Source organism: Callorhinus ursinus, unplaced genomic scaffold, assembly GCF_003265705.2.
Source record: "Callorhinus ursinus isolate GAN/ISIS: 27379988/994484 unplaced genomic scaffold, GSC_fseal_2.0 scaffold32, whole genome shotgun sequence".
In the NCBI taxonomy this organism is placed as follows: domain Eukaryota; kingdom Metazoa; phylum Chordata; class Mammalia; order Carnivora; family Otariidae; genus Callorhinus; species Callorhinus ursinus.
In genome coordinates this window covers 8488439-8560527 of record NW_027397094.1, presented here as the reverse complement: position 1 = coordinate 8560527, position 72089 = coordinate 8488439, and the positions used below count along the sequence as shown (strand labels likewise).

General features: G+C 38.5%; 3 protein-coding genes across 13 annotated transcripts in view; 2 read left to right on the top strand and 1 right to left on the bottom strand.

Annotated features, from left to right (window-relative positions):
• ZNF25 (zinc finger protein 25) overlaps positions 1-5770 on the top strand; it is a 17956-nt gene extending 12186 nt beyond the window's left edge. For all 8 annotated transcript variants that reach the window (XM_073878992.1, XM_073878988.1, XM_073878993.1 and 5 more), the window contains 4 exons: positions 1428-1554; positions 1828-1923; positions 3840-3903; positions 4351-5770. In XM_073878992.1, the coding sequence (XP_073735093.1) occupies positions 1428-1554; positions 1828-1923; positions 3840-3903; positions 4351-5401 (1338 nt within the window). In that variant the 3' untranslated portion in view covers positions 5402-5770. The remainder of the gene's footprint in view (positions 1-1427; positions 1555-1827; positions 1924-3839; positions 3904-4350) is intronic.
• Positions 5771-21413: 15643 nt separating this feature from the next.
• On the bottom strand, positions 21414-51520 carry LOC112807784 (uncharacterized). The gene is made up of 6 exons (XM_073878981.1): positions 51362-51520; positions 48452-48514; positions 38200-38326; positions 37845-37940; positions 29434-29547; positions 21414-27065 (listed from the first exon to the last, which is right to left on the bottom strand). Exons 1-6 carry the CDS (start codon positions 51428-51430, stop codon positions 24814-24816), a joined length of 2721 nt encoding a protein of 906 aa, XP_073735082.1. The 5' UTR covers positions 51431-51520; the 3' UTR covers positions 21414-24813.
• Positions 51521-59158: 7638 nt separating this feature from the next.
• The window catches only part of ZNF248 (zinc finger protein 248), a 22751-nt gene continuing 9820 nt past the window's right edge, over positions 59159-72089 (top strand). The window contains exons 1-6 of one of the 4 annotated variants that reach the window (XM_025850862.2): positions 59162-59248; positions 60025-60096; positions 60804-60905; positions 61006-61047; positions 70549-70675; positions 70963-71058. In XM_025850862.2, the coding sequence (XP_025706647.1) occupies positions 61033-61047; positions 70549-70675; positions 70963-71058 (238 nt within the window). In that variant the 5' untranslated portion in view covers positions 59162-59248; positions 60025-60096; positions 60804-60905; positions 61006-61032. Of the gene's footprint in view, positions 59249-59353; positions 60097-60803; positions 60906-61005; positions 61048-70548; positions 70676-70962; positions 71059-72089 lie in introns of those variants that run through there. The other 3 variants (XM_025850864.2, XM_025850863.2, XM_025850865.2) reach the window with 3 other exon arrangements.

Here is a 72089-nt window from a genome sequence, read left to right as displayed (position 1 = left end):
ATTACATACTGAAAAGGCTGTGTGTGCCAGAAAGAACTGACCCAGAGTGGTAAACCCCAAGAGAGAGTCTAATAAAACTACTAGACTTACTTAAAGGTAGAGAAAAAAAGAGTCCTCTTCATCACAAGGAGAAAAGTCTACGTCCCTTGCCAAGGAAAGAAAATAAAATTGACATAATTCTCATTAGCAGCATATATATAACACAAGAATAGCGGAACAGTGTTTTCAAGAAAAGTAGAAGGAAGAACTTATATTCAGCAAAGAAGCTCTTCAGGTTTTCACATTACATGTCAGATTCTGTGGAATATAAGCAAAGCAATGATTGGAGGAAATTTCATAGCCTTACATAGTCCTACCAATAAAAATGAGAGAATGAAAATAATTAGCATTGCAGTTCTAGCTATTATCAAACGCTATAGATACTGTAGGAGTTATCCTTCCCTGCTCTCAATAATTATTCATTTCCAATGAAGGTATGTTTCTTCCCCCCACTGCTGCTATTTTAAATGTTTATCGTTCACATATGCCCTTAATTTTCTAACACTCCATAATTCTGGTGTGGTATTTGCCTCTTCTACTTCAGTGTTTTCTTCTAAACTACCAGGCTACTCCTGTAACTCTAGCACTTCACATCTGTCTCTTCAGTGGCTCCATTATCTATAAGTGAATGGGTGAACATCCCAAAGATGTGTAGGCCAGCCCACAAAGTGGAAAAATAGTGTGAAATAGCAGAATATCTATTCATATTTCTCTTTCTTATAAATAGAAAAACAAAACATCAATTTTTAATAAAGACTTGCAAATTTGTATTTATAAACAGGCACCAATTAAGTGGGTATGCAAAATATATTTTAATGGCCCAGAGACACACTCAGAATTTTTCCATGTTCTGTCACCTGACTGGACTGTATCACCTTCTAACTAATCTTTCCTATTCTCATATCATGCCGTCTTATTTGTAACTTTCCTAAACTTGCCATTTTTCATGCATCAAGGCCTTTGCCGACTCCATTTTCTTTCTTCCCAGTTTATGGTAGCTTGACTACCTAGTAAAATCTGATTTGAGAATATACAGTGCAAATATCTATCCCCATTTGTGACCATCGTATGTCTGGTACATGTTTCTGTCAGAGCAGCTGCTATGAATATTGCAATCAAGTATTTACATCTTTGCCTCCTTGTCAGAGTGTAAGCTCCTTGACAACAGGAATAGTTGCTTTCATTCATCATGTCTCCACAGAGTTCCAGGCATGGGTGGTATTTTCAGTAAATACATATGGAACATTTCATCTATGTACAGAGGAGCAAAATATCTTAACTTTCTAGAGTAAACTTTATAGTTGGCAGGTTAACAGCTAGTTTACGTGTGTCTTTTTGTGGTGCCCTACTCTGATTACTTCAGTTTGAACTGAAATCTGTTGTTACAGGGACCAGTAACATTCAAGGATGTTATTGTGGAATTCAGCCGGGAAGAGTGGCAGTTACTGAGCGCTGCTCAGAGGACCCTATACAGGGAAGTGATGCAAGAGAACTATGGTCTCCTAATCTCAGTGGGTGAGAAAGACTTCCCCATATGTAACTACCAAGAGTTTGCATTTCCTTTCCCAGTTGCTGGACTGCATAATATTAGCTTTGTTTCAGGGGTAAAAGGTGATGAATCCATTTTGGGTATGAGAAAAAATATTTGTGTCCCCTCCCTCCCCACTGAAAGAATCTAAATCTGCCAAGCCTAAGTAGGACCTTCATTGTTCTCCTAAAACCGCATTTCCTCATTCTTTAAGTCCCTAAATTCCAAGTAATCTGTATTACATACTTTTCCATTAATAGGTTACCGTGTGAAAAAGCCGAATGCAGTCTTCAAGCTGAAACAAGGAAAAGAACCGTGGATATTGGAAGTAGAATTTCCACATCGGAATTACCCAGGTGAGTGACGACCTGTGGCCCCTGTTGCTAGTGAGGTGGTTGGTGCCTTTGGCCTTCTGAAATATTTTTAGGAATCTCTTTTTTAAATGCCCTATACTTTTGGAAAAGACCAAGGACACTTGATCTGCATATGCAAGCAACATAAATCACACCTCCGGTTTTCATTTTTCCACATAATTCCTCCTTTGCCGGACTTTTAAAAATAGATTTACTTTTCTTTCCTATATACAAAATCTAATTGCTGCCTAACCTTGGCTTAAATTTTTGTCTTCTTTCTAGAATTCCCAGTTACTGAAATTCTAGAACACTGTAATCTTAAATCTGATGATAAATTTTTCTCCAAATGCCATTTCCCTCCTTTTACTAACAATGAGATGCCTCAGTTATTTTTCAGCACCGGTTTTATTAACTTCCTTTTCTCTCTTTAAACTCTGAAATCAGATTACAAATCTTTATGTCTTTCATCAATTACATTATTTCAGAGTTGATACTTCCTTTTAGATGTGGTTTGTCTTTCACACAAAGTACTCATTATCCCTTCTAAAATCTACTTCACCTTACTTGGAGTGTTGTAACACTAAGATTTAAAAAACTAAAAACAAGCCAAAAAAAACTACTAAGATGATCTCACTCTGCTTCCTTAAATGCTTTTCTCATATTCCTGACTTGTGTACTTAGATGTTGCCAGGACCAGGAACAATGCCTGGTGTTCAGTAGTTGTTCACTAGATATTCTTGAAAGGTTGAATGTGAATTAACAAGAGGCAGGCACTGTCTTCTCCTCTGTGCCCTTCACAGTAACTCCTGCAAGGGCTCCTCCTTTCCTAAGACCAAAGACACACACGATCTTGTTTCCTGTGTGTCCCAGTTAGCCCTGCCCAGGTCCCCATCAGGTAACATCTTACGTCTTCTCCACAAGTGCCGTGAAATTCCAACCCCAAGCCTCTGCTCATAATCCTTCACTTTCTGTCAAGCATTTAAAGATGAATAACTGTGAAGGTCGGTAAAGGTTCCAGAATGATGTTGAGTACTTACTCTTTATAGATCATGTAATAAATTGAAGCAGAGAGGTGGGAACTAAACTATGAAAGCAGAATAAGCCTGGGATTGAGTTGTGGCTAACACTGCTTTGGAGATGCAGTATTTGGCAATCAGGCTTGAAAATCTTTGCTACTGCAAATGGGAATTCATCCATTTTATGATGGCTTGCACTCTCTTTTTAATTATCTTTCCTTTAGGATATATGTTTTCCTGGGTCTTCTGCCCCCGTGAAAATTAAGCCAGCTAGATGGACAGTGAGAGCCCAAAGTCTAGAACTATTCCTCCACATACGGGGAAACAGATGTTCTCAGAAAGTCACTTTAGTGTTGGCATACAGATTGTCGTGTGCGGGTATAGAGGAAATCAAGCAGAAGTTTATAGTCTGCTAAAGTAACACAGGAAATTAGATTTGAGCTGACAAAGACCTGTGAGCTTTTCATCCAGTTTCATCTTTCCCCTGAAATTTTCAGTGAACACAGCTGTCTTCTAATTTTTCTTGTCACTCTACTTACTGTTCCTGTCTGTCATGGGCTTACAGCATTCTGAGTCCCTAAGTCTTGTTCAGCAGCACTCTGGATATCTTTTGTTCTCTGCTCCCTATTCTTTTATTTTTTCTTCCCCCTTAACTTTTTCCTGCCAGTTTTTAAGGCCATATTTGTAAAGTGTCAGAAGTACTTGGATTTATAACCACGTTTCTTCCCTGGTCTGCTACTGCAGTTTTTAATGTTTCTGTTTTTTCTAAACCAATGGGATAGATGAGATTTGCATTTGAGAGTTCCTTTATTTGGGGAGATTGCCTGAAGCCTAAGAATCAACCCTACAACCATAATAATACATTAAGATTTATACAGTATTAAATTTTGGATTCCTTTGTAGAAGACCTCTGGAAAATTCATGACCTAGGAGCGAAATACCAGGAAAGCCGAGCTGAAAATTCAAGGCAAGTCCAAGATTTCGATTTTAAGATTAGAAGCCTTGTAATAAGAAAGTACTGATGGGAGTACTGGAAGTAGGAAAACACGAGTTCATACTAAATGTGAGAAAACTAACAACTGGAGTGAATTCCAAAGCATATAACCCAAATGGGAACGCTTTCTTCCATAATGGAGATCTTATTCAGGACCAGGAGATTCAAACTTTGAAGTTTCATCTTTTAATTCTTCTGAGTTACACGGTAAGGGAGGCTTTGTAGATCTCAGGCACTTGAGAGACACTGTGCATACAATGCAAGGGAAGGTTCCTTCTACCAAATGTTAAACCACAGTGTGTGTCAGAGAACGTAAGTGGAGAAACTGAATCTAATCAGTATGGGAAAATCTCTAGAAGTTGGTTCTCAGCTAAGCTAGTGTACCTTAGACATTACTGAATTTGGAAATTTCCTTTCTAGGAATGGAGAACTCACAAAACACCAGCAAACTCAAGCCAGAGAGAAAATCCATAAATGCAATGAATGTGGAAAGTCCTTCTGCCAGAAGTCTATCCTCCTAATACATCAGCATATTCATTCAAAGGACAAACCCAGGGAATGTGGGGAATCTGGCTCTAGAAACGGAGACCGCACAGTACAACAGAAAACTCACACGAGAGAGAAAACCTATGAATGTAAAGAATGTAAGAAAACTTTCTATCACCTGTCATCTCTTAGTAGACATTTGAGGACTCATGCAGGGGAGAAACCGTACGAATGTAATCAGTGTGAGAAATCCTTCTACCAGAAGCCACACCTTGTAGAACATCAGAAAACACACACAGGAGAGAAACCCTTTGAGTGTAATGAATGTGGGAAGTTCTTCTATGTTAAGGCATACCTCATGGTACATCAGAAAACACACACAGGAGAGAAACCGTATGAATGTAAGGAATGTAGGAAATCCTTTTCCCAGAAATCACACCTCACAGTACATCAGAGAACACATACAGGGGAGAAACCTTATAAATGTAAGGAATGTGGGAAATTCTTTTCTAGAAATTCACACCTCAAAACTCATCAGAGAACTCACACAGGAGAGAAACCCTATGAATGTAAGGAATGTGGGAAATGCTTCTACCAGAAGTCAGCTCTCACAGTACATCAGCGAACTCACACAGGGGAGAAACCCTTTGAATGTAATAAATGTGGAAAAAACTTTTACTATAAATCAGACCTCACCAAACATCAGAGAAAACACACAGGGGAGAAGCCCTATGAATGTCATGAATGTGGTAAATCTTTCTCTGTGAATTCAGTCCTCAGATTACATCAAAGGACACACACAGGGGAGAAACCCTATGAATGTAAGGAATGTGGGAAATCCTTTTCTCAGAAGTCACATTTTATCATACATCAGAGAAAACACACAGGGGAGAAACCCTATGAATGTCAGGAGTGTAGGAAAACTTTTATTCAGAAATCAAAACTTACTGCACATCAGAAGACACACACAGAGGGAAAAAGCTGATAAATACTATGAACAGGGAACTTATTTTGGAATTCATCCTTCAGAATAACTGGATAATTCACACAAGACAAAAAGCTTAGGAATATCATCTATCTCAGAAAATTTCAGTCAAGAGTCTTTCTTGACAGAAAAGGAAATACACAGAAATTCTTTAAATCTATGTGGGAGAGCTTTTTACCATATGTCAGACTTAATGAAGTATCAGACAACCCACAAACTGTAAAACATGAGGGAGACGGTTCTTTTAGAAGTCATACTAGATCGCACAACACAGAAATCACATGAGAGAAATCCTGTAAAAACAAATGAATGTCAGGGAATTTTCTGTCAGGGCAGCCATCACTAGATATCCAAAAGCTTACCTGAGTGAGAAGCTCCCATCAGTATCCTTTCCAAGCATTCAGAAACCTTTGACACCAGGTGGACTTGGAGCACTCAAAGGTGTAACTGCACAGACTGCAACAGATACAGAAGCCTTTATGGGGAAGTGATGTTTCAGTGAACTTCAGATCCGTGATGCTGGGATAGAACCTTTGCAGACATTTCAAATATGTGAAAGTTCCTTGACAAAAATTCAAAGAGAATCTGTACTGAGTGAGGGTAACAGTTACACCGAAAGTCATGTTGCAGCAGTTGGATTCTGAGGGGTTTCCTTTGTTTTTTGGGTTTTGTTTTGTTTTTTAAGAAACCTACCAATGTCTAGATATTTGAAGCTTTTTAAAAAGCACAAACACATGGAAAAAACCAGGTGATATCCTTATACACATGCGAAGAATCCTTTAGTATGTAGAACTAATGTGTGTCAGCACGCTACAAGACAGGTTGTGGATGTTTATGTGCACATGGATCCCCTCCATAATTGTACATAGGGAAATATGTAGCCTTGGTTCAGTAGTTTTCACGTATGTGAAGATATTTCACATTATGTCTCAGCATCGACTCCTGTTGTTACTCTAATGTGTATTTTAAATGTAATATTCTTTTAAAATTTAATGCATCTTTTTCTATTTCCTTGCATTTTTAAATGAATACAGATGTTACTGAACCAATCCTTCAGAAAGGTCAGCCGTGTTTTACATTAGGGACACATTTATTCATAAAAAAAGACTGAAATTATTTTTAAAAACAGCTGAAAACACTTAAACCATAACACTACATAAAGAAGTCGTATCCATCTTACTGTTGATGTTTTAGCAGGGGGCAGAGCTCTCTGCCGTAGAATTTTGTATGAGTGTCTTAAGAATGTTCTTCGCTGCCTTTTTCTTCATAGCAGAAGCAACATGGTAGTGGTTAAGAGACGTGGAGCCCGGACTCTCACTGCCATGGCCCAAATTCCAGCACGGGGCATGCCACTTAACCTCCCTGTGCCTCTTTCCTTTTCTAGAAACAAGAAGTGGTAATGAAAGGATTGCTTTGATGGAGAAATGAGTTAATATTTTTAGAGCACTTAGAATAGTGTCTGAGACACAAGAAAAGCCTATGTTAGATACTATTATCATTATAATTTGTATTTCTTGAATTATGCTAGAAAGAAAGTTGGCTACCAACATTCACCACTCACTTTATTGCTGTAGTGCCTTGGTTTGGCTTGGTTGTGCATTTTCCCACAAAGGATTCAGATATTCAGATGTGACCCAAAGCCCGTGTTTGTAGCCTACAAGCCAAGAATGGTTTTGCATTTCTGAGTGGGTGGAAAAAAATAAAGAATATTTTGCAACATGTGAAAAGTATATTCAAATTTCAGTGTCCATAAATAAAGTTTTATTAGAACACTAATAAAAACCATTTGTCTCTGTTTTGCCTGAGGCTGCCTTTAGCACTACAAGAACAGAGTTGAGTAGTTCTGACAGAGACTGTATGGCTCACAGAGCCTGCGATAGTTACTATCGGGCACTTTTCAAAGTTAAGTTTTTCTGTTACTTAGAGCTGAAAACACCACAATCAACATATATGATGTACTTTTATATATAGTATGTGTTTCAGAAATGATGCATACAGCAATTTGTGGGTGGGTGGTTTTGTGCAGTGTATTTATTTTGTATATTGTATTTATATGTTAAAAGCCTAAGCATTAGAATCTTTTCAAATAAATGTTTTATTTGTTGAACTGTCATAAAATCAAAACATTTTCTGATGGAATATAGCAGTACATGTATAAAATAAACATTGTCTAAATTAAGTCAAATTGTTAATTAGTCCCTACCTAAAAATATTCCCTTATTTTCTTCCAAGTCAATGGCCAGTGTTCCCTACATCATTTTATAATTTTCTCACTATCCCATGACCATCTTTGTCATACTTAACTAGCATAATCTAATAACAAAAACCTTACAATGCCCAACTCCACCAGCTACATTACTAGTAATCTACATTACTAGTATTACTACAGTACCAGTAGAATTATTTTATTGCCTAAACTTCAGGATTGTCAAATGCTGCTCCGATCTAAATCCTGCCACTTGCCTGCCCCTTCCAAATGATGACTTTCGTGATGCTCAACTTCTTAAACATGCCTTGATTTGTCTGCTGTTTACCACCAATGAACACCTACTGTGATACTTAGTAATTGCTTTGCTACCTATATAACTTCTAAATCCTCAAACAGTAAGTATTGCTACCAGTACTCTCCCCAACACTGACGTAAGCATGCCATCTTGATTACAGCCATGCCTTCATAGCAGTTCTTTACTTCAACCTGCTGTGGAAGCAAATATGTTTCCTAGTGTCCCCTGGCTTCTCAATCAAAAATTAAATAAAAATTATTGCTTTTTGAGGAAAATCCAGTAACGCTGTTAAACCTGTCACTAAGAATAATGTCTGTACTAATGAAAAAACTTTAAAGATACTCTGAAAAGAATAAAAGATTCCTGGCCTTCAAAGTCAAGAAGGATGGAGGAAGACTGACTGCCTCTTGGCCAGAGTTTTAAGTCATGAATTAGTAACCACAAGAATCGAAAGATCAGAGACAACTGATCACCAGATCAACTGATGGGTGTTTCATCAGATGCACACATGCTTATGAGGGCCAGCCAGCCTGACAGCTCCACATTTCTGAAGGCCAATCAGCAACAGCATTCACTATGACCACGTTCTGGAAAGTCAGAAAGTCAGCTACAGCCTCATTCCAGTGACCAAACTTTTACAACGGAAAGCCAGCCAGGCATTCCCTCAACATTCCTGTTTTTGAAAGCCCACCAATCCCTGAATCTATTTCCCAAACTTGTATCACTTCTTAATTTCCTGGACTGATTTATAAGTATAGCCCTTCTTTGGTTAGTATGATGGTCAAAGACGGTATCAGTTCCTTCTCTTAATTCCATTCTAAAAAGCTGTTCTTGTTTTCTGCTCTTCAATCTGCAAGGGCCTTGTGACTTGCTTTGGCTTTAGTAGAATATGGCAGAAGTTCCAGGCCAACACTTCAGGAAGTGTGGCAGTTTCCACTTTCCTTCTTGAAGCTAATCATCATGCAGAAAGTTCAACTAGTCTGAAATTACCAAGCTGTGAAGAAACTCAAGCTATGAGGAGAAAGCCCCATACAATTCCAGACATGTGAGCCAAGTTTCTTTAGACCTTCTGGCCCAGCCCCATCACTGGCTGAATTTAGCTAGCCAAACAAGACTTCAGCTAATGCCAAGTGCATCAGAGAAACCACCCACTCTACAAGAAATAAACATTTTAAACCATTAAGTTTTGGGTGTTTTTGTTACACAGTAATAGATAATTGAAACAGAAAGTGAGCCATAAATCAAGCTTTAGATATTGATTAGTCTCTTCTCAAAAAGTTGTGCAGCATACGAAGCCCTCAGAAGTTTTGCCACATTAACAACACTACAATGACCATTGTTTAATCTGATGTCAAAAAAGGCTTTGCCCACATACAATCTACCCCCATGAAAGAGAAGCAATCCTAGCTCAACTACAGTGTCTCGTGCTGCCACCCCAATTACAGCTGTATGCTGGAAATTAAAAAGACTAAACCCCAATGATGGGGAAATTGTCCAGACATTTTTTTTACAGTAATGATTCTTTTTTTTTAAAGATTTTTTTTTATTCGAGACACAGAGATACAGAGAGAGAGACAGAGAGAGAGCATGAGCAGGGAGAGAGGCAGAGGGAGAAGCAGGCTCCCTGCTGAGCAAGGAGCCCGATGTGGGGCTCGATCCCAGGACCCTGGGATCATGACCTGAGCCGAAGGTAGACGCTCAACCATCTGAGCCACCCAGGTGCCCCCACAGTAATAATTCTATTTAAGAGATTCAACAGGTGACCAGATCTTGCTTTATCTATAAAGTTCTGATGTGGCTTTGGACCCTCCCTCGTGGAGCATTATAGCTCTGGGCCAAAGAGGTGTTTCGGGTTGTCTGGCTGATATAGGGCAGGGCAAGTACTAGGTTGCTGTGAGAGAGTTAGAGGAGGAGGTTGGGGCTGGGACTAGTTGGTTGACATTTGAAAGATGAGCTCCAGGATCAGCCCTTTGCCATCTCTTAAAAGAGGAAGACTCTCCCTGTCCAGCAAGCTTTTTAAAGTTGCCAAACATAAAATACAGAAAAAACATGATTAATACAGGATGCTTTCAGAAAAGCTCAATATTCCCTAGCCTAAGGTCCTATGACTATTCCTCATGATAATGGCAATGTGATCTATACTTTTAAAATCCCTATAAAGTCTCATGAAATTGTTACTAAATGACCTGAGAAATAGCTTGAATTTTCCCCTCATAAATTGAGATTATCAAATATCTAATGTCATGTAAACTGTATGCCTGAAAGGTGAGAACTGCATTTCCAAAAGTAAGGTCACCAGAAACACTCTACATATTCTGTAATGAGATTATATATGTTAAAACAGACACCAATTAATGTCAGTCTTAAAATCACATTGAAAAGGATCATTTCCTGTATTTATATGCTTAATAATAAATGCTACAAGAATAAAACCATGGATAAAAATTACCAGAATATCTGATCCATTTATTTCTGCCTTTGGAACAAATGGACAAAACAGCTTAAGTTGTAAAGGCCCCACAGACTAAAATAAATCCATTCATTGGCGTAATACCAAGAAATAACATTGATGTTGAATATTGAACAGAAAGACAGAATCTTTACATATGTCTGGTTCCCAGGTGCTTAACCATTGCTACACAGCCAGTATGCTCAGCCAACAATAAATGGTGATTCTGCACTAAAGACACTAAGGGCTTCGTGGTCAAAACCGTTTTGACCAAAATGAGGGAAACTGAGAAACTCTAATGAGGAAAATGTTACAGATCTAATTAATGTGGAGTTGCTAAGAGAAGAACATTGACATTGTGTAAGAGGCAACCTGTGAGTAATACTTAACAGTTAAACTCCCACTTTTTTTCAGAGAATCCATAAAAATTAATATTTTCTTGGATGTCCTGGGTAGGCTACTTAAAGGTAGACTTCCCAGAACGATTTCTGTTAGCTGCCAAAGTACTAAATTTACCTAAAGAAACAGAATAGTTAAGATTCATTGTTCTCACTGTATCTATGATTTCCCATTTATCCTCATAAATGAATCCTATATTTTAGCACAACTATGTGGTATGAGTAAATTTGTGTACAGAATATCTCTTAACTAGCTTTTTGACGTAATATGGACTCCGTAATTATAGACATCCGTTCAGAGGTTCCAACACCATAAGCAACATCTCACCATCTCATCTCATCCCATCATTCCCTTGGCTTGAAATTCTCTTTCCCCTCAAACTCTCATCACACCCTGGGGGGAGTCCTTGCAAGATTGTGACCAGCCCATCTCACATGTTTGTGACAAGACTGGCCTCAGCTTTCCACATAGTGCCTGCCAATCTATTTCATCCTAGAATCCTCTTTAGGAGAGCTTAAGATTGACCAAAATCTCCCCCTGAAGAGACAGAGAACAGCCAGAGGTGGTGGGTGATACCAGTACCTCAGACCATCCCTGCCTCCTCTAGGGGCAAAATGTTCACACCATGAAACTAGAGAACTGCCATTTCTGGAAACCTCCATGACATGTGCCCTCGGTGTCACCAGTCCAATTCCCTGAAAAGCACTAAGGGCCAGGAGAGGTGCAAGGTTCTGTGCTACAGATAACCTTTTCAGGGTATTGGAAGCCTGGTCATTTAAAAAAAATTTTTTTTCCCCATAAAACAGAAAAGAATGGAGAATAACATGAACACCTATCCCCCTGTTAACAAGTAAAAGATTACAAAAATCAAAGCCATGGGTATCTTTGCAAAATCATTGCCCAAACTACAACTTTCCACTCTGAACTCTTCTAAATTTGTTTATCTTCTTTATTGACTTACACTCTTACTTTATATCTAGAGTTTGTGTCTAGAAATAATAGATTAATATTTGCTTTGCAAGTTTTCTATCAGTGTGGTAACATGTAAGCTCTTCTGAAACTTGCTATTCAATTCTATGGTTTTGAGATTTATCCATATCGATCTATGTTTATAGCTCAAGTTGAATATTTAAACTATTATATACTTTATAAAACTACAAGAAACTTTTCAGTTGTTGAACATTTGGTTTCCAATTTTTTATTATTAGTGAAATGTAATTTCACTATACGAAAGAATAAGAGAATTCACTATTATAAATACAATTACTGCCCATACTTTTGCCATTGAGTTAAGAATTTCTTTATAGAGTGTTTTAAACATTTAAAAAAAAACTTCCACACTATAAGAAACAATTTATTATACTTCATGACCAACACACCCACAGAAACATATTAATTCATTCACAAAACTTTATTAAGTACCTACCATTTATCAGGAACTATTTTAGGCACTGTGGAAATAGTAGTGAATAAAAACAGTTCTACCTTAGTAACACTTGTATTGTGGTGGGCAGGGTACTGGGGGAGGAACAGGGTTTCGGAAATATAAAAAATTTACATATATAGTACACAAGATGGCCAGTGTTGTTTTAAAAAAGAAAAAAGGATAGCGAATTACAGAGAGGGAATTCAACTGAAAAGGGGGTCAGAAAAGGTCTGAGAAAAAGAAGTCCAGCAAATAGCTGAAGAATGAGGAAGTGAACTTTGTGGATGTATGTGGGAATACGTGATATGTGAATATATGATAAATGCAGTACATATAATTATATATTTATATATGTATTAATGAATGTATGCATTTCAACTTGAAACACATTTGCACGAAACAATATCATTTCTACCCATGATGTTATTTTCTAATCAATTCTATTTTACCCTTTTACTTATTGATATGAGCACTTACTAAGTCTTGGACACATTATGGGAGTTTCTCTAAACAAGTTTTTTTTGTATTTTTTTTTTTAACATCCGTTCCCTTTAAGCAATGCAGTATTCTCCAAAAGCAGTAAGAACTTAAATGTGGTCATACCTTCAACAATGTTTAAACACTTATTATGTACCAGGCACTATTCTTGGCATGGGGTTTATAGCAGTGAACAAAAGAAAACATACGCTCACAGAGCTCACAGAGGTTTAATTCTAGTTGGGGAAGACAGGATAGGTAGGGGGTCAAAAAGTAAGATACTTCTTATGGCAGACTGTGATAAGTTTGAGGATAAAAAAACTAATAAAGCAAGCTAGAGAACTGATGATGGACGGGGGTGGTCAAGGAAGTCCTCAAATGACACTATACTTGAGGAAACAGTGTAAGGATATAATCAGACGAGCCACGTCGCTATCTAGAGTAAAAACATTAAAGACAAGGAAAAAAATATTTATGGTATACACAAATACAACTGAAGTGTATCCTAAAAAAATTTCTGGAAAGATACCCTCACTATTTATAATGCACTGTTTTATATTCTATTTCAGCCTTGTATATGAACACATTTTGCCCAAATCCACTGAAAGAACAGCCTATTAATAGATGTCATCCTACAATTTTAAAACCAAAGCTCCAGGAGTTACAAAGACGAATGGGATTGCTGGGTCACAGGGCTGGTCCTCTCAAAAGAGACCATGCCAACTTTGTAGGTCACTCAAGTGGGAAGGAACATACCAGTGACAGGAGCACATGTACAACAAGCGAGCTTAATGATGACTGTGCTCTGCAGGCCGAGACTAACGGTAGGAGATGCCGCTATGGAACTGCTCTCACAAAGGCCAAAGGAGATGATGGAATTCTGACACCACAGAAGCCAGGTGGCAACACTAACAGTCAAAAGTAGAAGCAAGGAGAGGGCTCCACTCCGTGACCACATCTAATCCTAATTCATTCCCAAGGACCCCAACTCCTACTACCATCCTATTGGGAGGCTGGGTTTTAACAAATGAATTCTGGCGGGACACAAACATTCAGTCCATAACTACTAGAAACCAAAACTGACCTCGTCTTGGATTTATAATGCACATATAACAACCATAACAAAAAGAACAGTGCCAGGCAGGAGGGAAATGGACTTTTACAGTTGCAAGGTCTCGACATTTTATGTGAAATGGTACCTTATTAACTCCAACTAGAAGGTGAAAAGTTGAAGATGTATACTGAGGTAGTTGCTCTAGCAACTGCCATACATATAATGCAAAGAGATATTGCTAAAAAGCCAACAGATCGATTAAAGTCGAATTCTAAAAATATTCAAATTCAACAGAAAAAGGGCAAGAAATCAGAAACAAAAAAAGAGGGACCAAACAAATAGTGAAAGTATAGAACTAAATCCATCAATAGCTACATTAAATATTAAGGGAGGAAATGAGGAGAGGGATGGTAGTTTTCGAGAAGGCCAAGTATGACTGTGAAAGGCATCTGCAGTCTCCAGGAAGGGGTAGGGTATTCTCTCTATTAAAGAGAAATGGCTGCTTCTGCCAGCCTGAAGAGTTTAAAAGAATCTCTGCGCCCAAGTCTTGGGTGACCAGCTGCAAATTTCGCATTCTAGATCTCAATTTTCCACTCCTGTTTCGCACAAGAAGTCTATTAACACCTGCATCGTTGCAATCTCCTGCCATCCTGAAGTTAAACCTTGGGCATGACCTAACAGGACACAGCCTCACTCCTCAGGACACAAAAATCTTTTGAATGCTTTTATGGAGGTCTACTATCCTTCACTATGCCCTGTGTTGACAGCTAACTTGAACCTGTATGTTCGAGGCTTCTAAGGCAGAAATGTCACTAACTCCACAACTCATTTCTCACAACTTCATAAACTTATCATTGCCCCATCCGTTCCAAGTGCTACAGCGACTGCACAGGACAAATCTACCCGTCCTCACCCTCATCTACCACACAGGAGAATCCTTCTATTTCAGGATGACAAGGGTTATCCTCATACTATCAGCACCGCGGACTTCAGTGAAATGTGACCAATAAGTCATCGAGTTTTAGATTCAAAAACTCAGGTTCTCATTTCAAGGACCACTTCTGGCACCAACAGGACTATGGTGGGTTTGCACAAAAGCAAGACAGACATGGAATTAGGCACAGTTTATTTTGGAGGTCACCTCGAGAAAACAGAGAGGGAAAGGGGAGAGTTGGACAGTTAAGGAGGGAAAGTTAATAAAGTGCCACTGGAGAGAACAGTGTCTAACACCACCATGGACTCTGAATCACTCTAAAGGATGTGCCTCAGAATAGACCCTGTTGAGGGGTGACTGGGGCAAAATTAACATTCAGGGTGTTTTTTTTTTTTTTTGGACCATTTTCTTACTGTTTGCTCATAGTCCACTGGTAGTGATGTTTTATCACTGAATGACATATGGAATATTACTACCTATGTTCTTTACAGGTCCTATTTTGAAATATAATTGTCTTTAGTATTTTCATCTATATATATATATTGAGTACCACATCGGGTGGTGGTATTTTTTTTTTTGCTTCCGATATGAAATAATTTAAGAAGCTTACGAAAATAGTTTTATACTTCCCCATATTTTTACCCAATTCCTTCTTTCTTTTCTGAATTTCCAAGACTCCTTCTCTGTTACCATTTTCTTGAAAAACTTCTTTTAGCCACTGTCTGAAGGTAGGTCACCATGCAACACATTCTGTTTTCCTTTATCTGAGAAAATATTTCCCTTTTATTCCCAAAGGCTATTTTTAATACAGACTTCATAGTAGACAATTATTTAATGGCTTGAACAATTTTATGCCATATACTTCTGGCCGCCAAGGTTTCAGGTGAGAAATCTCTTACCATTTGTACTGGGTTCCCTAAAAGTTAATACACAGTTTTTCTTGAACTTCTTTCATGATTTTTTCTGTTACTAGTTTTTAGGTTGATTAAAACATGTCTCTGCATGGACTTGTATTAATTTATCCTCTTGTGGTTAACTTTCCTTCTTCAATCTGTATATTTGTTTTCTGCCAAATTTGAGAGACTTTCAAATACAGGCATACCTTGTTGTATTGTGCTTTGCTTTACTGCACTTCAGAGATACTGCATTTGTTACAAATTAAAGTTTTGTGGTGATCCTGGGTCCAGCAACTCTATTGGCACCATTTTTCCAAAAGCGTTTGTTCACTTCGCGTCTCTTCATCACGTTTTGGTAGTCTCACAATACTTCAAACGTTTTCATTGTTATTATTTTTGTTATGGTGATGTAATCAGTCATCTTTGATGTTAGCATTTTAATTATCTGGGGGCACGAGAACTGTGCCCATCCAAGACAACAACCTTAGTCATGAATGTGTGTGTGCTGACCGTTCCACTGACCAGTCATTCCCCCATCTCTCTTCCTCTCCACGGGCCTCCTTAGTCCTTGAGACACGACAATGTTGAAATTGGGCCAGTTTACACCTACAGTGTCAAGTGTTAAGTGAAAAGTCATGTCTCTTAAATTAAGTCGAAAGCTAGAAATGACTCAGCTGAGTGAAAAGGGCACGCCAGAAGCCAACACGGGCCAAAAGTTAGGCCTCTTGTGTCAGGCAAGTTATGAATGCAAAAGAGAAGTGTTGGAAAGAAAGTGCAAGTGCTACCCCAGTGGACGCACAGATGGTAAGAAGGCGAAACAGCCCTACTGCTGATATGGAGAACGTCTGTGTGGTCTGGACAGGTCAAACCAGCCACATTCCCTTAAGCCAAAGACTATTCCAGAGCAAGGCCCTAACTCTCTTCAATTCTGTGAAGGTGGAGAAAGGCGAGGAAACTGCGAAAGAAAAGCTGGAACCTCAGAGACGCTGGTTCACGACATTTAAGAAAAGAGGCTGTCTCCAGAACATCAAAGTGCCAGGTGAGGCCGCAGGTGCTGATGGAGCAGACGCAGCAAGTTCTCCAGGAGATGGAGCTGAGATAATGCAGGAAGGTGGCCACACTGAACAACAGATTTTCAACGTAGACAAAGCAGCCTGCTATCAGAAGATGCCACCTAGGACTTCCGTCACTAGAGAGAAGTCAATGCCTGGCTTCAAAGCTTCTAAAGACAGGCTGACTCTCAGTAAGGGCTAATGCAGCTGGTGACTTTAAATTGAAGCCAATGTTCATGTACCATTCCAAAAATCTTGGGGTCCTAATAACTATGCTGAATCTACTCTGCCTGTATTCTGTAAGTGGAACAATGAAGCCTGCGTAACAGCACATCTGTTTACATCATAGTATTTAAGTCAATTACTGACATGTACCGCCCAGATTAAGATTCCTGCTCATTCACCAGGAATACACCTGGTCACCCGAGAGCTCTGATGAAGATGGACAATGACATTGATCTTGTTTTCACGTCTGCCAACAAAATATCCATTCTGTAGCCCAAGGAGCAAGGAATAATTTTGATTTTCAAGTCTTACTATTTAAGAAATACATTTTAGAGGTGTCTGGTTGGCTCAGTCAGTTAAGCATCTGACTCTTGATTTCAACTTAGGTCATGATCTTGTGGGTCATGAGATCAAGCCTTGTGTCGGGCTCCAAGCTGGGCATGGAGCCTGCTTAAGATTCTCTCTCTCCCTCTCCCAATGCCCCTCCCCCCACTTGCACTCCCTCTCTCTCTCTCAAAAAAGAGGAAAAAAGAAATACATTTTCGAAGGCTATACCTGCCATAGATAGTAATTTCCCTGATAGACCTGGGCAAAGTAACTGAAAACCTTCTGAAAAGGATGCCCTGTTCCAGATTCCCATGTAGTTCATGGGAAGAGGTCAAAATATCAACATAACAGGGGTCTGGAGGAAGTTGACTGCAACCCTCATGGAGGACTTTGAGGGGTTCAAGACTTCAGGGGAGGAAGTCACTGCAGATGTGGTGGGAAGAGCATGAGAACTAGAACTGGAAGTGGAGCCTGAGGATTGGACTGAACTGCTATAATCTCATGATAAAACCTGAACAGATGAGAAGTTGCTTCTTATGGATGAACAAAGAAAGTGGTTTCTTGAAATGGAATCTGCTTCTCAAGATGCTGTGAAGATTGTTGAAAGGACAAGAAAGGACCCAGACTGTCACATAAACTTGCTGATTAAGCAACAGCAGGGTTTGATAGGACTGACTCCAATTTTGAAGGAAGTTCTGTGAGTAAAAGGCTGTCAAAGAGCAGCCCATGCTACAGAGAAATTGTTCGTGAAAGGAAGCATTGACCAATGTGGCAAACTTTGCATTGCTGCCACAAGAGATTGCTCCGGCCGCCCAACCTTCAGCAACCACCACCCTGATCAGTTCACGGCCAACAACACTGAGGCAGGACCTTCCACCAGCAAAAAGATTACAGCTCCCTGAAAGCTCAGACAATGATTAGCATATTTTAGCAATAAAGTATTTTTAAATTAAGGTATTTACTCTTTTTTTCTTTAGATACAGTGCTAGTGCACACGTAACAGACTACAGTAAGGTGTAAACATAACTTTCATAAACACTGAGAAACCAAAAAATTCATCTGACTCGCTTTATTGTAACATTTGCTTTATTGTCATGATCTGGAACTGAACCTGCAATATCTCTGAGGTTTGCCTGTATCTGACAAAGAACTATAATCCAGAATATAGAAAGTACTCTCAAAACTCATCAGCAAAACCACAACCCAGTTAGAAAATGGGCAAAAGACAAAAAGAACCACTTCAACAAAGGGCAAAAGACAGCAAATATATATCTGAAAACATTTTAAACACCATTAGGGAAATGCAAATTAAAATTACAGCAAGGGGGACACCTGAGCGGCTCAGTTGGTTAAACATCTGCCTTCAGCTGAGGTCATGTTCCCAGGGTCCTGATACCGAGTCCCGCATTGGGCTCCTTGCTCAACGGGGAGCCTGCTTCTCCCTCTGCCTGCCACTCCTCCTGCTTGTGCCCTCTCTATGACAAATAAATAAAATCTTAAAAAAAAATAAATTAAAAAAAAATAAAATGACAGCAAGCTATCACTACATACCTATCAGAATTTTTTTTTAAAGATTTTATTTATTTATTTGAGATGGGGGCTGGGGGAGAGAGAGAACACATAAGAAGCAGGTGGAGAGGCAAAGGGAGACAGAGAAGCAGACTCCCCACTGAGCAGGGAGCCCGATCTGGGGCTTGATCCCAGGACCCTGGAATCATGACCTGAACCGAAGGCAGACGCTTAACCAACTGAGCCACCCAGGTGCCCCATCAGAATTTTTTAAAGATTTTATTTATTTGAGAGAGAGAGAGAGAGCGAGAGAGCGATGAAGCACAAAGCAGGGGGGGCAGAGGAAGAGGGAGAAGCAGACTCTCCACTGAGCAGGGAGCCTGATGCAAGACTTGATCCCAGGACCCGGGGATCACAACCTGAGCCAAAGGCAGACACTTAACTGACTAAGCCACCCCTCTCAGAACTGTTAAAACAAAAAATAGTCCTAACACAAACGATGGTAAGGATGCAGAGAAACTAGATGACTTATACATTATTGGTGGGAATACAAAACGATGCATTCATAGCAGCTTATTTGCAATAGCCAAAAATTGCAAAAACCCCAGATCTATCAATGAATGGTTAAACAAACTATTTATTTTATATATATATATATATATATATATATATATATATATATAAAACACAGAATACTATTCAGCAACAAAAAGGAATGAACCATTGATACAATAACTTGGATGAATACTCAAGGTGTTATGTCTAGGGATAGAAACTAATCCCAAAGGTGACATACATACATATCTATGTAACATGTCTGAACTGACAGTGGTAGAGCACATAGGGGTAAAGAGGGTATGGTTATAAAAGGGCAACACGAGAGGTCCTTATGATGATGGAACTATACAGTATTTTGACTATAGTGACAGATACACACAAGCTACACAAGTGATGAAGTTGTACTGTACTAAATATATACATGCAAACAAATGAAAAGAAGAAAAACGAGAAATGTTCCTAACGCCTGTGATCAATGTCAATATCCTGGATGTGATATTTATACAACAGTTTTGCAAAATGTTACCATTAGCGAAAATTGAGTAAAGTGTTCCCTGGACTTTTATGTATTGTTTCTTAAAACTGCATGTGAATCTACATTTCTCTCATAAAAATTTCAATTTAAGAAAATAGCAAGATGGTAGATGTTCACCTCAGAACTTACTCCAAATAAAAACATTAAGATAGAAGGCAGCGATTATCAGGCAGGATAAGAAAGCAAGAGTCAACTCTACCTTACAGAAAAAAATCACTTGAAATTAAATAACAAATACAGACTAAAGAAAGATGGAATTAGATATATACCATGCAAACACTAATCATAAGAAGCTGAAATGATTATAATAATATCAAAAAAACCACATTTCAGGACAAAGAATTTTGCCAGGAATAAACAGGAAAATTACACAATGAGAAAGAAGACGTAACAATCTTAATGTAACTGTACCTAAAATAAGAGAGCTTCAAGTTGTATGACAAACCGACAATAGAAAAACACAGGGTCACAACTACACCTGGAAACTTCGTATCTGTCTCAGGAATTGATAAAACAACTGAAAGGGAAATTAAGCATAGATATGTATAATTTGCAAAACATTATCAACCAAATGACATTTGGGAATATCTCACCCAGTGACAGCGGAATACATAATCTTTTCAAGTTCACATGGAACATTCACCAAGAAAAACTTACAGAAAATCATAAAGATTATATTCTCTGAACACAAACAAGTTAGAAATGAATAGAAAAGTATCTGAAAAAAAATCCCAAACATTTAGAAATCACACAACAGTTTTCTAAATAACCCATGGCAGGGGTGGGTGGAGAAACCTTAACGTAAATTAGAAAATATTTTTAACTAAATGAAAATGAACACATAACTTTCCAGAATTTCTAGATGCTGTAGTGAAATTCAGAACTTTAAAAGTTTATAATTAAAATGGAAATAGTATCAAAACCAGTGAAAACCCAGCTTTCATTTTAAGAAGTTATAAAAAGAACTAACCCCATAGTGAATGGAAACATAAAAATAGTAGCAAAGTGAACATGAGTCAATGAAATAAAAAAAGGACAAATAGAGAAAATCAATGAAACCAAAAACTCATTCTTTTGAAAAGCATAATCAATGAAACTGACAAATTTCCCCCAAACCGATGAAGAAAGAGAAAACAAATTTTATCAATGTAAAAACAAAAGAGGGGTGGTCAGTACACATCATACAGACATCATTTTTTTGTGAATATTGACACAACCATCTTTAACACTTAATCTGCAAATCAAACTCAGCAACATATAAATGATGGACCACAACCAGGTGGATTTTATTCCAGAAAATACAAGGTTGTTTAAACATTTGAAAATATGTCAATGTAATTAATCATAGCAGAAAAATTTAAAAAGGAATCATATGATTAGATTTTGTGCTTAAAAGGCCAAATGACAAAAATCAACATTTATTCATAAAACTCTCAGCAAACTTGAATAAAAAACAACATTCTATACCTGAGAAACCCAGAGCTGACATGAAACATGGGAAATGACTCAATGCTGTCCCCTAAGACTGAGAGTAAGGCAAGGATGGTCTTTTGTCACCAGTTCTCTTCAGCATTGTAGTGAGAATGCAGTAAAGGCAAAAAAAAAAAAAAAAAAAAAAGACGTAAACAGCATAAAGATTGAAAAGAAAGAAGCAAGTGCAGGAGACATGATCATATACAATTAGAAAATTTTATGGAATCAAAAAGCTACCAAAACGATGTTTATCAAGGTTACAGGAAACAAGGTCAATACACAAGGATCAACTGTATTGCTATAGATTAACAAAGAACTACTGAAAGTGAAATTACATAAATAATACTACTTATAATAGCATCCAAATCAAGACAGACTTCGGGATGAATCTAACAAAACAATGTCTGTACTCAGGCAATACAAAACGCTGCTGAGAGAAATTAAAGACCTAATTAAATGGTGAGATAGAGCACATTCATGGATCAGAAAGTCAGTATTATTAAGATGTCAACTTTCCCCAGACATATAGAATAAATAAAATCCTAAAAGCAATTATGAAGGCAGCCTTTGGTTTTTTTTTTAGAAACCGACAAGTTCATTCTAAAATGTATGTGGAAATGCAAAAGACATGCAAGGGCCAAAACAGTTCTGGACAAGAGAACAAAGTTGGAGAATTGATACAATTTCATTTAAAGACTTATTAACAAAGATATGGGAATAAAGACAATGTAGAGAAGCTAAACAGATCAATGGGACAGGAAAAAGGACCCATAGGTAGAAACCACCCCCGACACACACAAAGACAAATAATCAATTGGATGTCTTAAAAGGTGCCAAGGTAATTCAATGGAGAAAAGATAGTCTTTTCAACAAATGGTGCTGAAAAAATGGAATGTTCAAATGGAATAATATAAATTTTGACCCTTAAAACACTATACACAAAAATGTATTCCAAATAGATCATATACCTAACATAGAGCTAAAGCATTTAGAAAACAAGAGGAAAAATCTCTGATACTCTTGGGTCTGCAAAGATTTCTTAAAAAAGATTAAAACTGGTAAGCTGGGCTTTATCAAAATGAAAAACTTCTAAAAAGCCACAAACGGGGGGGGGAGGGTACAGATTGCGGGAAAATATCCAATCAATAAAAAATCTTTATAACTCAAAAATAAGACAACCTACGAAGTGGGCAAACGATTTAAACAGATGCTTCACAAAATAAGATACACAAATGGCAAGTAAGTGAAAGATGCGTAACATCACTATTTATCAAGGCAATGCAAATGAAAAGCACAGGGAAATGCCACTATGCACATTAAAATGGCTGTATTAAAAAGTAACAATACCAAGCATTGACAAAAATGTGAAATAACTCCAACTCTCACACACTGGTGACAGAAATGTAAAATGGAACAACCACTTCAGAGAAGTCTGACATTATATATACTAATCCTACAAACCAAAAAACTTTGCTCCTAAGTATTTACCCGAGAGAAATAAAAACATGCCTACATTAAAATGCACATGAAGTTCACTGCAGCTATGTTCATAACAACCAAAAACTGGAAAGAGAATGGATAAACTGTAATTAAGCATCCAATAAAATATGACTTAATAAAAAACAAAGGAGTTACTGACAGATGCTAAAACATGTATACATCTCAAAATCATGCTGAATAAAAGACAAGGAAGAGACATCTTAGATATCTCCATTTATGTGAAATGATATTTTAAAAAGTCAGTCTAACCTCGTTACTGAAAGCAGATTATTGGTTGCCAGGGGCCATGGTGGGGGGCGAGTCCCAGGAGTGACTGGGAAAGGGGAATGAGAAACCCTTCTGGGTGATGGGTTGTCTCTAAACTGTAGGAGTCATATGTATGAGTATACTCTTATTAAAATTTGAGTCGGTAGAATTAACCATATTTAAATTATTGCCCAGAGTTGATTTTTAAAAATTTGGAAATGTTATTTTAATAACAAAGCTCTTAAAATTTTGAAAATCATAAACAGGAAAATAGACAATATTGTTATATTCATATATCATGCTTTATTAAAACGCATCAACTATAGCTAAGTATGTCAATATGTGTAAATATCAAAACCATGCACCTGAAGACAAAAGCAAGTTGCAAAACACGTGTTCCCACTGATATACAAGGAAAACAATGTTAGACACACACACACACAGAAATATATGTAAAATATTACTGTAAAAGTAATGAGATGTGAGATCAATATTAACCAAATTTAGAAAAGTGCTGAAGGTGGTAGAAGTTACAGGATATGGAATGGATTTGAGGATGGTATGCAGATACTTCAACTATTCTTGTACATTACTTCCAACCTGCAGCAGACACAGCAATGGTTATGATATTCCTCATAACTGGACACACCCCCTGGAAAGGTGGGCTATCACTGGGTCAACAGGCCTGAATTCAAGAAAGCTGAGCTATGATGAGCTTCCTGGAAATTTCAATTGGGACACAAAGGTCATATGCCCTACAGTACTCTACTTTCATTAACACACTCAATGTTTCTTCTGGTTCCTGAACCTACAAAGAGGAAGCAGATACGTCCTCCAGACTGTCCCTGGCTGGTGGCAGTGTACATTCTGGTATGAATCTAGTCCATGGGGAGAACTAGACCCCAGGATGAACCAGACCATCAAGCATTATTCGCAGAGGTAACAGCATAGTCTGGGGACAGACTAATCAAAAACCTATGATGGCTCATGCTAGGGAGGGCCATGGGGTGTCATGTGTTTCTCCCGAAGTGAAATCAGAGTCTGAAAAGATTATTCAGTTTATTTGTTCTTTTCAAAAAGCTTTGCATTCCAGTTAATGTTTTTAAAAATGTCTATTTTCAGCTTTGTTTCTATTAAAAAATTTGAGATCAGAGAAAAACATAACTTTAAGAATAATATATCTAAAGGAAAATTTCTGTCTATATTACCTAGAGACATTCTTCCTTCAATACAATCTTCAGATATAATAAAGTCTGAATTTTGTTACAGTCTGCATTCAAAACATCTTTATGACTTCCTCCAATATCAATTGTCTTGCTCAACAAAATGGCATTTCTTGATAAAGGCTCAACCATATTTGCTGCATTCTTTGGGTATTTTCCCTATTATTTCCCTGACATACATTGAATACAACTTGTGTTATGAAGGTCTCAAAAAAATACAAGATGTTGACACTTTTTCCCAAGGGTGGTCTGATTGTTATTTCTGGCCAAATTCTGGAAGAACATTTTCACTCATTTGTTTGATTGACAGGATTATCTCCTATGTAAGTTCTTTGTTTAATAAGCTCTACTTCATAATAAAAATAATTCCCCATATTTCCTACACGCATTAATAGGGTTTCTTCTACAAACAGTCACTTTTAGTTGTCTTACTTACAACAGATTTTTAAACATTCACCAAATTCAGAGTATTTGCCACTATAAATATTCTCTTCTTTACTTTGGAAGATGACTTACGGTAAAAGATTTGCCATTCTTTACATTCATAGGGGTCAGGTCTTTTGTGAATTTTCTGTGGTATTTTGAGGTATGAATCACAAGAGAAAGATTTCTCTCACTGCTGTGTTTAGAAATTTTCTTCCCCTGTGTGTAACCTTGGATGTACTGTGATAACTGTTTTCTTGGAGGTTTTCTCACTCTCAATACATTCATAGGGCTTCTCTCTTATGTGTCTTCTCTGATGTACTTTGAGGCCTGAGTTACAACTGAAGGTTTTCCCACAATGATTACATTTATAGGGTTTCTCTCCTGTGTGTGTTCTCTGATGCTTAGTGAGATCTGACTTATGATAGAAGGACTTCCCACATTCGTTACACTCATAAGGTTTCTCCCCTGTGTGTATTCTCTGATGTACGGTGAGAATGGATTTCTCAGAAAATGACTTCCCACACTCATTACATTCATAGGGCTTCTCACCTGTGTGAGTTCTCTGATGTGATCTGAGGACTGAACTGCAAGTAAAGGTCTTCCCACACTGATTACAGTGATACGATTTTTCCCCTCTGTGTGTTCGTTTATGTATTGTATAATCTGACTTATGGCAAAAAGTCTTCCCACATTTTTTACACACATAGGGCTTCTCTCCTGTATGAGTTCGCTGGTGTACTGTAAGGTATGAATTCCTAGAGAAGAATTTCCCACATTCCTTACATTCATAAGGTTTTTCACCTGTGTGAGTTCTGTGGTGTTTAGTGAGGTCTGATTTATTGTAGAAGGTTTTTCCACATTCATTACACTTATAAGGTTTTTCCCCTGTGTGTATCCTCTGATGTACTGTGAGGACTGATTTCTCAGAAAAGGATTTCCCACACTCACTACATTCATATGGCTTCTCCTTTGTGTGAGTTCTCTGATGTACTTTTAGACCTGAGTTGCGACTAAAGGTTTTTCCGCACTGATTACATCCATAGGGTTTTCCCCCTATGTGAGTTTTCTCATGTTTAGTGACATCTGACTTGTGACAAAAAGTTTTTCCACATATCTCACATTCATAGGGTTTCTCCCCTGTGTGAGTTCTCAGATGTACTGTAAGGTAGGAGTTTCTAGAGAAGAATTTTCCACATTGATTACACTCATAGGGTTTCTCACCTGTGTGTGTTTTCTGATGTATTGTGAGGACTGAGTTGCTTATGAAGGTTTTTCCACACTGATTACATTCATAGGGCTTCTCCCCTGTGTGAATTCTCTGGTGTACTGTGAGATATGACTTATGGTAGAAGCTTTTTCTACATTCCTTACATTCATAGGGTTTCTCTCCTGTGTGAGTTCTCTGATGAATTATGAGGTGTGAACTTCTAGAGAAGCATTTCCCACACTCCTTACATTTGTATGGTTTCTCTCCTGTGTGGATTCGCTGATGTAAAGTGAGGAGAGATTTCCGAGAGAAGCATTTCCCACATTCCTTACATTCATAGGGTTTCTCTCTTGTATGTATTTTCTGATGTTTGGTGAGTTTTGACTTTTTGCAGAATGTTTTTGCACATTCATTACATTCACAGACCTTGTCTCCTATGTGTGTTCTCTGAGTTACATTCAGAACTGACTTCTCCCAGAAGGGTTCTCCCAAGTTGTTATATTCAAATATTCTCTCTCCTGTGTCAGGGAAGTCTGATCTCCCATTGAAATTATCCACTCTTTCAATATACTCATAACCTTTCACCTCTACATGAACTCTGTGTTCCAAGAGAGATGACTTCTCAAAAGTTTTAGCATATTCATGAAACTCACAAGGATTTTCTGTTCTTTGTGCCATCTTACGGACCATGAGGGCTGAATCATTACAGAAAGTTTTATCAGATTCATTATGTTCACAAGGACTCTGGTCTATGTGAGCTTGGTTATATGGAATGACAACTGCCTTCTCATGGAAAGCTTGCCAACATTCCTTGTATTCCTTATCGCTTTGAATAAAGGATTGCTCTATATTTTTAATTCTCTGATATGGGATGAAATCTTCATTATGACTGAGGTATTTTCCATTTTGAATGAATTCACAAGGTTTCTCTCCCATTTGAGTTTGTTCATGGTTAATATGAAGGAACAATTTCCCATATGTATTGAGGTTAACAGGCTTCTTACTTAAAGAGTTTTTCTTATTAATAATTAATTCTGAAATACATTTCAAATTCATATCACACGAGTCACACCTACAGGGTATTTTTATGGAAGGAACTGTGTCTGTGCTGAAATTAAAAATGCTTCCTAATACATTACCTCTGTGCATAGTCAGTGTTTTGTTGTTGATAAACGGGGCTTGACAAAAATGTCTGTCCTGGGTTTCTTGATTCTTTTCTAGTTGGTTATCAACTTTGCAGACTTCTAGAAGTGAGAAAAACAAACCATAAGCCATGAATCGTATCATAATTATGATGAAATTACACTTAAAACAAATGCCATTTACATCACTGACTTCGTTTTGTGAAATAAGAGTGACCCAAATAGTCATATTGCCCCATCCTTCGGATTAAAAAAAATAAAACCTGACACGGTGGAAAAGGGGGATAGAAACTTAGAACACACACATCTACATTTGGCAATTTTCAAATACATATTTCAAGACTTAATATATACATTAGAAATAAATAAAAAGCATGGTGAAGAAAACAGACTTGGAAAAAAAATGGCTCATCTAGGAAGGGGAAATGCAGAGAACTAGAGAGGCCATGAAACTTAGTAGATAAGAGTGCCCGAAAGAAATAGAGGAACAATTTGATATTTTGAAGGATCAGACTTTACATAATATTCCTCATACTTACATTAGTGCAGCTAAATTCTCTCTACACTTTCCATGTTTACAGTTTCATTCTCCTCCTTTTAAAAGTACTTGTTTTGTTATACATTTAGTACATTGTTAATATCAAATTAAATTTCTGAAAGCACGGATTTCTTTGTGCTTGTGAATAGAGTCCTGTAATATGGTTTCTAATTTTCCCTCTACTTGTGTTACTTATAAAAAATATAAATGTCCACCAGGAAAATCAAAAAGATGAGAACAAGACTGAAAGATAATCAAACCCATCAGTTGTTTTAGTTGTGGTATATTCAAACTTATTTTGTCAGATATGCTACCACCAGATGCTAATTTTTCCCCACTATAAACCTGCTCTGACATAATATTAATAATTTTTTCTTTTACACCCGGATTTCTACATTTCGTGGTTTCATTTATAACCATGGAAGACCTGACCTAAAACATTCAATGACATATTTATTTACCCTAAGAATTCTCAGCTATACTTCACGTTACCTTCTTGCTCAGTACATACAACATAACAATGATGACCCTATTTAAAAACCTATTCAGGGTGCCTGGGTGACTCAGTCGTTAAGGATCTGCCTTCAGGTCAGGTCATAATCCCAAGGTCCTGGGATCGAGCCCCGCATCAGGCTCCCTGCTTGGCGGGAAGCCTGCTTCTCCCTCTCCCACTCCCCCTGCTTGTGTTCCTGCTCTCGCTATCTCTCTCCGTGTCAAGTAAATAAAATCTTAAAAAAAAAAAACCAAAAACCTATTCAAAGCCCATTGTCTCCAAGCACCATTAGAAGCAAACACACCGCAGTTATAATTTCGGGGGGGCGGGATTTGTCCCCAACCACATACATATTAGGTACTCAAGTGATCACTTCACTAGTCCATAATAAATGTCTTCTTTCTAGAAATGCCAGACTATTAATTTGCCAAAAATCATTCAAGTTCAACCAAGACTTTTCACTCAGCTGGTTTACATTCCCATTTTGGATTTGCTCAGACCTTCACTCTTTAGGAAAATGACACTGTCTCATTATAAGTCTTCACAAACATCTCTACCATTTCGAGTCCTACTTACATTGAAATTTAAAATTAATCACATTCTATACATCTCATTCTATCAGAATGTTGGATAATACCCCCTTTAAACATAAACATACCCTGTTAACTGTTGAAATTTGAAATACTCAGTAGTCTTTTTTCTTTTCCCAACTACAACCTATGGTGTCACAAGTATTTAAATCTGATTTCCTATGAATACATCTGAGTGGACATGAAAGATTTCCTATGAATACATCTGAGTGGACATGAAAGCACACAACAAGTGGTGTGCTTTTTCAAAACAAAGTCCAAGTTTTCTACAAATCTGTAATATTGAACAAGAATCTACAGGTTTGGGGCACCTGGGTGGCTGAGTTGTTAAGCGTCTGCCTTCACCTCACGTCGTGATCCCAGGGTCCTGGGATCGAGCCCCACGTTGGGCTCCCTGCTGGGCAGGGGGCCTGCTTCTCCTTCTCCCTCTCCCCACTGCTCCCCCTGCTTGTGCTCTCTGTCAAATAAGTAAATAAAATCTTAAAAATAAGAATCTACACGTTTATAACCCAACATGTGCATTTAGAAATTCCTTGTAGTATTTTCTGAATATAAAGGTTCTCTCACTCATCAAGAGGCACAGTTAATGAATTAAGTAATGATCCAATACCCATTATATATTATACGACAAAATAAAGATATGCTGTCTTTGAAGAAATTATAATCCAGTAATAGCTTCTTCATTCAACATCCATACACTATCAGGAATCAGATTACATACTAGATAATGTAAATCAAAGCAAGGAAGGAACATTTTACGAAAGCTGAGCTTAAATTTAAAAAATGTGCTTAAAAACAAAGACAATGCTGTTAACAATAGGAAAAGTTAACAGGAAAAGTAACCATTACCATACGCCAAGCACTGCTCCATGTACTTTTCATGTATTAATTCACAAGAATCCCCAAGTATGTTAGGAATGAAATGTGGACTTGTATGGCAGGAAAGCATATCTGTGGGCAATCCTAGGAATAAGGAGTAAATGGGAGTTTAGCACCAGTTCTGTGCCACAGAGATGAGATGTAGTCATATTTAAGGGTCACTGGAGCACCTGGGTGGCTGTTGGTTAAGTGTCCGACTCTTGGGATTCAGCTCAGGTTGTGATCTCACGGCTATGAGATTGAGCCCCGCTTAGGGCTCCATGCTCAGCAGAGTCTGCTTGAGATTCTCTCTCTCCCTCTTCTGCTGCACCCCCCCCACTCATGTGTGTTTGCTCTTAATAAATAAATAAATCTTAAAAAAAAGGTAAAAAAATATTAAGGATCATTAAATGAGAAAAACATAAATTTGCTAATTACATATTGGGGAAAACACAACTCAAGATATTAACATGATAAATTAGACGGTTTGTGTGGCAAAGTGTAAGTGCATTTAGGAATTAGAACAAAGAGTAAAACAGAATGCCCAAGTGTTTTGGGTGGTATCAGTGCAAAGTGAGAATATGAAAAGAATTTTTTTTAATTTATTTATTTGCCAGAGAGAGAGAGAGAGAGAGAGAGAGAGAGAGAGAGAGAGAGAAAGCATAGCAGGGGAAGCAGCAGGCAGAGTGAGAAGCAGGCTCCCTGCTGAGCAAGGAGCCTAATGTGGGACTCGATCCCAGGACCCTGGGATCACCTGAGCCGAAGGCAGATGCTTAACCAACTGAGCCGCCCAGGAGACGCTATAAAAAGAATTTTTTAAAGTTTACAAAAATAAAACAATAGTGATCTAACACTAGTAAGAAAAGAAGACAGAAAAATAAAATGATACTAAGACAGTTACAAGAGAAGACTCATAAAAGGTAACAAATGAAGCGGGTAAAATTTATGATTTGTGAATGCTAATTGTGATATTACTTCTTGCCACATTGAAGGGGGGATATCCTGTATATTCTGTATATGGGCAGGTATATAACACTGAACGTCAAGTGGGTAAAAGATGCTAAAAATATAACATGTAGTTAGCAGAATAAATGAATACCTATTATCTTAGCTATAGCAAGGTATTATTATATTTTGAAGATCCAATTTGACACTTTGCACTTTAACAGGTAAATGTAGTCTGTTTCCATTTATGATTACTGAAAAAAATTCAAGTCGTCTCTCACATTTTAGTTGGCACTTTGTATTTGTCACAATTTTACTACCGATTCTATTGTACTTTTCTTCCTTCTTTTTGAAATAATTTCGTATCTTTTCCATTTTTTCTTCTTTACAACTTTAGAAGTTATACACACCTGTTTCTCAGCTTTAGGTGGCTATCCATCACATCATACCATGAATATTTAACTTAAAATCTGGAGGAATTCAGTATCTTACACCTCTTTTTCTGAAGAACAGAAGCATCAAACTCAATTTGATCACCTCTCACCTCATTTATATGCAGTTATTGCTTTGTGTACATGGTTTTTTAGCCCTACACATTAGCATCATATCACTTTATATACCTATTGTTCAGATTTACCTCTATCTCTTGTCATCTCTTACCACTTACCACTCCTTCTCTCACCTCAAGCATTCTTTTGGGTTTCATTTTCTCTTTTCCTGTAGTATTTCCATTAGAATTTTACAATGAAATTACATAATTAAAGGTATGGCTTCTATAATTTATTTCATTACCAACCCAAATTTTATGATCCACTCTGACACGAACTCTCCTGTTGACTAAACCCCAGTTAGTGTCCTCTGAGCCCTATTCTCAACTAGGCCTTGACTAGGTCTTCCAGGTCTATCCGGGCTGAGCTCAGTTTTAGCAAGAATCTTTTAAGTCGGTCTAGTGACAATCCCCTCACCCTTGATATCTGATCAAGTTCCTTATACCCCGCCCCTGATGTATTAGTGCCTGGTCTGCATGCAGCAGGAATCCCCCTACAGTTGATGTTTCTCTTAGTAATCTTCTATCCAGTGATTCCCCCGACTCTGCAAGTCCCTAGCTGTCGTAGCAGTATTTGGAGTTGAGTTCAGCTTTACTGAAACTTCTCACCTATTCCAACAGCTACTGAATAAAATCTTTATCACTGTTAGCTGGTGGCTGGCTTTATTTCTCATTGAAACAGCATGAGCTCAGTCGACTGCTGGAAGAGAAATACGAGTAAAGAGATAAACCCTCTATGACACAGGCTTGGATGGGCAGGCCAAAGCTGAAAAAGGAGCACAAGACACTGAGGAAATTCTCCTCACATGACAGACCCAAGAACTAGGGAACAGTATCAAATACAGCCACACATTAAGTAACTGGAGTCCCAAGAAAAAGGATGAAATACATCAAACCACACATTTAGGTAACCAAGAAAAATACCCGGTAAACCCCCCAAAAACAAATCAAAGGTAAACCTGGAAACATCAGAATTGAACAGCTGAAAACCAAAGATGAAAAGAAAATCTTGAAGGCAATAAGAGAAAACAGAATATAAATACAGAAGAACAAAGATTTAAAAATCAGAGGAGGAAGTAAGTATGTAACCCAGAAGACAGTGAAGTGAATCAAGTATGGACAGAAAAGAGCGTCGATCCAGATTTCCATAACTAGAAAAAACATCCTGCACAAATGAAGACCTGTAGGCAGAAAGAACTGCTGCCTTGTGGGGTTTGAAGTAAAATACCACATAGAAAGGGAGGGAGGAACTGAAGTGTATTGTCATAACACTGCACAGCCTCATATAAAACAGTATGACGTCGTTTGAAATCAGACTGTGATAAACTGAAGATACCGTATTCCATAGGGCAACCACTTAGGTGGTTAAAATATTCCCGTTAAAAAATAAGGTTTCCACATTAGTTAAAAAAGATGCAACCATGTTATCTGTAGGAAATCCACTCTAAATATAAACAGATTAAAAGTAAAAAGGTGGCAAAAGATATACCATGTAGACATTACAAAAAAGCTGAAGGGACTATTTATGCTTTTTCTTTTTTTGCCTCCAGGACTTCTGACTATAAACTGTAGATTCCCATGACTAGCCATCCCACCTCAGATTTGATAATTCACTAGAACAGCTCACAAAACCCAGAAAAACAATTTACTTATATATTACCAGTTTATTATAAAGGATTCCACTCTAGAACAGCCAAATAGTAGAGATATATAGGCAAAGTTTGGGGATGTGTGTGGTGTGTGGAACTCCCGTGCCCTCTCTTGGGCACACCACTCAAAGCTCCCCTCAGTCTATTGTTTAGAGGCTCTTATGGAGGTTTCATTACCTAGGCTCGATTGATTAAATCCCTGGCCACTGCTGGTGGCCACCCCCAGGACTTAAGTGATCTAGCAGCCCCCAGCCACCAAGTTACCTCAGTATACAAAAGACACTCTTTTCACGCCAGGGAATCCAAGGGTTTTCGGAACTGTGTGCCAGGAATCACGGGCAAAGATTAAAAAAAAAAAAAAAATTTTTTTTTTTTTTTTTTGCTATATTATAGTCTCTCTCACTACTAAAAACTGCAACAGACCATTTTTTTTTAAACGAAATTCAAATTTTGCAGCATGGCCTAGAACTTCAAGATCAAGCTTATGCTGATGTCTCCAGCTGTATTTCATGCCGTTGCTCACTGTGCTTGCCATGCTAGAAACACACTAGCCATCTTGCTATTGACTGAATGAGTCTAGTGTGTTCCCACCCAGGGCCTTCCTGCCTCTCTCAGGAATGCTCTTCTCTCAGGTCTTTGCTGTCGAGATTTTTCATATAATTTAGGTTCTTTTCAAATATAATCTTGAAGAGGCTCCCTTGGTCACTTGGCTGAAACAGTCCACTTATCCCCCATCACATCATCTCATCTTCCTGTCTTTAAAACCCTTCACAGCATTCAGCATGACCTGAAATTGTAAGATTAATTTATTCGCATCCTTTCTTCCTCTGTGGTCCTTACCTCTACACCTCCCTCCTGAATCTAAGCTCCACAAAAGCAGAGTGCTTGACTTTCTTATTCATTGACGTATCCCGAGGTTTTAGGAGGGCATCAGTTAAATGTTGGTTAAAAGTATACATGTCCCGAAAGCCTATTTTTAGCAAGGCACTGTGTATTTATATCCTGCCTCATCTAATGCTCACAAATATTGTGACAAAGGTCTTATTATCTAAATTTACAATGAGGAAACAGGCTCAAAAAGGTTAAGTGACTTGTCTAAGACAATAAATGGTTTAGCTAGGATTTGTGGACTAGCTGTATTAATATCAAAGTAGGCTTCAGAACAAAAAAGTTCTACTAGAAATAAAGACATCATCATAAAGGAGTCAATTCATCAAGAGGACATAAAGATCCTAATATTTATTCACTTAATAATTCTTTAAATTGATAAAGCAAAAACCAACAGAACCGAAAGGAGAAATAACCACAAAATTATAGCTGCAGACTTCCAACACTGCCTCTCATTGTTTCACTGACAAAGCTTTTGGGGATATTTTCCCATTAGCCCTATGATTTTCAGTACACTATTTTATATGGAGCAGTGATTTTTTTTTTTTTTTTTTTAGGAATACACACATCATGTTATAACAATTCACTCTATTTGTATTCCTTCTTTCTTCTCCATTTATTTTTGGCTTCCTCTTATCTATATAGATACGTAGCCTTTCTGTGTTGCCCAGATTTGCAACTGGTACACTCTCTTCTATCATGTAGCTCCCACATGTGCTTTAAAATTAGTTCTTTGGGGGCACCAGGGTGGCACAGTCGGTTGACTGTCTGACTCTTGGTTTTGGCTCTCGTCGTGATCTCAGGGTTGTGAGATCAGGCCTTTCATCAGCCTCCACGCTCAGCGTGGGGTCTGCTTATTTCTCTCTCCCTCTTCCCACCATGCTCACTCTCTCTCAGATAAATCTTTAAAAAAATTAAAAAACAAAATTAGTTCTTCAGTTAAATTCAGAGCCCACTACCAGCCTTTTCGCCATCTTTTTTTTATGTCATTCCTTGGTTACCTGATATTCATTCTCTAGTAGAGGCTTCTAGGAACAAAGACCCTAGAGTTCTTGTCTATTCAGAAAAGATGTGCTATCCTTGTTAAAGAATATCTTAACTGGGCATAATATTCTCAATGTGACACCTTGAGGATTTTGTAGAAACTGCTCTTCTGACTCTTAGCTACAGATTTTACTGTGGAAAAGTCTGAGGCTATTTGGACTTTCTCTTTTATTGGCCAGTTGTCAAAATGATTGTTTTTTGAAATCTAGTGCCTTTATTAGAATATATCCTAATGTTGACGAGGACTGACTGGCTCTTTTATGTAGATTCAATCATATATCTCTTCCCCCACAAAAAGTGTTCTTGAAATATTTTAAATATTCTACTTCTTTTCCTTTCTATTTTGGGGAATGAATTCTCTGTATGGTATGTTTGTGAACTCTCTTTTTAATGTCATCTTCAAAATTTATTTCATTTTCTTCTTGCTTACATTTCTTTCTGAACAGAATTTTGACAGTACCTATTCTTCCTTGGGATTCCTCCAATTTGCCTTCTTTATTGTGATTATATTTTCTGTTCTCTTTTCTGAATTTGACACCCACCATGTGTTTGCTACTATTCCCTCATTAATATCTTTCTTAAATTCTTGTAACACAGAGATAATTAATTCAATTAGTTCACCCTTTGGAAATTCATGGTTTAATATTTGGTCACATTATTTATCTACTTTATGACTACTCTGATCAGATAACAATTCTATCACCAACTAGCTTTCTTCCGATCTTTTTCACCCCCTTTTTCTTTCAATAGTTTTTTATGCATTTTGTGCTGGTTCCTTTTCCATTACTTGGGCTCAAAGGATGTGAGCTTTTTAAGGAACAGCACACTGCAAAAGGATTACTTGGGAGAGGGAACAGAGTCATGTCTTAGGCTAGTGAGATAATTCATTATGAACAAGTGTTTTGCACATGTGCTGGTCTCAGTTTATAGATCAACCAGGATGTGCCTTCCTTCCTCGCCAGAGTAGCTTCGGCAAGGGCTTGCTCTCCTGGTAATAACTGAGTCAGGTCACTGGGGCTGGTGTTGCTGCAGCTCCAAATTGAGGAAAACCAAGTGTTGAGCTGACTTCACAGAAACTACAAGCCCAAGAGGCTGAACTGGGCCCATGGAGGCTCCGATTTCCCCAGCATCTGCCTAGACAAACTGCTGCAATCCAGAAAAGAGAGGGAGTTAAAACTCTACAGAACAGTTTCATCTCACGAGAGAGGAACAAGACAAAAGATACTATGCTTTTCCCTTCCACCCTCTGACATGCTGCTCCGGCACACACCGGTTCACATTAAGACTCAGAAAAGGTGCTGGTACTCTGAGCAATCAGAGGTGCTAATGACAGAGCTATAGATAATGAGGTAATCACCCCCTGGAGCCATCCCTTCCTTCTAATCAGCCTTAACCCCCCACCCCCGCTTCTCTCATTTTTGTAGAAGGTCTGTACATCCTGACCAACGGTTATCAAGTACGTTTTTGCTTCAAATTCTCTGTCCTAGGAGTACCCACTAAGATAGCATATAAGATTATTTCTACACATTTAGGTGTCTGTTAAGTGGTTTTCCCTCATGTACAGTCTCTCTTACACCGTCACAGAAACAGAGAAAATAGTTCAGAAACTGAAAAATACAGTTTGTGCTTCTACACTTTACTACGTCTGCTTTGCAGAACCAAACTGTCACGAAGGGAACTCAGGCATCTAGTTCACGGCACTGTTGTTCATCAAAGTTTTAGGTTTCATGCCTCAGAGGACGTACTCTGTTCATGAAAAGTGCGCTGCCAGTCCCGGTGAGCATCAGAAATGCTTTTGTTTTCTACCCACCTGCTGATATATACACTCTTTGATCCTTTCATCAGCTTTGCTGCATTTACACTTGTACTTATTTGGGATTTCAGATATCCACTGGTGTCATATAATGAAGCTTGTCTTGCTCACTTTCCTTAATGCTTCTGGATGATTTGTGGGCAGAGAAAGAAAATGCTGACTTTATATATTCTTCTCAAGAAGTTCATTTTGTCTTTGCAAACTGTCTTAACTTGGCTACAGGACACCACATTTTCTGTTTCCACCTTAACCCCAAACTGCTTCTTCTCTCTTTGCTGAGTCTTCTCATTTTCATGACTTCTGAACCTTCAGACCTCTCAAATCTGTTCACTCTTAACTTTAAGGAGAGGTGGTTACCTGATCCCTTAGCCTCAAATACTAAATTTAAAAACGTTAAATACTACAATAAGTTGATAATTTCCAAATAAATATCTCCAACCTGGGGTCTTCCCTAAATTACCTCTGCTCATACAGCCAAATACTTACTTATTCCCCTGTAAACCTGTGTATTTTATAATCACCTGAAATTTGGTATGTGCAATCTAAACTCCTAATGACCGCTCTAAAACCGTTTCTTTCCAGTATCCCGCATCTTGGGAACTGGTCCCCATTCATCTGACTGCTCTGGATGAAATCCTTGGAGTTGTTCTTGACTGCTTTCTTTCTCTCACATTCCTTATCCAACTCAAAGCAGATCTTAGAGGTCCTATCTTCAAAACAGATCCAGAAGCCAATCACTTTTAATCTTCTTCACCACTTCCAACCAAGGGTAAGCAATTATCACCTTTTCATAGACTGAAATACCATCCTGATGGTCTAACTTTCATTCCTCTGCCCCAATAGTATTTTCTTTGCCCAGCAGCCAGAGAGAAAATTTAAAAGATAAATAAGCATGTCACTTATATTAGATAAAATTATACAAATGGCTTCTCACTTCACTCAGAATAAAATCAAAGTCTTTATCATACCCCAAATGGCCCTACGTAATTTGAGCTCCATTACCTCTACAATGCCAACTCTTACCACTTTCTGCTCACTCCTCTCCCCGAATCCACACTGATACTTATGTATCCTCAAAAACACAAAGTACATTCCTGACTTGGTGGACTGACATTTAGTGTCACCTCTGCCATCAAGACTCCCCATGATGTTCACCCTCATTTCATTCAAGTTGATATCCTCAAAATGCCTTCCTGAACTTCCTTTTCTCAAGTATTACATTTCACTATTTTCAATCTATAACTTCCTTGCTATTTTATTGACATATTATGTGTACAGTATGTGTACGTATGTGCTCTTGTTTATTTCTTATCTTTCCCTATCGGAACGTAAGCTCCACGAGGTCAGGAACAAATTTAGTTCGCTGATGTGTTTCAGCACCTAAAACCTGAGTGAGGCACAGCAGGTCCTCAGTATTTGTTTAATGTGAAAATGAACATATAAACAAACACTTGAGATTAAAAACAACTCATACCATGTCACCTGGTGTCCATCTGCTTAATACGTACTAACTCACCTGGGTAGCTCTGGCTTGGGGACTCTTCCTCTAGTATCCATGGCTGCTCTCCTTGCTCCAACTTCAAGATCACTTCTGGTTTAGGGATGCAACACCCTGTAATTGGGAAAAGACATGGGAATTGGGCTAGGCTCATAGGATTCAGGGCCCTTGAAGAAGACAGAAAATGAATCTTCAGGGGCCAATTACAACGTTTCATTGAAGAAGAAAACATTCTTTATTGGTGTTTCAATAATCCTTCTGCTTAATACTTGAATCTCAAGCCTAAGTATCATTAAACTCAACAAAGCTTCTACAGGTGTCAAACCAAGAAAGGAAGTGCACACTAGGAGTCTACATGGAAAACAATCCCTACCCACTGAGACAAGGTGGCTGTAGTTCTCCAGCATCACATCCCTGTACAGGATCCTCTGAGCAGGGCCCAGATGCTGCCACTCCTCCTGGGTAAAGCCCACAGTCACATCCTCAAATGAGAAGGATCCCTGAAACAGCACATTTGTGTTCAAATGTAAGTAATCACAATTGGAAGACATGGAAAAGCTGTCGGAGAATTGTTATGGAGTTTACTGTTCACAATTAGAAAATGTGTTCTGGCACATCTACTTTTGTACTTGGTTGGAGGAGAAAGCATGATAGACATTCCTCACCACTGTGATAAGTTACTGATGTCCCATCATGTGCCTACATGCCATAAAGAACTCTCCAACCTTGAGAATCTGAAAACCAATAAAACCAGGTCACTGTTCTCAAGGAGCATATAATCTGACAAACAGAAACATTAAGCATCCAACTACCATGTAGCATACCATTCTACTACAGTAAAAACATGTGCAAAGTAGAGTGAGGTTACAGAGGGGAGAAAAGTTCTATTCCTGCTATTAGGGTGGGTTTCACTGATAACAGAGTATCATTCATGAACCTGGGGCAACAGCATAACCACGTACACATCTAAAATATGTAGTTAAGGGGCGCCTGGGTGGCTCAGTCGTTAAGCGTCTGCCTTCGACTCAGGTCATGATCCCAGGGTCCTGGATCAAGCCCCGCATCGGGCTCCCTGCTCCACAGGAAGCCAGCTTCTCCCTCTCCCACTGCCCCTGCTTGTGTTCCCTCTCTCGCTGTCTCTCTCTCTCTCTGTCAAATAAATAAATAAAATCTTTAAAAAAATAAAATAAAATAAAATATGTAGTTAAGGGGTGCCTGGGTGGCTCAGGCAGTTAAGTGTCTGCCTTCGGCTCAGGTCATGATCTCAGAGTCCTGGGATCGAGCCCCACATCAGGCTCCCTGCTCAGCAGGGAGTCTGCTTCTCCCTCTCCCGCTCCTGCTGTCTGTGTGTGCTCTCTGTGTCAAATACATAAAATCTTTTAAAAAAAATATGTAGTTAAAGGAGTAAGTGAACACAGAGGAAAGTACTGTTGGGACTATGTTCACATAAAGAACTATAGTAGTCTTTAGGGAATATGTTATTGAGTAATTCTGGACATAACTCCTGTAGGATAGGGGTATCCAAAATGGTTGGTTACTGTTCCATCTAGGAAACCTTTTTTTATAAATAGTAAACTTATAATGTCAATCTATATATTAAATTGCTTTGTTATTATTATTTTTCCTAAGTCACTTTTATTTTTTTCAACTGAATAAACTTGGCATGTAACATTGTGTAACTCTGATATGCTTATATAATGATTGCCAATGTAGCTATATTTATCACATTATATATTATAGTACAATATTACTATCTATATCCATTTCACTGTATGTTAGGTTTCTTCACTCTTCTTTTTATGGATTAAAATAAACCTAGGGAGACACCTGAATATTTTCTTCCCATAACTGAACAGACTGTCTTGTACAGTTCCTAGGTTTTATACTACCCACTTATGAGATGACCACTGTGGAAAATATTGCAAGCAGACACAGAGACATACCATTCTCAGGTTATCAAACCAAACAGCTAATCAATACTCATGCCATATAGTAAAAATTTGTTAATAGGAAAAAGAATAGACTATTATCCAGAAATGTATAAAGTATTATTGAGAAAAAAAACAAAGAATACCTAAATAAATAAAGAAATGTACTATATTCATGGTTTGGACAATATTACAAAAAATTTCATTTCTCCACAAATCGGCCTATAAATTCAAGACAATCAGAATTAAAATCTTAGCAGATATTTTTGTGGAAAATGGTAAGTTGATTCTCAAACTTACATAGAAACTTAAATGGCCAAGAATAACCAAAGCCATCTTGGAGAACAGAATGAATAAACTCACACTAATTATGGTAGGCAGAATCTCAGATTAACTCCAATGGATCCAACCTTGATATAAACTCCTCTGAAGTGGAAGAGACTTAAGTCCCTGTGATTATGTTACATTTTATGGCAAAATAGATTTTGCAAGTATAATTAATATCCCTTAATCAGCTGACTTCGGTCTAAAAAGGAGACTGACTTGGGTGGGCCTGACCTAATCATGTGAGTCTTTTAAAGAACGTAAAATATCAGAGAATCTTCTACTGACCTCAAAGAAGCAGCAAGCTACTGTGAGTTCTACAGCTGTGCAGAAATAATTTCTGCCACATATGTATAAATGGGAACCCAACCAAGCCCTAGATAAGGAGAGCCAGGCAACACCTTGACTGCAGCTTTAATGCCTAAGAGAACCTAGCTAACCTAGTCCTAGACACCTGATCCACAAAAACTGTGAGATAATAAATTTATGTGATTCTTACCTGTAAAATTGGAGGGAACTTATTATGAAGTAGAAAATTGATGTACTAGTGTATATAAAGATTTATTCTGAAGTTAGAGTAATTTAACAGAGCGTGCTATCAGTAAAAGAATAAACTGAAAGATCAATGGAACTAAATTTATAGTCTAGGAACTGGACATGCATGGACACCTGGTTTATAAAAAAAAGTGTTATATTAGGGCAGTGAGAAAAGGACATTAAAAAAAACAATTTTGATTTCAATCTCACATATGTGAAAATCAAGTCCAGATGGATTATAGGTTAAAATGTGATCAGTAAAACTTCCAGAAAATAACACAAAAAACTATCCTCATAATCTGTAGACAAGCAAAAAAATTTTAAGCAAGACACCAAAAGTACTAACCATAAAGGAAAAGAATGAAATAAATTGCATTACATTAAAATTAAGAACTTCTACTAATCAAAAGGAAACCATTAATTAAAAAAAAGCAAATCAGGGGCGCCTGGGTGGCTCAGTTAGTTAAGCGTCTGCCTTCGGCTCAGGTCATGATCCCAGGGTCCTGGGATCAAGCCCCGCATCAGGCTCCCTGCTCCTTGGGGAGCCTGCTTCTCCCTCTCCCTTTGTCTGCTACTCCCCCTGCTTGTGCTCTCTCGCTCTCTGTCAAATAAGTAAATAAAATCTTAAAAATAAAATAAAATAAATAAAGTAAATCAGCAGGAAATTTTGGCAACATACTGAAATGATAAGGAGATTATATCCAGAATATATAAAATACTTCTAAAATCAATATGAACAACACAATCTAATGGAAAAATGCGAAAAGGACCTAACAATGACTTCAAAGAGAAAAGATCCATGGCCAATAAACACGGTAAAAGGTGCTCAACCTAAACAGTCAACCACTGGATGAAAGGTCACTGGGAATAAGAACGTTCACAGTCTCCAAGTTTCACCTGACAGATTATTAGTTTACGAAAAGAGAAAAGAAAATCTACTCTTCAAGTGGAGGTATCTGGTGGTATTACCGATAATGCTACAGTCAGACCATATAAAAAGCATACAACAGGGGCACCTGCGTGGCTCAGTCAGTTAAGCATCTGCCTTCTGCTCGGGTCATGATCCCGGAGTCTCGGGATCAAGCCCCGCATCAGGCTCCCTGCTCAACAGGGAGTCTGCTTCTACCTCTCCCTCTCACCCTGATCGCACTCTCTCTCAAATAAATAAATTAAAAATAAACAAATAAATAAGTATACAATAAATGAGCCTAATAAAAATGTATATTCTGAATCTAATCATGAGGAAAAACAGATCAGTCAACACAGACATGGGGGCATTCTACAATCATGATTCTCAACATGGCTGCACACTGCCAGGTGTTACCCCCAGAGTTTCTGACCTAACTGGTATGGAGTGTAGTCTCAGTACAGGAATATTCAAAGAGTTTCAGATGATTCTAAAGCACAGTTAAGTACAAGAAAACTATTTAACAAGACATGTGACCAGGACTTAAAAAAAAAAAGTCCATAATATGAAAGAATACAAGGGCATGATCTTTAATTGGATCCTAAACCCAATAAAGTTTAAAGGACACTTTGGGCGCAGATAGGGGTAGATCACAAATAAAGAAAATATGTGAGGAAAATGCATGTATTTCTTTAACATTGTAAAATACAAAAGCTGAAGTAAAAATATTTAGGCATGAAGTTATAACAAAAAATGAACAAAACCTACATAAAGAAAACTATGAAAGTGCTCAGGCCATGATCCCAGGGTCCTGCGATCGAGTCCCACATCGGGCTCCCTGCTCCGCGGGAAGCCTGCTTCTCCCTCTCCTACTCCCCCTGCTTGTGTTCCTGCTCTTGCTATGTCTCTCTCTGTCAAATAAGTAAGTAAAATCTTTAAAAACAACAACAACAACAAAAACTACATTTAAAGAAACTGAAAGCTAGCTCATGTTCTCACATAGGAAATGTTAGCATCAAGATTTTGATTCATAAATTAATAGAGCAATTTAATGCAGTCTCAAAAAATACCACCAAGCTTCTAACCTGAAATAAGGCAAGTTGACTATATATTTGAACTGGAAGGAAAGCAAGGTCAGCCAAGAAAAACCTGAAAAAAAGAGCAATGAGGAGAGCTAATCTACCAGACAGTACCAGACATAAACATAAAACTGCTATAAATAAAATAACTTGGTAGAGACACTTTATAAATAGAAAGACGTATCAATGGAAACAGACTAAAATGCATCTGAAACTTAGTAAATGATAATGACAGTTTCATAAAGTAGGAAAAAGAATCTTTCACTAAGAGTGGTAGGATAATTTAATAGGTTAAGAAAGACAAAACAGGATCCATTCTCATCTATACATCAGGACAACTGCAGATGGATCGGTTAAGCTTAAATGTAAAAAAAAAAGGGGCGGCTATGTAAGTACTAGAAGAAAACATGGGTGAGTTCCCCCATAACTTAGAAAGAATAAAACTTTCCTAACCATAACTAAAAATCCAGATGCAGAGCCCACAAAGCTCAGTCAGTAGAGCATCAGAATTTTTTAAAAATCCAGATGCAATAAAATAAAGTACTGACAAGATTTGACCACATAAAATTATAAAACAAAAAACCAAACAAATCCTCTGCAGAATTAAATAAAACCCAAAGAAAAGTGACAAGAAAAATGACAACCCAGAAGTATTTGCAACTTACATGACAAAGAAAGGGTTGGTACCCCTATAGAAAGAGTTCCTAAAAAGGAAAAAACCAATAATCCTCTAAATATGGACAAGAACTGTGAAGAAATAACTCACAGGAAGAGAAATACAAATGGCACTAAACTTATAAAATCAAGCTTACCCTTTAAAAAGCAAAATGTAAATAAAAATTATACTGAACCATTTCACTCCTATTGGACTGGCAGAAATCCAAGTTTAACAGCACACATACTTAATTTGTTATAGGCATAAAAGCATCCTCATATCCTGTTCAGAATGCAAAGTGATTAACTAACATGAAGTGAAATATGGCAATGGTTAGCTAAATTACATGATTTTACCATTTAACCCAGAAATCCCAATTCTGGGAACCAACCACAAGGGCACACTGGCCAAAGAAAGAGGTGTAGGAACAAGGCTATATCACTATTTATATTTGCAAAAAAAACTAAAAACAACCCAAATATTGATTACTAAGGAACTAGTTGAATGTGTTATGGTATACTCACACCATGGAGTGCTAAGCTACTGGAAAAAGAACTGAGGAATATCTCCATGTAGCACTACAGCGTGAACTCCATAATATATTAAGTGACAAAACAAAGTTTAAGTTAGGGGCACCTGGGTGCCTCAGATGGTTAAGTGTCTGCCTTCGGCTCAGGTCATGATCTCTAGGTCCTGGGATCAAGCCCCATATCTGGCTCCCAGCTCAGCGGGGAGTCTGCTTCTCCCTCTCCCTCTCCCCCTGCTCATGTTCTCTCTCTCTGTCTCAAATGAATAAAATCTTTAAAAAAAACAAAGTTTAAGTGAGAAAATCAAGTACAATATGGGACACACAAAGATCTACATATAGGCCTGCTTATATTAACAGTAACAAAATGACAGGGCACTTGGGTGGCTCAGTCGTTAGGTGTCTGCCTTCGGCTCAGGTCATGATCCCAGGGTCCTGGGATCGAGCCCCGCATCGGGCTCCCTGTTCAGCGGGAAGCCTGCTTCTCCCTCTCCCACTCCCCCTGCTTGTGTTCCCTCTCTCGCTGTGTCTCTCTCTGTCAAATCTTAAAAAAAAAACCAAAATGAGAATCACTATATTGCACATCTAAAGTTAATATAAAATTGTATGTTAACTAACTGGAATTAAAATAAAAACTTAAAAAAAATGGTCACCCACATTGGGTAAGAGAAGGAGTAAGATGGGGGACAGAGATGGAACCAGACTGATCTGTGCATATGCTTTGCTTTATATTCACAGTCCATCCTCAGAAACATTTAAATATTTTTTATCCTTATCGGAAAATAATTATCAAAATGAAAACAAAACTCTAAAAACAAAGAGCAAATGAAACAAATGAATCATATTGTGTCTCAATTTGATGCTATACCTCAGAGAGGAAATACCTCCTGAGTTAAGACACAGGAATATGACTATGTATCACAACGGGAATATACCCAAGGATAAAAGAACTAAAACAAAAACTAAAAAAACACCAAAAAACAAAACAAAAAGAAAAAGCCCAAATAAAAACAAAAACCATGGAAAAAAGATTCACAAATCTGATGACATCAAAATGTAAAACTTTCATATGACCAATGATACCACGAAGTGAAAAAAATAAGACAAACCCTGGAGAAGACATTTACAATGAATAGAAGAAAGATTACTATACAAAACTCATAAGGGATATTTATAAATTAATAAGAAATACAGAACAAAATTAACAGAAAAATAAGTAAAAATATACAAAATACATAAATCAACATTTCACAGAAAAAAAGTGAAAGGCCCAATCTTATCCATAATCAGAGAAATATAAATCAAAACCATGAGGTTTCCATCATCCATCAGACTGGCCATAATTTTGAAATAACAGTATCAACTGTCAACAAGGAGACAAAGAAAAGCTGTCCTATCATAGAACAGCTGGTGAGAGTCATATGGTCACTTAGACCAATTTGGCACTACCAAGTGACACTGGAAGTCCTTCGTCTTTATGACCCAACATATTAATCATGTGTGTACACTACGGAATACTTGGAATGCTTGCTCCTATACAGGGAGAGAAAATGTAAAAGATGGTCACTGAAGATATATACGTAATAATGATAAACGGAAATGACATAAGAAGAAATGGACAACTAAAATGTATGCTGTCATAACAGAATATTAAAAGGAATCAAGTATTAACCAATTTGGATAGATCTTAAATGCAATATTAAATTTTAAACAAAGGGGCACCTGGGTGGCTCAGTCAGTTAAGCATCCAGCCCTTAATTTTGGCTCAGGTTATGATTTCAGGGTCGTGAGATCGAGCCCCACGTTGGCCTCTGTGCTCAGCAAGAAATCTGCTTGAGATTCTCTCTTCTTCTCCCTGCCACTCCCACTTGTGTGCACTCTCTCTCAAATAAATAAATCTTAAAAAAAAAAAAAAAAAAACAGCCAAGGGGCACCTGGGTAGCTCAGTCGTTAAGTGTCTGCCTTCGGCTCAGGTCATGATCCCAGGGTCCTGGGATCAAGCCCCACACTGGGCTCCCTGCTCAGCGGGAAGCCTTCTCCCTCTCCCACTCCCCCTGCTTGTATTCCCTCTCGCTGTGTCTCTGTCAAATAAATAAATAAAATCATTAAAAAAAAATAGCCAAAACAATCTTGACAAATTTGTCAAAAAGAATTTGTTCAGGAGAACAAACTGGAGAACTCACATGTCCTGACCTCAAACTTTCTACAAAGCTACAGTATCAAAACGGAAGTGGCATGATATTATACATACAGAGCAAATGAACAGAACTGAGAGTCCAGAAATAAACCCATATATCTATGGTCAAATGATGTTCAATAAGGGTGCCAAGATGATTCAATGGGAGAAAAAAATGGTCTCTTCAACAGAAGGTATTGGAATTGGATATCCATATGCCAATGAATGAAAATGGACCCCTTCCTCATATCATATACAAAAATTAACTCAAAATAAATCAAAGACCTAAATGTAAGAGCTAGAAACTCGAACACTCTTAGAAAAAAACAGGAGTGAATCTTCATGATCTTAGACTGACAGCGGATTCTTAGATATGACATCAAAAGCAAACAGAACAAAGGAAAAGAGATTAAACAGACTTTACCAAATTAAAACCTTTTGTGAATCAAAGGCTATACTTTCAAGAGAAGGAAAAGAGACAACTCACAGAATGGGAAGAAATATTTGAAAATCATGTATCTGATAAAAATCTAGTACCCAAAATACTCTTACAATAAATCCAATTTAAAAATGGGCCAAGGATTTGAATGGACATGTCTGCAAAGCAGATATACAAATATCCAACAAGCACATGAAAAGGTACTCATTAGTAATTAGGGAAAAGCAAATCAAGACCACAATGAGATACTACTTCACACCCACTAGGATGGCAATAATAAAAAGATAATCATTGTCAATAATGAGGAGAAACGAACTCTCATACATTGTTGGTGGAAATATAAAATTGTGCAGGCACTGTGAAAAATGGTTCGGCTGTTCCTCAGTAAGTTAAAACTACAACTAAGGCATGATCCAGCATTTTCACTTCTCAGTAAATACCCAGAAGAACCAAAGACATGTATTCCAGCAAAACTTGCACATGAATGTTCAGAGCAGCACTATTCACAGTAGTGGTAAAGCAGAAACAAGCCAAATGTCTGTTAGCCAGTAAGTGGAAACACAGAATGTGGTCCATCCGTACAGCGGAATATTCTTCAGCAATAAAAAAGGAATGAAACCTTGGTAAAAAGGTACAAACATTCAACTGTAAAATGAAGGTCTGAGGATCTAATGTATAACATGGTGACTATAGTTGATATCACTGTATTGTACAAATAAAATTTGCTGAGAGCAGAACTTAAATGTTCTCACCAAAAAAAAAAAAAAAACAAAACCGAAGAAATAAAGAAATATGTGAGGGGATGGATGTGTTAGATTAGATGTGAGGAGTCCTCTCACAATGTATACAAATACCAAAATCATCACGATGTTCACTACGTATCTTACAGTTTTGTCAAATATACCTTAATAAAGCTGGAAAAGAAAAACAACGAAGTCTGTAACATGTTCCAATACGGATGAAGTTTAAAAACATTATACTAAGTGAAGGAAGACACACACAAAAAAATACATACTGTATGATTATACGCATATAAAAGATCGAGAAGAAGCAAGTCCATACTGACAAAGTAGATTAGTAGTTGTCAGGGTCTGGGAATTTTGGAGTTATTTTAAGGGCACGCAGTCAATTTATTCTATAGAAGTTCTAGGTTTTATCAAGGGAAAACAAAAACAAACCAAGACCATGGGAAAGTGGTCTACATGGGCTTCAGTAATAGTCTCCTAAAAAGCCTCATTAACTGGGTTCTGCTTGGTACTCTGTTTTTTGCTTCCACTGAAGGATAATTATAGGCTTTTAGTTCATGGTTTGCCATAAGAAGGTTATCATTTATATAAACAGAAACAAAAGTTTTATTCAGCTCTTGATGCCAGAAAGTCTTTAGGTTCCAAAAGAAATCGGGATGCTCCACGCACGTGTTTTTTTTTCTCCCAGGGGCACGAGGGGAGTCGTGGCTAAAAGGTCAGAAATAGGGGCGCCTGGGTGGCTCAGTCGTTAAGCATCTGCCTTCGGCTCAGGTCATGATCCCAGGGTCCTGGGATCGAGCCCCGCATCGGGCTCCCTGCTCAGCGGGAAGCCTGCTTCTCCTTCTCCCACTCCCCCTGCTTGTGTTCCCTCTCTTGCTGTGTCTCTCTCTGTGAAATAAAATCTTTAAAAAATAAAAATAAAAAAAAATTTTTTTAAATTTAAAAAAAGGTCAGAAATATTTGCAAGTTAAGTCTGATAACCATCTAACTTCATAGGATCTGTGTGTGTATGTGTGTGTCTATCTCCTTGCCAACTCTGCCCTATTGATCTGCTAATCCAACGCTACTAGTCTATAGACCTCAGTATCACCTGCAACCTTGTTCAAAATGAAAATTCTCAGGCCCCATCCTATGGTTTAAAACACTTCCCAGTTTTGATCTGATACACACTAAAATTTGAGAACCACTGTGTCATGCTGTTCCCATCAGGTTCATTTTATCTATTTCTACTTTCCTACTTCAAATATGAATCATTATCCTCATAAGATCCATTGTAAAACAAAGCAGAAAATGACTTCAACAACTCACATAGGATTTGTTCATATTTTGCTGGTCTCTCTTGGAAAACTGTAGAAATTTCTGAAGGCAGAGCTGGGATAGAAAAAGAGGAATGAAGTCATTAGAGGTACAGACTGTCTTGCAGTTCCTGGACTTGCCTTCTTAAAAAGCTGCAAACATCACCTGGGTGAAATGCCTCTCTGCCTCCTGCCCCTTTTCGCCTTGCAGAAGGGGCAGGAAATAACACATGATAAAGCACCCACATGACCACGTATGACTATGATTTGGCCATGCAGAGCTAGGGTGTGCAATTTTTCACTGGGTGTATGGAACTGTTGTCTAGGACATTTTTAAACAAAGTCTGTACCCCTCTGTTCTGTTTCGAAGTAATTTTAAAAATGAGAAAATTGGTTAAGCAAATTACAATACGTTAAATGAAGGAACACTAAACCTTCAGCAGAGGTTGTACAACAAAAGTTGTTACATGTACATTTCCTTGTTTACTTCTCAAGTTAGAGAACACAACCAAAGCTACCAAAAAAAGGATGGAGGCACTTTCAGGTAACGGTACTTTTTAATTGTTTTTTCTCATTTTATTTTAAAGATTATTTATTTATTTATTTGACAGAGAGAGAGAGAGCCGGTGAGAGGAAACACATGCAGGGGGAGTGGGAGAGGGAGAAGCAGGCTCCCCGCCGAACAGGGAGCCCAATGTGGGGCTCGATCCCAGGACCCTGGGATCATGACCTGAGCCGAAGGCAGATGCTTAATGACAGAGCCACCCAGGCGCCCCTTTTTAATTGTTTTTTTTTAAAGCATGTGCAGATTCTCAAATGGCTGTCTTTTAAGGAATGTGTTTTACCAGTGATGATGTGGTCAGCATGGACTGGGGTGGGAGACTCAACACTTCCTCTGGGTTCTGCCCCAACACAAAGCCAGAGAAATTCACTTACACTCTCAGCACCAATTTCTCCTCAACTTTCAAGAAGAAAAATAAACAACTCTTCTTGTATTGCTGTCCTATAAAGAACTCATCAGCACATCTTTTAAAATGCCAGATTCACTGTGTGAGAAGAGCTCAGAATCTGGGAAAAGCGAAAAATAAAGAGTGGGGGCTGAACTGGGATTGTTGAGACAAAACTGCCTCACATCTACTTTTAAGGCCCTTTCCCACAATCCCTGGAATGCCTCCAGTGAAGTTCTATTTTCCACGTCACCTACCCGTCCTTCACTCCCTCCCGCCCAGCTGCCCTGGTCCCGGCTTCCCTCCATTAGGCAGCCTCGGAGCTTCTGAATGTGGCAACATTTTCAAATCTCATTCGTTCTGAACAGGCTGTGAAAACCTAGGATCTGCTCCTCTCTGGGAAATACACTGCCTCTGCTCAAAATTCACTCAAGAGGTGCCTGGGGGGTTCGGTCGGTTAAGCGACCAACTCAATCTCAACTCAGGTCTTGATCTCAGGGTCACGAGCTGAAGCCCCGCACTGAGCCTACTTTAAAAAGAAAGAAAGAAAAAAAAAAAACAAACCCTCAAATAGTGGGATGGTTCTCTCCACCTAACATTATGTATTTAGAGACTCCTCCTTCTTACTTTGCTTTTCTAACGTAGATGAAAAATGTGCCTGAGGGGCAAATTCATTTTTACTGGAATTGTCACCCAGGCCCACAGTTCAATATTCCATAGACTCTCAGGTCAGACCTTCCATAAACTCAAACCAAGGCTGCTGAGAACTGTTACAAACCTAACTCAGATACAATTATACTGTCTCTATCAAAGGCTCTAAAGACATCTAGAAATCCCAGAAAAAAAAATACTACATGGTTAAGATTCAATCGTTCAAATGCCGATCATTCACATGATAATTCACATGCCGAATTATTTCCGCTAAGTACTGTGCCCAAGACACCAAGCTGCAAAGAACATGACATTTGGAGAAACAACTAAAATTGCCTTGGGGCGCCTGGGTGGCTCAGATGGTTAAGCATCTGCCTTAGGCTCAGGTCATGATCTCAGGGGCCTGGAATCCAAAGCTGCATCAGGCTCCCTGCTCGGTGCAGAGCCTGCTTCTCCCTCTCCCCCTGCCATTCCCTCCGCTTGTGCTCTCTGGCTCTATCTCTCTGTCCAATAAATAAATAAAATTTAAAAAATAAAAATTAAAAAGATAAACAAAACTGTCTTCTGATGGGGCGCCTGGCTGGCTCAGTCGGTTACGGGCTGCCTTCAGTTCAGGTCATGATCTTGCGGTGCTGGAATCGAGTCCTTAGGTAGGGCTCCCTACTCAGCGGGGAGTCTGATTCTCCCTCTCCCTCTGCCCCTCACCCCGTTCATGCGCCCTCCCTCATCTCTCAAATAAATAAAATCTTTAAAAAATAAAATTGAAAAATATAATAAAATAAAATTGCCTTCTAGTTTATCTGCTAGTGTTGTGACACAGGGTATAACATTCCTCTCCATCTCGGTTTTCTAATTTGTTACAGCAGAGAGAGCTATACCGACCTAAGTGAGAGGTTGTGAGCATAAAGTAACCAGTGATAAGAAATAGTCTAACAACAGCGGCTAATATTTACTGCTAGGCACTGAGCTACAGAATTTAATCCTCTAAACAACCCCATGAGGCAGGTGTTATTAATATCGTCAGTTTTACAGACGTAAAGCCTCACGTAGGTTAACGTTCCCAGAGGATACTTTTATACACTGTTCAGCCCCACAGAAATCAAAGCACCCGCTCAACTCCGGCCGCTCTACGACCGAGCGCACCCACCGCGCATGCGCAACGCGCGCTCCTCCCGCGGCCGCACAAACCCCGGCGCGGGATCCACGCGGAGTCCGCATCCTCCCCCGGGGGCCGAGTCCCCGCCTCCCTGCCTCCCAAGCCGATTCCTCCCAATAGAGATTCTCCGGTCCCGTGGTCCCTCCACCCGGCCGACGCCTCCTCGTACCCAATCTCTCGGGTAGACTAGCCGAGGGTCCCGCCGGGGTCCGCGAGCCTCTTCCCTACTGCCAGGCATCGCCGCCCCCGCCCGCTTCCTGGACCCCCGCAGGGACCCTCTCGTATCTTCCCAACCCTCTGGTCTCGCCCACCCTCCCACTCGGGCCGCGCCAAACTCCCAAAGCGGCATGCAGACCTCCAGAGTCCTGAACGTTCCGGACCGTCTCCCACAGTAGGCCGGAAGACCTAGGAGCGCCTGCGAGGTACTGCGCATGCGCAGGAGGAGCCGCAGAAGACCAGCTCCCTTGACCACGTGCGGCGGGCTCACAAACTTCCGGACTTCAGATCCCATAAGCCTGCTCGCCCAGGACTTCCGAGAATTTCGGAAACGTTGTTTCTTTACCAATTCAGATTGTGGCATGGGGTTGTCGCTTCTGTAGGCAGCCCTGAATTTTTTCAGTACCTCAAAGAAATAGTCTCACAACCAGTGTGCCTTTTTGAACGCCAAGCGACCAAAGGAGGCAAAAATGTAAATCAATGTGCGTTATGAATATAAGTAGGGTACCTTACGTATATACTAGAAAGCAAAACGAATTAGATACTAGGAAACGCTAGCAATAAAATAAAAATAATACAGTTTCAAAGTAAACAATAGATAAAATAATAGCATCTCAGCAGCGAAGAAGATAAGCAACTAGGACTTTCAAATGTCAAATAAAAATAAATCCAGACTTAGGTAAGGAGAAACTTTTTTCAGAAAGACTTGCAATCGGAACAAGGCTCTGATTTCAGGATCTGAAAGCATCTCAAAATCAAATAGAAAAAGGCTTCTCTGGGGCGCCTGGCTTGCTCATTTGGGGGAGTTTGTGACTCTTGATCTCAGGGTTGTGAGTTTGAGCCCGATGTTGGGTGTAGAGATTACTTAAATAACTAAATAAACTTTAAAAAGACTTTTCTTTTAGAGGGAGGAGTAAGATGGGTCAGCAGGTACTTTTGAGAGGAAACTAGGCAAGTGAGTGGGGGAGGTGAACAAAATGCATGATGGGGTAGTCTGATGTGAAATGTTCCCACTGTGGTCAGTGGAGCTGTTCAGGGTGCTTGCTCAGACCTGGGGACAAAACAAAATTCAGGAGCTTGTGAAAGGAAGCAAAGCCTGACCAAAGTTTAGTCAAGGTAAGTCAGTGTGAACCTGACCTATAAAAAAATTCTAAAAGGCATCCTTTAGCATGAAAAGGAAGGCATTAGACATTAGATAGTAACTTGAAGCCATATTAAGAAATAAAGAATACCAGTAAAGATAACTACATAGGTAAATGTAAAAAAAACAGTATCATGTATTTTTTTAGTAACTCCTCTGTTTCTCGTGTAAGGTAAAAGATAAATGCACCAATGATTAAGTATAAAACAATGTTCATACCAAGAAACACATAAATTACCAAAACTGAAGAAGAAATAGAAAACCTCAACAGATTCATAACAAATAGAAATTGAATGAGAAATGAATAACCCCAACAAAGAAGAGCCTACTATCAGATGGCTTTACTAGTGAATGCAACCAAATATTTAAAAGAATACTTAACATCAATCCTTTCCCAACTCTCCCACAAAATAATGAAGGAGAGAACACTTCACTCGTTCTATGATGCCAGCATTCTCCGTATTCAAAACAAAGACATCAAAAAGAAAAACTACAGGTGAAAATTATCAGTATAGTTATAAAATCCTCAACAAAATACTAGCAAACACACACACACACACACACACACACACACACACACACACACACTCTCTCTCTCTCTCTACTAGCCATGATATATGAATTAGGTTAAGGTTTAAGATACAAGATCAATACTGAAAAATCACTTGTGTTTCTATACAGCAGCAATGAATAATCTGAAAAGGAAATTAGGAAATTCCATTTCCAAAGGCATACAAAAGAATAAAATACCTAGGAATAATCTTAAGAAGGAGATAAAGAAATTATACACTGAAATCTGTAAAACATTGCTGAAAGAATTGAAGTAGACTGAAATAAATGGAAAGACATTCCATGTTCATGCCATGGAAGACATAATGTTGTTAAGATGGCAATATTACTCAATCTACAGATTCAATGCACTATCCATCAAAATTCCAACAGCCATTTTGAAGAAATGAAAAAACCAATCCTCAAATTCGTAAGGAAATATGAAGCATCTCAAATAGCCAAAGCAATGTTGAAAACAAAGTTGAATGACTCACACCACATGGTTTCTAAACCTACTACACAGCTACATAAAAGAGAACAGTGTGGTGCTGCTTTAAGGATACACCTACAGAATAATGAATAGAGGGCGCGCTGGTGGCTCACTTGGTTGGGCGGCTGCCTTCGGCTCAGGTCATGATGCTGGAGTGCTAGGATCGAGTCCCACATCGGGCTCCCTGCTCGGCAGGGAGTCTGCTTCTCCCTCTGACCTTCCCACCTCTCATGTGCTCTCTCTTTCAAATAAATAAAATAATATAAAAAAAAGAATAATGAATAGAATTGAAGGTCCAGAAATAACCACATACCTCCATGGCCAATTCATTTTTGACAGCATGTATTGGCAAATAAAGACAAAAATGAATAGAACAGAATAGAAACCAACACAAATACAGTCAACTGATGATTTTGGCAAAAGAGCAAAGGCAATTAATTTAATGGAGAAAAGATAGTTTTTCAACAAATAATGCTGGAACAATAGGTCACACATATGCAAAAGAAATGAATCTAGACATAAAACTTACACTTTTCACAAAAATTAACTCAAAGCGGACCATAGACCTAAATGTAAAACCTCCAACTAAAAACCTTCTATAAGAAAAAGGTGAAAATCTAAGAGATTTTGGTGATATATTTTTATACACAACACAAAAGTATCATCCATGAAACAAAAAAAATGGGCAAGTGGGACTTTATTAACATCAAAAACATCTACTCTGTGGAAGAGAGTGCTAAGCAAATGAAAAGACAACAGAAGAGAAGAAAATATTTGCTAAACACATATCTGATAAAGAATTTGCCAAAAAAAGAGAATTTGCATCTAAACCATACAAAGTGTTACTAAAACACAATAAAAAAGAGCAATCCAATTATTGTATATTAAAGTATATTCTGAGAAATAACAAAATGTAAATATTTAAAATATCACATAATATATTGTTATGACATGATGAGATTGGCAAACATTTAAAAAATTATATGAAAAGTGTAAATACTAGGAGATATCCAGATTTGATGTGAATTTGGGCAACTGGTTATTTCTACCAAATTTTTGTGTAAGTACTAAAAAACTTTCTAGAAGCTTCTTTGTATCACACTTCAAAATGAACATGTTCTTTATTGCTAGATAAATCATCGATGCAATTAAAGAAACTATCACTACATGATATTACAGGAATACAGTGAACTTTATATTCATAAATTCAACAACTTAGAAGAAATGAATTTTTTGAAAATCACAAACTTCCGAAACTCAACCAAAATGAAACAGACAATCTGAATAGTCCTACAACCATTTTAAAAACTGGATTTGTACTTAAAAATCTCCTAAAAGAGAAAATGCAAGGCCCAGATGATTTCACTGGAGAATTCCACCAAACATTTAAAGAATTCATTCAATTTTACACAATCTTGTTCAGAAAATAGAAGAGGAGGAAACGCTCCCCAGCTAATTTCATGAGACATATATTACCCTGATACCAGTATCAACCAAGAAGTACAAAAATAAAACTACAGGCCAATATTCCTCATGAACTTAGATGCAACAATCCTCAACAAAATACTAGCAAACTGAATCCAACTATATATAGATATGGATAAGATATCTATCTATCCATAAAATACACCATGACCAAGTAGAATTTATTCCTGGTGACAAAGCTGGTTCAACATCAAAAAAAAAAAAAAAAAAATCAATCAATGTAATCCACTATATCCACAGGCTAAAAGTCACCGGCAATTCTACATAAAGTCAGTGTTTAATTTCAGGATTTCTCCATTGCATGTATAGGCACCAACTGGCCTTCACTGTGTTGCCCCATGGGTACTATAGGTCAGAGAATCAGTGCTATGAAGCCACTCTGGCTGGTGCTTTTGCTGACAGTAATAAACTGTCTTTATCTCTGACCCAAAGACCTTGTGTTTTCTGTATTTGTGTGCAAGTGTGTATTTGTGATTTTACCTTTCTTAAAGCTAATAATTTAGCCAGTCACAGTTTTATCTAAATAGCAGGCTAACTTGTTAGCTTGCAAGTAAAATGAGAATCTCATACCCTTCAGTTTGTAACTTAATGGCTAATGTCCACCAAAGGGCATCTATTATAGAAGGCACTTTTGATCAGGTGGACAAAATAGTATGCTCTGTGAATGTTAGCAAGACTCTTTCCCCATCTACCAGAGTGATCATGGCCCCAATTAGCCCCTGAGTAAAGTGGTCATGGTAACAGAGATGGACATTATACATGGGCTCAGCAACATGGACTTCCCCTAACCAAGGCTGACTTAGATAATGCTACTACTAAGTGTCAAATCAGTTATCAAGAAGAGAGATCAACCCCAAGTCCTGATATGCCAACATTATCTGGGAGAACCAATAAGCCACCTCCTGGCAGGATGATTATATTTGACCTCTTCCATCATGGAAGGGGCAGAGATTCATTCTTATTGGAACAGATACATATTCTGGATATGGATTTGTCTTTCCCATCTGCAATGCTCCTGCCAGCACCACTAGTTGTGGTCTCAAAGAATGCCTTATTCACTATAGTAGTATTCCCCATAGCACTGCCTCTGGTCAAGAAATTCATTTCACAACAAAGGAAGTGTAGCATTAAGCTCATGCCCATTGAATTAACTGGTCATACCAAGTACTTTATCACTCTGAAACAGCTGGTCTAACTGAAAAGTGGAATGGTTTACTGAAGATTCAATTATGTTGCCAACTGGAAGACAACATCCTCAGAAGGTATATACGGTCTTTAGGAATGCGGTATATGCTCAAATGAGCATAAGTCACTGCTGCTTCCCCCATGGCTGCTAGGTCCCTAGCACTCACAGAGCATTACTGGCCCTACCAAATCAATGGGGGGATTTTTTAATATACTCTCACACCCCCAGTCCACAAGATTTTAGGCCCTCAGGGGTTTTAGAAACTCAGAGACTCCTCAACCCCAAGAAGACCCTATAGGCCTCAGGGCCCACACAAGTTTTCCCACTTAAAGCAAATGGAGGAGCACTAGGGCCAAGGTGATGCTGTTCTTGATTCACATGAATGTATTTACAAATACTCTTCTCAACAATAATGTTTTTATTTCAACAATAATGTTTTTATTTAGGTCTTGACTCATGTTGAAAACAGTTGTGATGGTTGCTCATGCAATGTTATGAATGTACATTGACACCGTGTACAATAGTCGTCAAAAAGATTACTATGAATAAATGCTCACACGGAGATGTTCACAGAAAAGCAAATAATATCCAAACACTTTCAGCAGCTTTCAGAAGCATTCTCACGAGAAACTAAGCAGAAAAAAATAAAATGCCACCTATAAAGTGCTTAAAGAAATATTTAAGGTTATTCTCTTAAGAAACCCACACTACATCTGAATACAAACATAGGTTTAGAGAAAAGAATGGAGATATACCATGCAATCGCTAACCAAAACAAAACTGAAAAAAAACTATATGAATACTAGATAAACTGATGTCACCACAAGGAATATAATCCAGGATGAAGTGCAACGTTACACAATGTAAATGAGACCAATTATCCAAGAAAGCATAACAATTCTAAATGTGTATGCATCTAACAACAGAGCTTCAAAATACAGGAGGCAAATCCAATCCCTAATTGGAGACATCGACATTTTTTTCAGCGGAAAGAAAATCAGTAAGGATTTCAACATAAACAACACTACCATCCAAATAAACAGAGGGAGAGGGGGAGAGAGAAACTTAAGGAGGCTCCACACTGAGTGCAGAGCCTGATGCGGGGCTTGATCTCATGACACAGAAAATACAAGGAGCCTGGAGCACCTTGTATGTCAAAAAGTAAGGAAGTAATTTAGAAACAATGATAAGGATTTGTTAAAAGGACCCAAAAGCTAACCTGTGATAGCTCTCAATGCCCAAGCTGGAACAATCTGAGCAACATAGTAACATAATAGCTTTGGATGAAATGAAAAAAGTGGGGAGAAAGGAGCTGATTTGAGAAAAGGAGCAACAACACCAATGAGGCTTAAATGAATTTTGCTAAGTGAAAAAAGCCAAACTCAGGAGATACATATTTCTGAAAAGGATAAAGATGTAAAACATAAAACAGATGGAAGCGTTGGGTGAGAAAGATGGGTTGAGTAACAATGGAGGAGAAAAAAATAGATTATCTATGAGCCCGTACTCACATAAATACGTGATGGAATAAATAAATGGGGAAAATGAAAATCTTTCCTTAAGAATTCCAATAAATACAGAAGTAAAACAGAAGAATCACCATTTAGAACACCACAGTAAAAGTGGTTGCAGGCAAGATCCAGCAATGAAAGTTAAAATTAGTGGCCAAAACTCTAAATAGAAACAGTATACTTGGGTAGCCTCAGAGGGTCTCCTCTCAAATTAATACACGTGGTGATTTTAAAATATGACCACAAATTCCAAATGGAGCTAATTTCCTCTGTCCCCTGAGTGTGCATTGGACTTAGCAACCCACTCTTAAGTGCACACTGGAAATGGAAAAATCCTATCTATATAGTGGAGAAACCTGTCAGATACCATCTTAACCAAGTAATAAAGGTTAGTATGATAGTTGATATCATGTGTCACCTGATACATAGGTAGGGCACACCCTCCCAAGGGATTCTTCCTAAAGATTTATAACCTCAGTCCAATAAGGAGAAAACATTAGACAAACGTAAATTCAGGGACATTCTTCACAATACCTGACTATTCTTCAACCATGTGAAGGTCATGAAAGACAAGGAAAGACGAAAAAACTCTTACAGATTGGAGCAGACAGGATGATTAAATGTACTGTGGTATCTGGATGGGATCCTGGATCAGTAAAAGGACGTTAGTGGAAATCTGAATAAACTGTGTAATTAGTTAATAGAATTGCACCCGAGTTACTTTCCTAGTTTTGATAAAAGTACCATGGCTCTGTAAAATGTTAATAATATTGGGGGAAGTTGCGGTAGTGTAAATGGGAGGTTGCGGGAGAGCGTGCTTTCTTCAAGTTTGGTACACGAACAGTTTTTTACACATGAACGGTTTTTAGTATTAATACCGAATTGCTAGCTCGCTGCTTCTCTCATTCGAGAATAACCACGCTGGTCACAGATACCACGTACATAAATGAAATTCAAGCACAGCTTTCCTTCTCTCGGCTTGTGTCTAAAAGAGGCACTGCTTTGATGCACAGGTCGAGGAGCAAGGACAGAAAGAAGCCTGGCTCTACGCAGCAGGCTTGAGTATCTCAGCTAGTAATCTCTCAACTCGGCAAAGTCGGCAGAAACTCTCCAGCTGATTTCTCAAGAAATGGGTATGGTGTATACCGGGGAAAGACAATCTCGAGAGAGGTATTGAACAATTTACGTGCTAGATCTACGTCCTAAAGGCCTCTTCACTAAAACCCTGCTAGCTCGGTACTATTAGCTTACTTTTTACGACCAAGGGGTGAGGGATCCCTTCTAAGGGTAGAGGCACTTTCCCAGCCCAAGCGGCCAGGAGCGGAGCTCCAGCTACCCGCAGCCGCCGCGCCGTGCCGCTCTCTCCCTCTGCGCATGTGCATCCCCGCCTTCTCCTCCCGGCTCGTCCTTCCCCGGCCTCCAGCCCCTCGTGGGAAACCTTCCCTGGCTTCCGGGTCCACGCGGCGAGGAAGCTGCGGGTGAGCCCCGGGGGGTGGGGGCGTGGGCCGAGGGGGCCCTGCGCGGCTCGGGGGTCCGGCTGGGGCGGCGGGGCCGGGGGGTGGGTAGGAGCTCCGCGGACACCGGAGCGACCCCAGGAGTCAGCGGCGCTTGCAGAGTTGAAGGGACGGCGGGCGGGGCATCTCTAAGGGACCAGGGTCCCGCGTGGGAACGTGGGCTCGCGGGCTCGAAAGGCCCGCAGGTGTCCAGCCCCAGCGCTAAGCTGGCTGCGCCGTCGTGCGGCCGCGGGTGGGGAGTGCGCGTGCGTGACGTGTGCGCTGGGCCCACAGGGAGGGGGTGGGGCTCCGGGAAGGAGTGAGTGCGCGTGCGCGACGTGCGTGCGCGCCTGGCGTTTTGACGTGTGTGCGTGCGTCGTATGTGCGCCGGGCTTACTAGGAGGGGCGCGGTTGTAGGAGAAGCTGGCAGGGCGTCAGATGTGAATGAATTGCTCTGATCGAATAGTCGACATGAGGCTCGGTCTCCTTATCTGTAAAGTGTGGATGTCAGTAATACTTGCCGCATGGCATTGTTCTGAGCACTCACATTTTGCTAGCTATTTGTTTGTTATTTATGTAATACATGCGGCTGGAGCTTGGACAAGTCTCTAGGGCCTTCATTGCTCAGTTAACTCATTTGTGCAATGGAAGAGGATAGAGGCTGGACTAGCTAGCCACCAAGGCCCTTTCCTGGCTCTAACATTCCCCAGGTCCCCAGTTATTATTTATTATGTATTCATTTGTTATTTGTTATGTATAAGCATGACAGTATCCTGAAGCCATCGAAGGCTGTGTGACGGTGGAAGGTCTGGGACAAATTTAAGAAGAGCGAGGTGAGCTGGAGCTGAGAGGGGTGGGCACGCAGGTTACACAGGAAATGTCACCTCTTTGGAGAGTTTGTGAGGGCATGGTTGGGAATGAAAGGCTCACCAGCCATAGCGAAGGAAATTCTGTTCTCACCCTCCCCAAACACCCCCTACTTCCCTCATTTTCCGTTCAGTATTTCCCATTGTTGATGGCATCTAGAAAGATGCTGAGAATGGCATCTAGAAAGATGCTGAGGTTCCCGCTCTCCTGGCTCTATAGACGCACAGGATGGTAGTGCAGGCAACAGGTTATCTGTTTTGACCTTATTTGAAAAATGAAAAAAAGATTTTGAGTCTGAGAAGGTGACTGACCAAGATCATGCAGTTTGTTAGTTGCAGAACCATGGTTAAAAGTCAGGTCTGCAAATTCCCGAGCCACTGCCCATTTTGCGCTGTTAAGTCAAAGACTTGAAAGTTGTAAGAAGGTTAGAACAAACTAAACTTTTTTTTTTTATCTTGCCTTAAACACCCCCATCTCTTTTTTTCAGAGGTTTCTTGGATTATCTGACCTCAAGGGATTCAGTGTTAAGAGGAAAACAGATTAACAATGTGGCTTGAGATTTTTAATTTTTCCCTACCACATCAGTTCTGACAAATCCATAGTGTTTCCTCCTTTAGGTTACTGTTAAATGTTAAACTCATCTTCTCATGTTTTTAATTTTTCTGTGTCACAGAACCTAAATTGGTAATAAATCAATAAGAAACAAATGTTTACATTCACTCAGTGAAAAGTATCATGTCTAAGCTCAACATATATCGGAGCCACACATGGACACGTAAGTATCTTGTATGTGGAGCTGTGTAGGCAGGTAAATCCAGGAACTGCAAGGCAGGCCAAGTCTCTCCTAACTTCCTTCTTCCTTCCTTCTTCCTCAGCTCTCCCTCCTTCACTAAGAGCGGAAAATGAACAGATCCCAGGTGAGCTTTTTGTTTGTTTATTCCCACTTTGTTTTAAAATGAGTTTTCTAAAGTTTGTAAGGATTCATATTTTTACAATGAGAAAAGAAAACTATGCAAGAATTACTTGAAGGGAAATATGTTGAGAGTAGCAAATTCAAAGAGTTGGTAGAATTAGATGTAGGACTCTTAATTTTACAGAGTTGTGCAAGTTGTGAAATTTTCTCTGATCTTTCTAATCAAAACACTGAAATTGCCTGTAATCATCTGATAGACACAGCACCATGCCAAAGATGTGTGGATGCTTTTCAGAGGACCAAAAATGAGGTTTGAGTAGACAGCTCTCTCATGGTCCTGCTTAATCCAGGAATACGACTTTGAAGATCTGGCAGAATGGAGGGACCAGACATCCTCCAGATAACTCTCCATAAGTGTTTGCGTCAGCTTGTTTGTATTTCTAGCTTGAGTAGCAGACTCTTCTGGTTTTGGTCTCTGCATTTCTCATTTGCATTTCAACCTCATGAATGCATTCTTGCTCCTTCACCACCACCACTCACCTGAAGCATTTCTGGAAAAGGCCACCAAATTGTAGTCAAATCCAGTTTTTGTCTTTGTCTTACTTGACATTCCTATGGCATAGTCCTCAGTCTCTGTTGTCTCTGACATCCCTCCTAGCTCTCCTTTCTTAACTCTGATACATTCCCTTCCTGTTCCTCATGAAGTTGTCTTTCCCTTTTGCCCCGGACGTTGCCTCTCCTTGGGTTTATTGCTTACCCATCGTTGGCTCACTGCTTTTTTCAGTCTGTCTTTTTTCCTGACTGGTTTTGTCTTTCTTTTTTTTAAATAAAATATTTTGAATTAGTAATATATTAACATGGTTAAAAGGTTAAGTGATGTTCCCTCTAGGAATGGTGACATTTATTTCTCATCTAAATGGAGACACTTCCACTGAGAATGAAAGAGGTTCTATAACGTTATGATGGAACAACTGGCATATATTGGGACAGTCCCAGACAAACTGGAATATATGGTCATCCTACTGTAGATACCTGTCTTTCTTGTTTGTCCTCCCAGTGTTTCTTTTTTCAGTTAAAAGATATTCTTGTATGCCCCGTACTTTTATTTAGAAGGGAATCCATCATCCTTAGGGCTTTTCAAACTTAGATGCACCTGTACCTCACTGGCATCCTGTTAAAATGCAGATTTTGATTTAGTGGATCTGGTAGGGCCCTGGGTTTTGCATTTCTAAAAAGCTCCCAGGTGAAGCTGACTCTGCTGCTCAGGGAACCACACTTTGAGTAGCGAGTCTCTACATGATTTTCCATTTTTTCTTTGCTTTTTTTCACTTTTTTCAGCCTGTCCCAAACATCTTTCTGTTAACAGAACATGGATTGCTTCTTTCTTTGTTATAACCGCACAGTAATTCAAGCATGGATGTTCCATTGTTTATTAAACTGGTGATTATTACTTATGAGCTATTTCAAACCTTTTGCCACTACAAACCATGTTCTAATGAATGACCTTGTACATATAGGTTTTTTCTCTCAGATAAATTCCCAGAAGTGCATTGCCAGGTCAAAGTGTGAATATAATTGATACACTTGATCAGTTGGGATTATGGTATCATTTTGTGTCGCTCCCTTTGACACCGAGTGAGTGCTGTTTTGTCCACAGCTTCTTCCATAGAACATGTGGTTCAACTTTTGGAATTTTGGCAATGGATAGATAAAAAGTGGTATTTTATGAAGTTTGTATTTGCAATTTTTTAAACTATGAGTGAGGTTGAATTTCTTTTTCATGTATCTGAAAGATGTATTTACGTTTCTGTGAATCCTCTGTTCATATCTTTTGCCCATTTTGCTCTTAGGTTTCTGGCTTTTTTTTTTTTTATTCTTCAGTGTTTAGCTCTTTATATATTAGGCATACTAATGTTTGTCTGTTACATGGGTTGCAAACTATTATTTTATGGTATATAATTTGTATTTTGCTAATTGACCCTGGTGTTTTCTCCCCCATGCAGGTTTCTCTTTCAGGATACCATGTTTCACTTAGTCGTTTCCTTAAGCTCCCCTTGGCTGTGACAATTTCTCAGACTTTCCTTGTTTTTGATAACCTTGGCAGTTTTGAGGAGTACATTCAGGTGTTTTGTAGGATGTCCCTCAGTTGGGAATTGTCTGCTGTTGTTTTCATGGTAAGACTGAGGTTATGGGCTTCTTGGAGGAAGACCACAGAGATATAATGTCATTTGGTGACATCATATCAAGGGTAAGTGTTGTCAACATGACTTACTACGGTGATGTATCACTGTTGATCGCTTAGCTGAAGTAATGTGGTCGCGAGTAGCAGTAAAGCTACTCTTTGTTTCCTCTGTTTTCATACTGTACTCTTTGGAAAGAAGTGGGGAGTTACCTGATACCTCCTTCCTGCTGGAGTATCTACATAAATTATCAGGAATTCTTCATAGGAGATTTTTCTGTTCTCTCCTATTTACTAACCCATTTATTTATATCAGCATGAATTCATGGATAGTTATTTTATATTTTGGTTATAGTACAATGCTCCCTTGTTTTCTTTCATTGCTCAAGTTATTTCAGGTTGGTTATTAAAAGCCTCTTCTAAGGGCGCGTGAGTGGCTGAGTCGGTTGAGTGTCTGACTCTTGATTTCGGCTCAGGTCATGATCTCAGGGTCCTGGTCTCTCTGCTGAGCGTGGAGCCTGCTTGAAATTCTCTCTCTCTCCCTCTGCTCCTCCCCCTGCTCATGCTGTGTTTCCCTCTCCTTCTCTCTCAAAAATAAGAAAATGTTTAAAAAGTACCTTCTGTTGGTTCCTGTGTCTTTTGACACACCCCGTTATTGTTTGAATACTTCTTCCTTCCTCCCTGTTAGTAGGTTTTCCAGGTTCATCTTACGTCTTTCCTGCCCTGGAATTAGCCTTTTTTTTTTTTCTTTCTAAATAGCTCTGGTTCTTTTCATTGGAGCATAGTATGAGAAATCAAGATTGGGGGACTAGGTGTGTCTGTTGCTACTGGTGTGTCATTGCTCACAGACCCACTCAGCTAACTGAAAGAGGAAATATACGTGTATACTTTCTCACGTATATACAGGTGTCTATAAATATTTCAGTATGTAACCATCTATATATTAAGCTAAGTTTTAGTTCACACTGTTGTCTCCTGTTGTAATCATTACCACATGGAACATTGTAACCTTCTCTCCTTGTTTGTCTGTAATCTCCACTCTAACGATGAGAATCCAGCTAACGTCGTCTGAATTTCATTTACTTAATAGTTCAATTCCAGAATGCACATACATGATTTCAGAGTTGTTAACCCATGGACTCTTGATTCTTCCAGTTTGGGGCCATTATGAATTAAGGTGCGCATGTGTAGGTTTTTAAGCAGACATAAGTTTTCAAACACATAGGGTGTGAAATTGCTGGGTCAGTTTTGTATGTATGTATGTATGTATGTATGTATAGCTTTGCAAGAAATTGCCAAACTTTTTTTCAAAGGTGCTGTATCAATATGTGTTCCTACCAACTACAAATCAGAATCTTTGTTGTTCTGATTCTGGACCTGAAATTGGTATTGTCATAATTTTGGCTTTAAATTTTAATTTAACACATTCTAATAAATATGTCATGTTGTCTGCATTTTCCCACTAATAGGTGATGTTGAGCATCTGTTCATATATATATTTGTTATCCTTATATCTTTGGTGAAATGTTTGTTCAGATCTTTTGCCCATTTTTCAATTGGGTCATTTGTTTTCTTCTTTTGAAGCTTTAAGAGTTCTTTTGTAGTTTTTGGATGCAAATCCTTCATTAGATATATATGTTGCAGATATTTTCTTCCAGTCTGTGCCTTGTCTTTGATTTTCTTAGAAATGTCTTTAACAGAGCAGAAGATTTTATTTTTAATAATATTCAACCTGTGCTTCCCCCCACCCCCATGGAATATGCTTTTTCTGTTGTATCTAAAAACTCATTACCAAATCTAGGGTCACAGAGATTTTTCTCCTATATTCTTTGTTCTGTATTTTCTTCTAGAAGGTTTAAGGTTTTGCATTTTACATTTAGACCTCATATTCATTTTTAGTTATTCCTTGTGTAAGGTCTGTGTCTAGGTTGATTTCTTTTGCATGAGTGTCCAGTTGTTCAAGCACCATTTGTTGAAAGCCTCTCTTCTCTCCTTTTATTGCCTTTATGTCTTTGTCAAAAAACATTTGCCTCTGTTTTGGTAGATCTATTCCTGGACCCTCTGTTCTGTTCTGTTGATCTATGTGTCTCTCTCAGCACTAACACACTGTCTTGGTTACTGGTAGCTTTGTAGTAACTCTTTTTTTTTTTTTTTAAAGATTTTATTTATTCATGAGAGACAGAGGAGGAGAGAGAGAGGGGGGGAGAGAGAGAGAAGCAGAGGGAGAAGCAGGCTCTGAAGGAGCAGGGAGCCCGATGCGGGACTCGATCCCAGGACCCTGGGATCATGACCTGAGCCGAAGGCAGACGCTTAACCATCTGAGCCACCCCGGCGCCCGCTTTATAGTAACTCTTAAGATCAGGCAATGTGAATTCTCATTTTTCTTCCACATTGTGTTGGCTATTCTAGATCCTTTGTCTTTCTATATAAACTTCAGAATCATTTTGTCAGTATCTGCAAAATAGCTGGGGGTTTTATTTGGATTGTGTTGAATTTATAGATTAAGTTGGAAAGAATTGACATCTTAGGCATATTGAGTCTTCCTATTGATGAATATGGACTATCTCTCCATTTCTTTAGATCTTTGATTTCTTCCATCGATTGGTGTGTTTTTCTATATATACATATTGTGTTAGATTTTATACTTGAGTACCTTTTTTGGGGGTGCAATTGTAAGTGGTATTTTCAGATACAGGAAAACAGTTGACTTTTTTTATTGATCTTGTATGCTGTGATGTTTTGATATTTCCTTATTACTTCCAGTAGATTTTTTTCTTTCTTTTTGTAAGTTGCTTGAGATTTTCTACATAGACAATAATATTGACTTCAAATAAAGAGAGTTTGTTTTTCCTTTTCAGTGATACACCCAATTGTCTCATCCCCTCCTCCCACCCACCCTCCCTCTGATAATCACCAGTTTGTTCTCTATGTTTGGGAGTCTCTTTTTTTGTTGTTGTTGTTTCTTTTTTGCTTTGTTTGTTTTGTTTCTTAAATTGCACTTATGAGTGAAATCATATGATATTTGTCTTTGTCTGACTTATTTCACTTAGTACTATACCCTCTAGATCCATCTATGTTGTTGGCATTGTCAAGATTTCATTCTTTTCTCCAGCTGAGTAATATTCCATTACACACACACACACACACACACACACACACACACACACACACCCCACATCTTCTTTATCCATCTTGCCTACTGTAAATAGTGCTGCAATATAAATACCTTTTCCAATCAGTGTTTTCCTTTTCTTTGGGTAAATACCTGGTAGTGGAATTACTGGATCATAGGATAGTTCTATTTTTAATTTTTTGAGGAACCTCCACACTGTTTTCCATAATGGCTGAACCAGTTTTCATCCCCACCATCAGTACACAAGGGTTCCTTTTTCTTCACATTATCACCAACTCTTGTAATTTCTTGTTTTGATTCTAACCATTCTGACAGGTGTGAGGTGATATCTCATTGTGGTTTTTATTTGAGTTTCTCTTGTGATTAGTGATGTTGAGCATCTCTTCATGTGTCTCTTGGTCATCTGAATGTCTTCTTTGGAAAAATGTTTATTCAGGTCCTTTGCCCAGTTTTTAATCAGCTTATTTGGGGTTTTTTTGGTGTTGAGTTATATATTTTGGATATCAAATCCTTAACGGATATATCATTTGCAAATATCTTCTCCCATTAGTAGGTTGTCTTTTTGTTTTATTGATGGTTACCTTTGCTGTGCAGAAGCTTTTTGTTTTGGTATAGTCCCAAAGTCTGATTCTGCTTTTGTTTCCCTTCTCTTCAGAGACATATCTAGAAAGAAGTTGCTATGGCTGATGTCAAATGAGTTACTACCTGTGTGCTTTTCTAGGATTTTTACGGTTTCCGGTCTCACATTTAGGTCTTTAATCCATTTTGAGTTTATTTTTGTGTATGGTGTAAGAAAGTGGTCTGGTTTCATTCTTTTGCATGTAGCTAGCTGTCCAATTTTCCCAACACCATTTGTTGAAGAGATTGTCTTTTTCCCATTGGATATTCTTGCCTCCTTTGTTGAAGATTAGCTGACCATATAACTGTTGGCTTATTTCTGGTCTCTCTGTTCTGTTCTACTTTTTTTTTTTTTTTAAGATTTTATTTATTTATTTGACAGAGAAAGACACACAGCGAGAGAGGGAACACAAGCAGGGGGAGTGGGAGAGGGAGAAGCAGGCTTCCCGCAGAGCAGGGAGCCCAGTGCGGGGCTCGATGACCTGAGGTAATGTTGGCCCAACGACTGAGCCACCCAGGCGTCCCTGTTCTGTTCTACTTTGAATAGCCAGAGCAATATTAGGAAAGAAAAACAAAGCTGGATTTATTTCACAAATTGATCACAGTCCCAGATTTCCAGATATACTACAAAGCTATAGTAATCAAAACAGTATGGTGCTGGCACAAAAAATAGATAGATCAATGAAACAGGATACAGAGCCAATCACATATGTGTTATTTCTGGTTTGGGGTTGGGTTGGTTTGGTTTGGTTTGGTTTTGGTCTTACTGCACTAGCTAGGACTTCTAGTACAGAGTTGAATAGGAGTATTGAGATAAGACATCCTCGCCCTATTCCTGCCCTTAGGGGAAAAGTGTCCAGTCTCTTAACATTAAATAAGGTGTTAGCTGTAAGGTTTTTGTGGATGGTCTTTATCAAGCTGAGAGAATTCCCCCTATTCCTAGTGTGCTGAGAATTTTCATCATGAATGGCTGTTAGATTTTGTCAAATGCTTTTCTTTCATCAATCAATTTGATCATGTACTTTTTCTTCTTTGGCTTATTGATGTGCTGGATTGTATTGATTTTTTTTTATTATTATTAACATTGACCTGGCCTTCCATACCTGGAATAAATTCCACTTGGTTATGGTTTATAATTCATTGTATACATTGTCAGATTTGATTTGCCAATATTTGAGGATTTTTGTGTCTTTGCTGATGGGAGATATTGGTCTTTAGTTTCTCATGTCTTTATCTAGTTTTGGAATCAGGGTAATGTTGGCCCTATAATATGAGTTTGGAGGTGTTATTTACTGCAGGAGATTGTGGAGAATTAGTATTTTTTCCTTAAATGTTTAGTAGAATTCACTAGTGACACCATTTGAGCTTAGTACTTTGTATTTTGGGAGTGATTTGACTAGTAATTCAATTTTGTTTTTAACAGATATAGATCTGTTCAGGTTATCTATTTCTCCTTGTATGAATTGGTAGCTGTGTCTTTTAAGGAATTTATCCATTTCAACTAAGTTAATTTTTCAGGAATAGAATTGTTTGTAGTATTCTCATTATTTTAATGTCCTTAGGATCAGTAGTGTTGACCTTTCATTTCTGAGATTCACAATTTGTTTCTTTTCTCTTTTTTCTTGGTTAGGTTTTCTGGAAGTTTGTTAATTTATTGATCTTTTCAAAGAAGCATCTGTTGGTGTCATTAATTTTCTTTTTTTTCATGTTTTCAATTTCATTGATATATTCTAATATTTCCTTTATTTTGCTTGCTTTTGGCTTAATTTACTTTTCTTCTATAGTGTACTAAGATGGAAACTTTTCTAATATATACACTGCTATAAATTTCCCTCTATGTACTGCTTTCAGTTCATCCCACAAATTTTGATAAGTGGTATTTTTATTTTTATTTCACGTACAATGTTTAAAAATTTCTTTCGAGACCTCTTTGAACTATAGGTTATTTATAAGTGTGTTGTTTAATTTTCAAGTGTTCAAGTGATTTCCCAGCTATTTCTTGTTTATTGATTTCTATTCCATTGTAGTCAGAGAATGTATTTTGTATGATAGCTGTTCTTTTAAATTTGTTAAGGTGTGTTTTGTGGCCAAGACTATGGTCTGTCATGGTGAATGTTACATATGAGCTAGAATAGAATGATAAAATGTGTGTTTTATTGTTTTGGATGGGGTATTCTGTAACTCAGATCATGTTGATGGATAGTGTGGTTCAGGTCATCTTTATACTTACTGATTTTCTGCCTCCTTGATCTCTCAGTATTGACAGAGGAGTGTTGAAGCCTCCCACCTAGGATTATAAATTTGTGTATTTCTCCTTTCAGTTCTATCAGTTTTGGAGGTATGTATTTTGGTACCCTTTTGTTAGATACATACATGTTTTGATACTCTTGTTAGATTGATACATGTTTTCTCTAATAGGATTTTGAACCCATTTAATGAGTTCTTAATTCCAGTGTTGTATTTCTCAGCTCTAGAATGCCCATTTTATCTATGTATGTATGTGTATACGTATGTGTCTGTATACACATCTATCAGAGGTCCCTAAGACCATCCCCAGGCTCAGTGACTTACTAGGGTGACTCAGCAGGTGGTTCTACTTATGGCTATGACTTACTAAAGTGCAAGAATATAAAGCAGAATCAATAAGGGGAAAAGGCACACATGGAGCGTAGTTGAGAGGAAGCCAGGAGCAAACTTCTAAGAGTTTTCTCCCAAATCTAGCAATGAGATTGACAACAAACATGAAATGTCTGCCACGGAAGCTCAGTAGACACTCAGGGCTCAATGTTTTTAATCGGGAGCTGATCACATTGGTACTCTCTGCTTGGCACAGAAACTTCCAGACTTAGAAGGAATGCATGTGTGCAGTATAAACCATATTGCTTACACAAACAGTTCAGGCTCAGTGAACCATTCTTATTAGGGAATTTAAGTTCCCAGGTGCCAGCCAAGGGATACCCTTATAGCAGCAGACCTTTCAAAGCAGACCAGTCTCAGCCTGCTCTAGTAATTTTTTTCTGCACAGTACACATACCATATATCCATTGAACTTCTCCCAGTTATTTTGTTCATATTTTCCTGTTTTATTGAACATATTAATCATAATCCATTTTGAAGTTCTTGTTTATTATTTCCAGTATCTGGGTCCCCTTCTGGTCTGCTTTGTCTGTTTTATTGTCTATTTTTTCTATCATATAAATGATAATATTAAAGAACTAATTTTTTCTTGGTCTGCTTTCCTTTCCAGTCTACTGTGTGCATCATGCTACCTCTTGTGTATAACTTAATAAATGTTAATGTATATATCTCCTCATCACATCATAAGCACTTTGAGAAAAGGAATGGTGTGTGTTTGTTTTCATCAGTAGTATTTGCAGCAAGGGGAACAGTTCTAAGCCTTTAGTGGAAACTTGGTTTGTACGAGATATTTCTTTTATCCTACATAGTAAATAACACAAAAGAAGGCATCCTATGTGTCAGTTTTTAGCAAACTCTAAAGAGATTAGCTCTTTTAAATTTCTTCCATGTCATATAGTTCTGACAGCTTCATATAGAAAAGGAATATACCATTACAGGAACAAGTGTCATTCAAAGATGTATGTGTGGACTTCACTCAGGAAGAGTGGTATCTGCTGGATCCTGCTCAGAAGATACTATACAGAGATGTGATTCTAGAAAATTACAGCCATTTTGTCTCAGTAGGTAAGAATTTTTTTTCCTTGTGACAACCCGTAGCCTGCATTTCTAGTTGTTGAAACATATGAACTGCCTGTGGAATTTTGATTGATGCTTGAGATTCAAGGCCCTGAGATGACCAGTTTCTCTGGCCACCATAAAGAATGCCGTGTTCTTAACCTCCTCAGGGGTTGGTTCATATGGGCATCTCCCTTGGGCAGTTCCTGAGGCTGTACCTTTCTTCCCCATCATTTTTTCAGAGTCCCTGAAGCCAGGCTCTTTAGCCATCATCTTGTATTATTTTTTCTCAACAGGATATTGCATTACTAAGCCAGAAGTGGTCTTCAAGATAGAGCAAGGAGAAGAGCCCTGGATATTAGAGGCAGGATTCCCAAGCCAGTGCCACCCAGGTGAGAGAGTGAGTTCACAGGCAGATGGAAGACAACGGAATGAGATCTTAGGCCTTTGGTTTAGGGTTTATCACTTGTGAAATATTCTTCAGAAATTTCTTTTTTAAACTTTAGACCTTTGGAAGTGACAAAGGACAGTTGGCTCACATCCCTCCATTACCTTAATCACATTCCTCCACATGTCACTTTGCCCTCATAAATGCTTTCCTTTGTCCTATGATATTTTAGAGTGATTTACTAATACCTATAATGCAGACTAAGTTGGCTTCATCTTAGGTGATTTTTCTTGGTTAGCTTATCTTTTAAAATTGTTCACCTTCCCTCTATTCTCTTCAGACACCTTTTGTTATCTGGTGTGTATTCATGCTATACTTAACACATTCATTTAACAAATATGTGTTGGGTACCCACTATGATCCAGTTATGTTTTTAGGTAATTAAAAGAATAACATCCCTTTTTCATGGAGTGTGTATTACAGTGAGGGACAAGAAGTATGTGTGTGTGCGCACATGCACAAGTGTATGTGTGTGAATGTGTACATACGGTATTTGTGGTGGTAAGCACTGTGGAGAGAGTTAAAGGAGTGGGGAAGGGGTAGAGAATAATGGCCTGTGTTAATGGGTAAGGAAGTTGGAGAAAACCTGTTTGATGAGGTCCAAAGGAGGGATGAGACCCTAGTAAAGTGAAACTGTGAGCTGTTCCAGGCAGGTGCCAAACCTCTCAGCGGTGTTCTTAGACTGTTTGAAGAATGGCAAGGAGGCCATTGTGGCTGGAGGTGAATACGTGTTGGGGAGAGTGATAGGAGGTGATGTCATAAGTAGCATGGACCATGGTAATTTTATTTTGAGTGATGTGAGAAATCATTGTATTTTTTTTTTTTTTGAGTAGATGTAAGTCAGATTAAGTCATCAGATCTGATTTATAGTTGATGCAGTAAATACAGTCTGGTGTTGAGGTGGTGCTCAGGCACGAGCAAGGAAGGAATACCACTTAGGAGACTATCATAGACTCCACAGGAGAGAGGATAAGG

Excerpts from the sequence above, each read along its gene's own strand:
- LOC112807784 (XM_073878981.1), bottom strand. The coding sequence starts at position 51,430 with ATGCCTGGCAGTAGGGAAGAGGCTCGCGGACCCCGGCGGGACCCTCGG. Across the intron at positions 48,515-51,361 it reads TAGTCTACCCGAGAGATTGG|CTCTGCCTTCAGAAATTTCT; the intron begins GTACGAGGAGGC and ends TTTCTATCCCAG. Across the intron at positions 38,327-48,451 it reads AAAATATGAACAAATCCTAT|GGATCCTTCTCATTTGAGGA; the intron begins GTGAGTTGTTGA and ends GTGCTGTTTCAG.